Source organism: Hordeum vulgare, chromosome 2H, assembly GCF_904849725.1.
Source record: "Hordeum vulgare subsp. vulgare chromosome 2H, MorexV3_pseudomolecules_assembly, whole genome shotgun sequence".
NCBI lineage: Eukaryota > Viridiplantae > Streptophyta > Magnoliopsida > Poales > Poaceae > Hordeum > Hordeum vulgare.
The window spans coordinates 185,323,400-185,394,154 of NC_058519.1; the positions used below are offsets into that span (position 1 = coordinate 185,323,400).

Sequence of the window (70,755 nt, forward strand, 5' to 3'; positions counted from 1 at the left end):
GCACCGTCGGCACGCGGGAGGGCTCAACCTCCACTGTCAATGATGGTAGCCGACCGGATGCAATAGCACAAGCATACCAGGCCCGACCGGGACCTCAAAGCCCGTAAAGCTCCCGCCATCGTGCTGCAACAGGCACGCCGTCGGCGTCGCCGCCCCCTGTCCAAGCTGCTCCTCCTCCTCACCATGCAAAAGATATCGAAGCCATGCCGGGTGCCGGCCCGCCAGGACCCAGATGTAGCCCGCAGGCGCAGATCTGGGCCAGGGGCGTGCCACCGGCCACACCACGCCGCCATGCCGCCAAGGAGCAACGCCGCCACCTCGCCTGCCGCCGGGCCGAGCTGCACTGCCGCCGCCCCTATCCCGGGAAGGGGAAACGCGCGCGATCCCGCCGCGGCCGACACCACCCAGGCCAGGGCCGGTGGCGGCGAGGGGGGGGGGAGGAGGGGGGCCGACAGAGGATGGAGCTTGCGTCGCCCCGGCCGCCTCCCAGGAAGGCGGCGCTAGGGCGGGATCTGGAGAGGGGAGGGGGGGGGGGGCTCGTGGTGGGATGTTGATCATTGGTCATTATCATGCAAAATCACTGACCACTGCCCACAAAATAAATAACTAAACTCACTGTCCACTTACTATGAATTTTGGTTTAAAAGCTGTGGTGTTTGGTTGGTTGGTACTTGAAACCGTCTTGGAAGCCTCACAAGATGATTGTTGTAAACAGTTGCTAAAGTAAGATGTTTTGGATTTTGCAGCATCAGTTGTGTGTTACTATTATTAGATTCTTCAAAAACTCCATCTCTCATTCCCCTGTTTTGTATTCTTAAATCTTGGCTGTGATGTTTAATCTGTACACTTACTTCTAAGTTTGGCAGGTTATATGTGGATCTTTACCCGTCTCTTGCGGAAAAGCTTTTTTGTAGAAAAGGCACCGGAAGCTCGGAGAGACCTCACGTGAATCGACAGGTTTGACTCCTTTCACTCTTTGGTTATTTTCAAAGTGGAAACCCATGAAATGTCGGGATCAAAATCCCAGGTCAGATGGTACTGTGGACATTCATGATTACTGCACAACTAACTGATTTCGTGGAATATGCTTCTTACTTTCTTGTCTGAATGCTTAATAGTATGTTAACTTTGCAATGTAATGGAACCAATAGACCTTATACCCTTGAGTGTATGAAACACTGCACATATTTCTCTATTTTTTACTCAACAACAGCCAATCAATGTCAATGAAGGTCTCGTACATTTATTAGCAGTTTCGACCATTTCCGGAGAATGTGCAAACCAGAAAACCAGAAGCAAAACAAAATCTGGATCACATTTTAGATCTGTTGTTGCAAAACAAAATTTCCATCAGGCTTTAGATCTGTTATTTCCTAGTTCTAAACTTCTAATGAGCATAAACTGAATCCTTTTATCTGCCTGCACGGTGCAGGCAATTTCTTTCTAGGGCGCCCTTGATTATTATGCTGAACAGATTCGTGCAATTCATTTACATGGAAGAGTAGATCCTGTGAATGTGTTGGACCTTCGTGGTCTTTACTCAGACTTTAGACCAGTGAAAGTTGACGGGGAATGTTTCTACAGGAGCTTCATATTTTCCTACCTTGTAATTGCCCTTCTCCCTGTTCCTTAGTACACTATTGGATGCATGTTCCCTGATCTAACTATCTTTGCTTATGCCGGTGCACGACAGGAGCAAATTCTTGGTAGGCAAGACACAAATGAGGAAGAACGCCTCCTTGCAGCTATCGAAGAGGTGGCTGAGGAGGAACATGCACGTCTTGGATGGGCTTCTGAATTTTCTAGTAGCCATGAAGTAAGTTCCTGCCTTTTTCCACATTTGTGTTTTTTCCTTGGATAAACATATTCGTAAGGGACAATTCTCTTTTAAGTTACTGTACATGTCAAAATGGATTCAGTTGTCTAACCATCATTGTTGTATCATTTGAAGGAGATGCACAATTGCTTAGCAGTAGTGACATGGCATTGCAGTTTATGCCCTGTTGACGCAAACTTAAGTCTGAAGCTTATTATGATGTTACAACTTGAAACCCAACTTAGCAAAAATGCACCTAAAGTTTATTTGTAAGGGATACTAGTATTACAATGTAAACCGCAAGAGTATAATTCTATGCTTCATTGAACACTGAAATGCTTCAGACCTGCTGCTTCTTATGATGTAGCCATGTTACCATTCTGTTACTAAGTATTTGTACTATTTAACTATTTTATAGTAGTCCTAGACTGTTAATAACTGAATTTTTCAGGTGAGTTGTTACCCTAGTTATGTTTGTTAATATCTTGTTATTTAATATCAAAAGTACGTAAGCACTTCTGTAACCGACAGTATCGCCTTACAAAGCTGTATGGAATGGTTACCAAATGCGATGTTTATTTTTTTTTTTGAAAAGGAGGAACTTAGCCCCCGGTCTCTGCATTAATCGATGCATGCAGCCATCTTTATTAAAAAGTAACAAATAGTCATAAATCCACAAGGTCCTGAAGCTCGAAAGTAAAACAAAGATAAAATGACAAGATGACTGCCATATTGGGCGTAGCTAAAAGCAGACTACGATGCCTATACACCTAGCATATGATTAACACGCCATCTAAACCAGTTGAAGATAGCCCGTGCGACCATCTCCCATCGGTTGCACCCAATATCCATAAGCTCCCTGGAGTCCGCATGGCTGAGTGACGACCACGTACGGATTAAGACGTTGCTCTGAAGATAACCTGCAAAAAATTATTAAAGTTCTTGCCATTAAAAATCATATCATTCCTGGTATTCCATATAGCCCAAAATAAAGCACATACCCCAATTCTGATAAGTTTCGATATTTTAACGTCTACTCCGTTGAGCCACGTTGTAAATAGCGAGGTAATGCATGTTGGTGGTGAAACATTAAAAGCTAGATGGTATGTGCGTCCAGTCCAGAATGGTGTGCCAAGTTTGCTTGGCCAATGGGCACGCTAGAAGCAAGTGATGGATTGTCTCTGGCTATTGGTCGTAGAGGAGGCATTTCGGGTGGTGCTGCAGGCCGCGTCGGGCAAGTCTTGTTGCCGTCCAGCATCGGTCTTTGTTGGCGAGCGAGTGAAAGAATCTGACGCGGGGCGGCACCCATCCCTTCCAGATGAGCTTCCAAGAGGGGCAGCGAGTGGATCCCTGGAATGTGGCGACGTAGCAAGACTGTGCCGTGTATATGCCGCTGGCCGTCCATTTCCAAAGCAGCCGGTTGGGCTCAGTTGAGAGGACGAATTGTTGGGCAGACTGCTAGTGCATCAGGTACTGACCTATCTCGAGTATCCCGAGGGTTCCTTGGATGTCGCGGGCCCAGGTGTTCCCGTGGAGGCCCTCTGCCACCGTTCTCGTTCTGCGTCACCGCTTGGGGATGCACTGGTATAGCAGGGGGAGAGTTCCCAGACTGATTGTCCGTGTATCCAACGGTCCTTCCAGAAAAGGGTTGTCAATCCATCGCCAAGGACCATACTGGTGGATGCAAAGAACATCGCACTCTCTTCTTTCGTGAACTGTGTTAGAGTTATAATACAACTCATGTACCCTTTTGTATTTATCCCAATATATAAGGGGTTTTCCTGCATATAGTCCATAACCTGTACATGTATATATATTGACCATGGCCTCATGGTAATACTAAGTTGCTTATTCCTAACATGGTATTAGAGCCCTAGGTTTTTTCACACGCGCAACTCGTGCTGGTTCCTCTTCCATCACGGCCGCCGGCCTCTCTTTCCGTCACAGCCGCCGGCCGCTCGTCCCTGCTCCAATCCCGCCGGCTCCCGCAGGATCCGCCGCTCGTCCCTGCTCCAATCCCGCCGGCTCCCGCAGGATCCGCCGCTCGTCCCTGCTCCAATCCCGCCGGCTCCCGCAGGATCCCGTCTCGAAGCCCCGGCCCGCCCCGATCCCAGCGGCTCCAGGCGATGTCCCGACTCGAGGCCGCCGCTGGATCTCGAAGCCCCGGCCCGCCCCGATCCCAGCGGCTCCAGGTGACGTCCCGACTCGAGGCCGCCGCCTCCTCCCGACGCGACTCGCCACGATCCCATTGCGGTGCTGGATCTTGAAGCCTCGGCCTGTCCCGATCCCAGCGGTTCCAGGCTGTTAGAGGCACAGGCGGCTTCCACCAGCAGAGGCGGCCGCGTCCCATCTCCTCAGATCGCGCCGCCCCTGGCCCTCGACTCCATCCGCACCAGATCGTGTCCTGTTGTCTGACGCGTTTCGTTGACCAAAAAAAAAATGTCTGCTGCATCCGGTTACGTTGTTGTTCCTCGTTGTCCAGTGATTTTTGATGGCACTAACTACACCGAGTTCACTGGCTTCATGCGCATCCACATGCGTGGCATCCGCCTATGGGGCTTTCTTTCCGGCGAGGTCTCTTGTCCGCCATGTCCGGTTCCTCCCATGGCTCCCACCCTGCCGATCCCACCGGCTCTTCCTGCGGATGCTTCTCAGGCCGCAAAGGATACGACTCAGCTTGCTGATGAGGCCGCTGTGAGTGCTTATGATGAGAAGGTCTTGGCTTATGAGGAGGCTCTTCAGGTGTATCGTGATGCTCTGTCCGGTTACACCCAGTGGCTTGATGATGATGCTCGTGCTGCCGCTGTACTCACTGCTAGTGTTCTGCCTCAGTTTGCTTCTGAGTTTCTGGGCCTTCCTACTGTCTTTGAGATGTGGACCCGCCTTCGTCAGCGCTATGAGCCCTCTGGTGATGCCTTATACCTCTCCGTGGTCCGTCAGGAGCATGCTCTTCATCAGGGTGACTCTACTGTGGATGACTTCTATGCACAGAGTTCTGCTATCTGGCGCCAGCTTGATTCTCTCCGCAGTGCTGGTTGTCGTACTTGCCCCTGTTGCCAGGCTGTACAGGCCGACTTGGAGTTTCATCGTGTCTACGAGTTCCTGTCTCGGCTCCGTAAGGAGTTTGAGCCCCGGCGTGCTCAGTTGTTTGCTCGTGGACATATTTCTCTCATGGAGGCGCTTTCTGAGATTCGTGCTGAGGAGACTCGCTTACGTGGTGCTGGTTTGCTGGAGGTTCCCTCGGTGCTCGCTGCTCGGACTTTTTCTACACCACCTGCTGCATCGACCCCTTCTCGCTCGACTGCTCCGCCGCTCTTGCCCACTCCTTCTGGCGGCTCAGGTCGCCCCCGTCCACATTGTAACTACTGCAACAATGATGGTCATATTGAGCCGAACTGCTACACGAAGAAGAAACACTTGCGCAAGGCGCGATCACCATCTCCAGCGACTTCGTCATCTACCTCGACAGCTTCAGCCATCGCTTTGACTGAGCAGGATATTCTGAGACTTAAGCGTCTGCTCGCTGCTTCAGGTTCTTCCTCAACGGGTACTGCTGGTTCTGTGACTGAGGCTTCCCGCACTGAGCAACCACCTTCTACACAGTCAGGTACATCCCCATGGGTTCTGGACTCTGGAGCTTCCTTTCATATGACTTCTAATTCTTCCACTCTGTCCTCTCTTCGTTCGCTTGATTCTCCTGTTCATGTCCTCACCGCTGATGGTACTCCCCTTCCTGTTGTTAGTCGAGGCACTCTTACCACTCCTTCTTATTCTGTTCCTGATGTTGCTCATGTTCCTCGACTTACCATGAATTTGTTTTCCGCTGCTCAACTTGCTGATTCTGGTTGTCGTGTCATCCTTGATCTTGACTCTTGTTCTGTCCAGGACCGTCGCACGCACACTCTGGTTGGGGCTGGCCCTCGCCGCCGTGATTCTGAGGGCCTTTGGGAGGTGGACTGGCTTCATGTTCCTTCCTCCGCCCATTCTCTCGCCAGTTCTTCCGCTTTGGTCGCCTCGGCTACTGGTTCTTTCCAGCAGTGGCATCATCGCCTTGGTCATCTGTGTGGTTCTCGTTTGTCGTCGTTAGTTCGTCGAGGTCTTCTGGGGTCTGTCCCAGGAGATGCCTCCTTAGAGTGTCAGGGTTGTCGTCTTGGCAAGCAGATTCAGTTACCATATCCACATAGTGAGTCAGTGTCTAAGCGTCCTTTTGATTTAGTCCATTCCGATGTATGGGGTCCGGCTCCCTTCGATTCGAAAGGGGGTCATAAATACTATATTATTTTCATAGATGACTTCTCTCGTTACACATGGCTTTATTTCATGACTTCTCGTAGTGAGGTGTTGTCCATTTATAAGCGTTTTGCTGCCATGGTTCATACTCAGTTCTCTTCTCCCATTCGTGTGTTTCGTGCTGACTCCGCTGGCGAGTATATCCCTAAGATGTTGCGTGGTGTTCTTGCTGAGCAAGGGACTCTCTCTCAATTCTCTTGTCCTGGTGCTCATGCTCAGAATGGCGTGGCTGAGCGCAAGCATCGTCATCTTCTTGAGACGGCTCGTGCATTGATGATTGCTGCCTCTCTCCCGCCGCATTTTTGGGCTGAGGCCGTCTCCACCTCCACCTATCTCATCAATTTCCAGCCTTCCGCTGCTCTACAGGGTGGTGTTCCTTTCGAGTGTCTTTTTGATCGGTCTCCCGATTATTCGACGCTTCGCTTGTTTGGTTGTGTTTGCTATGTTCTTCTTGCCCCTCGCGAACGCATCAAACTGACCGCTCAGTCTGTTGAGTGTGTCTTCTTAGGCTATAGTGATGAGCATAAGGGCTATCGTTGTTGGGATCCTATCGGTCGTCGGATACGTATCTCTCGGGATGTGACTTTTGATGAGTCTCGTCCCTTCTACCCACGCTCATCTTCCTCGACTTTTTCAGTCGAGGATATCTCTTTTCTCACTTTTCCTGACACGCCTCTCACACTCGTCGAGCCTTTGCCTACTCATTCTGCTCCCTCTGCTTCTCCACCTCCAGTCGATTTGTCGCCACCATCTTCCACGGTCTCCTCGTCTAGCATGTCACCGGATTCTACACCTTCATCTCCGGTGACTTCTTCGTCGCCCCTCTCTGATTCTACTTTAGCGATTCCTCCTTCCATTGTTCCATCTTTTCCTCAGTGTTACACTCGTCGTTCACGTTCTGTGGATGCTTCTCTGGATGTGCCGTCATCCTTGTCTCAGCCTACTTATGGCTTGCGTTCTCGTCCTCGTCCGCCTGTTGATCGCTTAGGCTTTTCCACCGCTGGAGCTGCTGTTCTTGAGCCAACTACTTATCATCAGGCTGTTGCTCATCCTGAATGGCAGTTTGCGATGGCTGAGGAAATTGCTGCTCTTGAACGCACAGGTACGTGGGATCTTGTTTCCCTTCCTCCTGGAGTCCGTCCCATCACTTGTAAGTGGGTCTACAAGGTAAAGACTCGCTCCGATGGTTCTCTTGAGCGTCACAAAGCTCGTCTTGTGGCTCGTGGTTTTCAGCAGGAGCATGGTCGTGATTATGACGAGACTTTTGCTCCTGTGGCTCATATGACCACTGTTCGTACACTTCTTGCCGTGGCCTCTACACGCCATTGGTCTATCTCTCAGCTTGATGTTAAGAACGCTTTTCTTAATGGTGAGCTGCGTGAGGAGGTGTACATGCAGCCTCCACCTGGGTATTCTGTTCCTGATGGCATGGTATGCCGTCTTCGTCGCTCTCTCTATGGCCTTAAGCAAGCCCCCCGAGCCTGGTTTGAGCGTTTTGCCTCTGTGGTGACTGCCGCTGGTTTTTCACCCAGTGTTCATGATCCAGCATTATTTATTCACCTTTCTCCTCGTGGTCGGACTCTTCTTCTTCTTTATGTTGATGACATGGTCATCACTGGGGATGACCCTGAGTATATTGCCTTTGTCAAGGCTCGTCTTAGTGAGCAGTTCCTTATGTCTGATCTTGGACCTCTTCGCTATTTTCTTGGGATTGAAGTCTCTTCTACCTCTGATGGCTTTTTTATATCCCAGGAAAAGTATATCCAGGATCTTCTTGCTCGTGCTGCTCTTACTGATGAGCGCATTGTTGAGACTCCTATGGAGCTCAATGTTCACCTCTCTGCTACTGATGGTGATCCCCTGCCTGACCCGACGCGCTATCGTCATCTTGTTGGCAGTCTTGTTTATCTAGCTGTCACTCGTCCGGATATTTCTTATCCGGTTCATATTCTGAGTCAGTTTGTCTCTACTCCCACCTCGGTTCACTATAGTCATCTCCTCCGTGTTCTCCGATATCTTCGGGGCACGATCTCTCATCGTTTATTCTTTCCTCGCTCCAGTTCTTTACAGCTTCAGGCCTATTCGGATGCTACGTGGGCTAGTGATCCTTCCGATCGCCGTTCACTTTCTGCTTACTGTGTTTTTCTTGGTGGTTCTCTCATTGCCTGGAAGACGAAGAAACAGATTGCAGTTTCCCGTTCGAGTGCAGAGGCTGAGTTGCGAGCGATGGCTCTTTTGACGGCAGAGGTGACTTGGTTACGGTGGTTACTTCAGGATTTTGGTGTTTCTGTCACTACACCGACTCTGCTTTTATCTGACAGTACAGGTGCTATTAGCATTGCGCGCGATCCTGTGAAGCATGAGCTCACCAAGCATATTGGTGTTGATGCTTTCTATGTGCGCGCTGCTGTGCAGGATCAGGTTGTTGCTCTTCAGTATGTGCCTTCCGAGTTACAATTGGCGGATTTCCTGACGAAGGCCCAGACTAGAGCACAACATGGCTTTTATCTCTCCAAACTTAGTGTTGTTCATCCACCATGAGTTTGAGGGGGGGTGTTAGAGTTATAATACAACTCATGTACCCTTTTGTATTTATCCCAATATATAAGGGGTTTTCCTGCATATAGTCCATAACCTGTACATGTATATATATTGGCCATGGCCTCATGGTAATACTAAGTTGCTTATTCCTAACAAACTGTAGGTCTAGTCCTTGCCATGCCCGCTCGGCGTTCGTCACACGGCGTTCGTCACATCCATCGCAGACGAAGCGCCAGACCGGTGCGCTCCAGATCGCGGATCTTGTTATTTAATATCAATAGTATGTAAGCACTTCTGTAACCGACAGTATCGCCTTACAGAGCTGTATGGAATGGTTACCAAATGCGATATGTTAACTCACGGATTGTTTCAGGCATTCAAGGCGTTGATAAAGAAAGTAAAGAGCTGGAAGGAAAAATGCAGATTGCTCCCGTTATTAACTAACAGTTTTTTGATAATTTTCTGCAATTCCGGCCAAGTATTGTGGCCGAATGCTTCCATCTCACTGACTTAATCTGCTTCTTTGTCTGGTACCTTAAACGGAAACTTCTTAAGTTATTCAGCACTTTCAATCGAACAACAGTTAGGTCTTCCTGCCCACCTGCGTTTTATCAAGTTATTTTTGGTTAATACCACCCCTTTGTGTATAAACCACATAAAGATTTTAATCCTTAGAAGCACTTTGATATTTCAAATGTTGACTCACGGATTGTTTCAGGCATTTAAGGAGTTGATAAAGAAAGTAAAGAGCTGGAATAAAAAACACAGTTTGCTCCCGTTATTAACTGACAGGTTTTGGATAATTTTCTGCAATTCTGGCCAAGTAGTGTGGCCGAATGCTTCCATCTCACTGACTTTATCTGCTTCTTTGTCAGGTACCTTAAAAAGAAACTTCTTAAGTTCTTCAGCACTTACAATCGAACAGAAGACAGTGAGAAAACACTTCTCAACTTATCCTTCAGTCATCAGCCTATCTTTCCCTCAGTTCATCCCAATTCATATTTCTGACACATTTTGGCTGTCCGTTTTTGTTTTCCTCAGGTTAGTAGCAGCTATCTGGTTGTGCTCGCACAGCGGATTATAAAGAGGTTATACCTGGACTTGGAGAAAATGACAGTGTGGCAGATGTGAGTATCAGCATATTTTCCTCAGGTTAGTATCAGACTTGGATAAAGAAACATGGGTCTGATTAGTTTCTGTGACTAGTTCATATGTGCTGAACTCCTGTATATATCCTCTCCTGCTTACTGTTTTTTTTTTCTCTCTGTGAATTATTTCTATCACTACTCCCTTCCCTTCTTGTGCCGGAACATGTATGATACTAACGTAAATTGTTCGAGAATGTGCTTGTATGACAATCACAACCTGGTGGTATTTCTCTCTATTGCAATGCGACGTGATAACTACATACAGCAAGTCTGAGCGTGCTGATTCAGTAGTAGACTGGTTTCTTTGGACATTTTTCAAGAATATCAACATTTGTCAGGAAAATTTGTGCCCTTTCGCTTACACCATCACAAGCTCTAGTTGCTACGTGGCGCCACAAGTATTGCAGAGTGCAATCTTTGCAACATATTAGGAGAGGGAAAAAATGAAATCGAACACAAGTATTGTCAATTTAGAACATGTGGAGCCTTTCAGAGTTCTGAAGCACAGCATTATCTTCTCTTCATCTCCTTGTTTAGCAGATAGGCAGAGGCTCGCCATTCCACTCCTTGAGGCATTCCAGCAGCGCGTCGATGTGCTTGCCCTGGTTCATGGCAACAAACACCTTGTCCACCTCCTCCCCGGGTGACCGTGTCTTCTCTCCTGTCAAGTACACCGTTCCCAGCTCCTCGCGCACGAACCGGTATAGAGGGTACGATCGGCAGTCAGTGATACGGTTCGGTTCTGCAGCGGTGCCATTCTCCACCGCACCTCTAGCAGCCTCAACCTCCTGAGGCAGTGCCGCGTAGAGCTCCTGCTCGAATGTGGCAACCTTGGCAAACACCGAGGTCTCCACGTTGTGCTCGGCCTCACCGTTGGCCAAGGCATGCTCCACCAACACCGCACGCATCTTCTTCATGAGAGGGTAGTTGGCGCTGCAAGGGTCGTCCGCGTATGCAAACACCGCCTCGCGGTCGATTGTTTGAAGCAGGTCCTTCTCACAAAAACGCGCGTTGTGAAGGCCGCCCATGCCATTTGTGATCAGGGTCTTCCTGGCCACTCTTGTGACACAATTCTTGACGGCGTTCTTGACATTCTCCTCGAGGTGGCGTAGGTCGATGGCTTGGCACAACGCAACCAAAAATGTAGAGGACATGAGCTTCAGAATGTCGATGGCCTCGGCAGTCTTCCGGGCCGAGATTAATCCGAGGGAGTTAACATCTTGATTGTGTTGCTCCGCACTCTGGACATGGTTGGTCACTGGGTTGCCCAAGAATTGGAGCTCCGAGCAGTATGAAGCCATGGCGATCTCGGCACCCTTGAAGCCATAGTCCAGGCTTGGGTTGCGGCCACCAGAGAGGTTGGAGGGCAAACCATTGTTGTAGAGGTCATTCACTAGCTCCGAGAACTGGGCAAACATGAGCTTGCCGATCGCAGCAATGGCAAGTCTGGTGTTGTCCATGGACACACCGATGGGCGTGCCCTGGAAGTTGCCGCCATGGATTGCCTTTCCACGAGATACGTCAATGAGTGGGTTGTCATTGACAGAGTTGATCTCCCTCTCGATGGACTTTGTCGCTGCACGGATGACCTCAATTTGGGGTCCGAGCCATTGCGGGGACGTGCGAAGAGCATATCTGTCTTGCTTCGGCTTCATCAATGGGTCGAGCTCACCAAGTTTCTTTGCGAGCATCATGTAGGAGCTGCCCTCTAGGATGTGCTCCATGATGGCCGCAGCCTCGATCTGTCCGGGGTGGTGCTTCAACTTGTGTGTCAGGTGATCGGTGTACTCTGGCTTGCCGTTCATCACTTCACAGAACACGGCCGACAAAACTTCAGCAAGGACACCAAGTATGTTCGCTTCAAAGAGAACAATGGATGCGAGGCCAGAGCCCACAGCCGTGCCATTAACCATAGCAAGGCCTTCCTTGGGCTGTAGCTCGAAGAAGCCGTGCTGGATGCCGGCAATCTTAAACGCCTCCGCGGCATTAACCTTGGTGCCATCGGGAGCCACAGCTACGGCATTCGGACGGCCGGTGACAAGTCCCGCGATGTAGGAGAGCGGGACGAGATCGCCGGACGCCGTGATGGTGCCCCGAAGCGGCAGACACGGTGTAACATTGGCGTTGAGCAGCGTGGCGACGGTCTCAAGAATCTCGAAGCGGATGCCGGAGTACCCTTGGAGCAGGGTGTTGACGCGGACAAGCATCGCCGCGCGCGTGGTGGCCGCTGGCAGCACATGACCGTCGCTGCCGGTGCCGAACGCCCCGGCGTTAAGGAACCTGATGAGCTCCCTCTGCAGAGCGCCGCCCTCCTTGGTCCTCCGATGGGAGGTGGCGCCGAAGCCGGTGGTGACGCCGTAGCTGTCGGTGCCGTTGGCCATGCTGGTCATCACCCAGTCGCTGCTCTCCTTGACACGGCCGCGGGCGGACTCGTCGAGCTCCACCCTGGCACCGCCGGCCGTGGCCACCGCCGCGACCTGGGCGATGGTCAAGCTGGCACCCTCCATAACCACTACCGGCCTGCGGTACTCCTCAACCATGCGCTTGACGGCGTCCAGATGGCTCCCCGACAGCTCCTGCGCCGCCTTCCCCCAGTTGAGCGGGTCAGCACTCCGCGGCTTGGCCACGCAGACACCATCGCTGCCGTTGGCGGCCATTGGTTTGATCAACACTGTATCTTGAAGTCTCGATGGAACCAGGCAGTTGCGAGAGAGAAGGGATGGAGTAGAGACTGGTGCTCTTTACCGTGTCAGCTGGATTTTTGATGTGGCGATTGACTGATGAAATTGTGGAGGAGCCGTGAGGGAGAGAAGAGCTCGCTGGAGTAGGAGAGGTCGGGAGGCTCTTCTTGGATGGAAATGGAGGAGAGGGAGCTATTTAAATAGGTATTGCAAGCAGGGTGGGTGGGGAACGGAACTGGGGATTGGTGTGGACTGTGACCGGGATGGTAGTGTTGACCGCCGGACCTGGCCGGGTGAGCACGAAGGTGGGGTTGGTGACCTCGTGTGCGCGGAGTAGGCAGCTGCTGCGACGATGGGATACCAGTATTATATGCAGTGCAAATGTGGTGTGCGAGGGAAACGCACGCGGTTGCTGGCTGATGCCCGATGGTGATGGTCTTCGTCTGCCATTTTCAGGTCGGCGGCCTTCTTTTGAATTTTGATCAAGTCTGGTTTGGAGATGAGCTCCCATTATTGTTCCAGTCAGTTTTTGATTTATTTCAGTTAAGGGGTGTATCCAAGACTCATTTTTTATGATTTGGTGGGACGTGTTCTTTACAAATGCATGACACATACTGTAGGGAAGCTCTCGGACTTACAACATGGCTTTTGACCGTGGCTTCAAGACGGAATTTTTTTTTAAAAAGAAAATAGCAAGACGGCAAGTTTACACTAGAGATTTAGACGAGTTTTGCTTTTTCACGATTTCATTGACATAAATGTACCATCAAAAGCATGATGAATTATACTTAATTTCTGCATATGTAAAATGCACGCATCCAAAACACAGTTCCTATCTAAAAAAGAAAAAAACAACATATCGACAATTGTAAAGTCCTAAAGACCGACACTATACCTATGTCGAAGGAGGTGGCGGGCAATTCAAAGATTATGTTGTCATCTATGTTGGATAAAAATCTTTCTGACCATACACTCCAACCACATACGCAACACCTTGAACAGATGCTGGTATTCCGTTCGATGTAGCGTAGTCCATTATTGTTCCAGTCAGTTTTTGATTTATTTCAGTTATAATGGGTGTGTCCAAGACTCATTCTTGTATGATTTGATGGGACGTGTTCAATACAAATGCATGGCACGTACTGTAGGGAAGCTCTCGAACTTACAACATGACTTTTGACCGTGGCTTTAAGACGGAATTTAAAAAAAAGAAAGAAAAATAGCAAGACGGCAAGTTCACACTGGAGATTTAGACGAGTTTTGCTTTTTCATGGTTTCATTGACATAAATCTACCATCAAAAGCATGATGAATAATACTTAATTTCTGCATATGTAAAATGCACGCACCCAAAACACAGTTCCTATCGTAAAAAACGAAAAAGCAACATATCGGCAATTGTAAAGTCCTAAAGACCGACACTATACCTATGTCGAAGGAGGTGGCGGGCAATTCAAAGATTATGTTGTCATCTATGTTGGATAAAAATCTTTCTGACCATCCACTCCAACCACATACGCAACACCTTGAACAGATGCTGGCATTCCGTTCGATGTAGCACATATGATCTCTTGGTGATTTTGATAATTCATGACAACATACAGTGTCTCTCGGACTAACATTTTTACCTAGATATTTCAGGAAAAGTCCATGGAGATGCTATGGCTTAAGGTTTATGTGGAGATGCCCCTGGATACAAGAAAGGAACAATGTTGGCTCAAGTTTCAAGCTAGAAGACTCTTTTTTTTTATATTTGTGAGAAATCATTTTTAAGTTCATAGAAAAGTCAATACTATTAAAAGAGGGTGAGGTATTAAAATGAACTGGTTGCTCAAGTGCTCAGAGATAGCCACCAAAAATACTCAGTCATTTCCTCCATAATCGTTCTGTCCAAAGCCACACACACAAAATCGGTGCCACTAGCTTTCCTATTTCGGCACTACCAATTTTCATCTCAGACAGAATCCTAGCCATAGCCACCAAACCGGTGCAACCGAAACAGTATCGGTGCTACCGAGTTTAGGTGACCAACTTTCTGTTGCTTCGGTACACAAAATCGGAATTTTCGAGTTTGGTTATCGGTGTCACCGAGTTGTGTCATCTGACCGAGCCAACTTTTCGGTGCCACCGAGTTGTGTATATCGGTTCCATGGAGATTCAAAAGTTGTTGCCTTTTGTGCAAGTCGGTACCACCGAGTTCATGACTTCGGTGTCACCGAGTTGGCCACTTTAGGTGTAACGGTTGGATTTTGGCTGCTGCCTATATATACCCATCCACCCATCTCTCATTCGTGGGAGAAGCACTCAGAACACACACTTCATTGTCATATCCATTTTTCTGAGAGAGAGCCACCTACTCATGTGTTGAGATCAAGATATTCCAATCCAACCATTTGAAACTTGATGTCTAGGCTCCCCAAGTTGCTTTTCACCAAATCATTCTCTTCTATCCATGCCTATTCCGTGAGAGTGATTTTGTGTTGAGGAGACTATCTTTAGAAGCACAAGAGCAAGGAGTTCATCGTTCTACCACATCTATTACATTTTGAAGGGTGGTGCCTCCTAGATTGGTTAGGTGTCGCTTGGGAGCCTCCTACTTTGTGATGTGGAGTTGAATCAAGATGTTTGTAAGGGCAAAGAGATCGCCTACTTCGTGAAGATCTACCATGAGTGAGGCTAGTCCTGTGTGGACGGAAGCCGTGGTGGAATAAACAAGGCCGCTTCTTCGTGGACCCTTTATGGTTCGAGCCCTCCGTGGACTCTCGCAACCGCTACCCTCCATGGGTTGACGTCTCCACTAACATGGATGTACGATAGCGCCACCTATCGGAACCATGCCAAAAATCATCGTGTTAACCTCTTTGCGTTTGATCTCCGAAACTCTACTCCTTATTACATGTGCAAAGTCTTTACTTTTCCGTTGACATATATGTTGACTAGGATGTGTAGGGTGTACTAGACTTGTTAGAATCATTGAAATCTGCCAACCTTGAAATTGGGAAGGCTAAGATTTTAATCCTATGCAAGTAGTCTATTCATCCCCCTCTAGACACACTTTCTATCGATCCCTCAATTGGTATCAGAGCAAGGTCTCCAAAACCTTGGTTTAATCACCGTTGGAGGAAGATGAATGTGACTAGTTCCGGGATTTTTAGTTGTAGAGTGCCTATTCTCAATGAGGAGTATTATGGACAATGGAAATATGAAATGCTTGATATATTTGATGAGTTCCATTTGCACAAGTATGTTGAATATCCCTATGTGCCTCCCATTGATCCCATACATCCTTCTCATGATTATGAAGGTCATATGCTTGGTAATCTTAACACTGTTAATCTAATCATTAAAGGACTACCAAGAAGTGTGCTTAATCATATGCAAAACTTCGAGTGTGCTTATACCTTGTGGAAAAACTTAGAGGAAAGATATCCAAATTATTCTTTGAAAAATCTTGATATCATTACCCACAAATGCATTGCCTTTCACAAAATGAAGTCAAGTGATCCTAATTTTGATAAATGTCTATTTGATCTTCGTGACCTCATGCGTGCTAAAGGAGATGTCATCACTATTAACAATATCATTATTGAAGCCGTAAATATGAATATTGTGATAGTCAAAATTCTGATGAAACTCTTGTTTATGATGAGGGAACTTCATCCGATGATGATTATGTGGAGCATGGCTACTGCAATGAAGATGAAGCGTTGACAACGAGTACGAGAAGACCATGAGGAACCTTAGTCTTATGGTGAACTTTAGAGACTACATGGCCGGAGGAAAGGAGTGGATACTTGACAGTGGATGCACCGATCACATGACCCGAGATAAAGACATGTTTCATGAGCTCACACCAAACCGCGACCTCGAAGGTATGTGACCTTTGGAGATAACTCCAAGGGTGAGGTACTTGGTCTTGGTAAGCTGGCTCTATCTCATGATAGTTCCATTCAAAATGTCATGCTTGTTGAATACCTTAGGTACAATCTTCTTTTCGTATATAAACTAGAAAACTTTGGTTTCGATGTGCTATTTACGAAAGTTGACTGCTGAGTATTTCGTAGCGACAACCATAACATTGTCTTTACTGGTTTCCATAGAGGTGATCTATAAATTGTCGATTTCACTAAGAAATCCAAACCCCGTACATGTTTTATTGCTAAATCTTCTAAAGGTTGGCTGTGGCATAGAAGATTAGGACATGTTGGTATGCGTAACCTTGACAAGCTTATCAAAGGTGATCATATTCTTGGTGTTAAAGATGTTATCTTTGACAAAGATAGACTTTGTAGTGCTTGTCAAGCAGGAAAACAAGTTGGTGGAAGTCATCTCGTAAAGAACATCATGACTACAAGAAGACCACTCGAGCTGCTTCACATGGATCTCTTTGGTCCTAATGCTTACAAGAGCCTCGGTGGAAATTCTTATGGTTTAGTCATTGTTGATGATTTTTTCAGATTTACATGGGTATTCTTTCTTGATGATAAGTCGCAGGTACAAAAGATCTTCAAGAACTTTGCTCGAAAAGCTCAAAATCAGTTTGAAGTGAAGATCAAGAAGGTTCGGAGCGAAAACGGAGTTTAAGAACACTAATGTGAATACTTTTCTTGACGAAGAAGGTGTCTCACATGAGTTCTTGGCGACGTACACACCTCAACAAAATGAAGTTGTTGAGAGGAAGAACCGGACTCTCATAGATATGGCTAGGACGAGGCTTGACGAATACAAGACTCCAAGACACTTTTGGGCAGAAGTTGTGAATACAGCTTGCCATGCCATAAACCGACTTTACCTACACAAACTTCTTGGTAAAAATGCAGATTGCTCCGGTTATTAACTAACAGTTTTTTGATGATTTTCTGCAATTCCGGCCAAGTATTGTGGCTGAATGCTTCCATCTCACTGACTTAATCTGCTTCTTTGTCAGGTACCTTAAACGGAAACTTCTTAAGTTCTTCAGCACTTACGATCGAACAGAAGACAGTGAGAAAACACTTCTCAACTTATCCTTCAGTCATCAGCCTATCTTTCCCTCAGTTCATCCCAATTCATATTTCTGACACATTTTGGCGGTCAGTATTTGTTTTCTTCAGGTTAGTAGCAGCTATCTGGTTGTGCTCGCACAGCGGATTATGAAGAGGTTATACCTGGACTTGGAGAAAATGACAGTGTGGCAGATGTGAGTATCAGCATATTTTCCTCAGGTTAGTATCAGACTTGGATAAAGAAACATGGGTCTGATTAGTTTCTGTCACTAGTTCATATGTGATGAACTCCTGTATATATCCTCTTGTGCTTACTGTTTTTTTCTTGGTGGTTCTCTCATTGCCTGGAAGACGAAGAAACAGATTGCAGTTTCCCGTTCGAGTGCAGAGGCTGAGTTGCGAGCGATGGCTCTTTTGACGGCAGAGGTGACTTGGTTACGGTGGTTACTTCAGGATTTTGGTGTTTCTGTCACTACACCGACTCTGCTTTTATCTGACAGTACAGGTGCTATTAGCATTGCGCGCGATCCTGTGAAGCATGAGCTCACCAAGCATATTGGTGTTGATGCTTTCTATGTGCGCGCTGCTGTGCAGGATCAGGTTGTTGCTCTTCAGTATGTGCCTTCCGAGTTACAATTGGCGGATTTCCTGACGAAGGCCCAGACTAGAGCACAACATGGCTTTTATCTCTCCAAACTTAGTGTTGTTCATCCACCATGAGTTTGAGGGGGGGTGTTAGAGTTATAATACAACTCATGTACCCTTTTGTATTTATCCCAATATATAAGGGGTTTTCCTGCATATAGTCCATAACCTGTACATGTATATATATTGGCCATGGCCTCATGGTAATACTAAGTTGCTTATTCCTAACAAACTGTAGGTCTAGTCCTTGCCATGCCCGCTCGGCGTTCGTCACACGGCGTTCGTCACATCCATCGCAGACGAAGCGCCAGACCGGTGCGCTCCAGATCGCGGATCTTGTTATTTAATATCAATAGTATGTAAGCACTTCTGTAACCGACAGTATCGCCTTACAGAGCTGTATGGAATGGTTACCAAATGCGATATGTTAACTCACGGATTGTTTCAGGCATTCAAGGCGTTGATAAAGAAAGTAAAGAGCTGGAAGGAAAAATGCAGATTGCTCCCGTTATTAACTAACAGTTTTTTGATAATTTTCTGCAATTCCGGCCAAGTATTGTGGCCGAATGCTTCCATCTCACTGACTTAATCTGCTTCTTTGTCTGGTACCTTAAACGGAAACTTCTTAAGTTATTCAGCACTTTCAATCGAACAACAGTTAGGTCTTCCTGCCCACCTGCGTTTTATCAAGTTATTTTTGGTTAATACCACCCCTTTGTGTATAAACCACATAAAGATTTTAATCCTTAGAAGCACTTTGATATTTCAAATGTTGACTCACGGATTGTTTCAGGCATTTAAGGAGTTGATAAAGAAAGTAAAGAGCTGGAATAAAAAACACAGTTTGCTCCCGTTATTAACTGACAGGTTTTGGATAATTTTCTGCAATTCTGGCCAAGTAGTGTGGCCGAATGCTTCCATCTCACTGACTTTATCTGCTTCTTTGTCAGGTACCTTAAAAAGAAACTTCTTAAGTTCTTCAGCACTTACAATCGAACAGAAGACAGTGAGAAAACACTTCTCAACTTATCCTTCAGTCATCAGCCTATCTTTCCCTCAGTTCATCCCAATTCATATTTCTGACACATTTTGGCTGTCCGTTTTTGTTTTCCTCAGGTTAGTAGCAGCTATCTGGTTGTGCTCGCACAGCGGATTATAAAGAGGTTATACCTGGACTTGGAGAAAATGACAGTGTGGCAGATGTGAGTATCAGCATATTTTCCTCAGGTTAGTATCAGACTTGGATAAAGAAACATGGGTCTGATTAGTTTCTGTGACTAGTTCATATGTGCTGAACTCCTGTATATATCCTCTCCTGCTTACTGTTTTTTTTTTCTCTCTGTGAATTATTTCTATCACTACTCCCTTCCCTTCTTGTGCCGGAACATGTATGATACTAACGTAAATTGTTCGAGAATGTGCTTGTATGACAATCACAACCTGGTGGTATTTCTCTCTATTGCAATGCGACGTGATAACTACATACAGCAAGTCTGAGCGTGCTGATTCAGTAGTAGACTGGTTTCTTTGGACATTTTTCAAGAATATCAACATTTGTCAGGAAAATTTGTGCCCTTTCGCTTACACCATCACAAGCTCTAGTTGCTACGTGGCGCCACAAGTATTGCAGAGTGCAATCTTTGCAACATATTAGGAGAGGGAAAAAATGAAATCGAACACAAGTATTGTCAATTTAGAACATGTGGAGCCTTTCAGAGTTCTGAAGCACAGCATTATCTTCTCTTCATCTCCTTGTTTAGCAGATAGGCAGAGGCTCGCCATTCCACTCCTTGAGGCATTCCAGCAGCGCGTCGATGTGCTTGCCCTGGTTCATGGCAACAAACACCTTGTCCACCTCCTCCCCGGGTGACCGTGTCTTCTCTCCTGTCAAGTACACCGTTCCCAGCTCCTCGCGCACGAACCGGTATAGAGGGTACGATCGGCAGTCAGTGATACGGTTCGGTTCTGCAGCGGTGCCATTCTCCACCGCACCTCTAGCAGCCTCAACCTCCTGAGGCAGTGCCGCGTAGAGCTCCTGCTCGAATGTGGCAACCTTGGCAAACACCGAGGTCTCCACGTTGTGCTCGGCCTCACCGTTGGCCAAGGCATGCTCCACCAACACCGCACGCATCTTCTTCATGAGAGGGTAGTTGGCGCTGCAAGGGTCGTCCGCGTATGCAAACACCGCCTCGCGGTCGATTGTTTGAAGCAGGTCCTTCTCACAAAAACGCGCGTTGTGAAGGCCGCCCATGCCATTTGTGATCAGGGTCTTCCTGGCCACTCTTGTGACACAATTCTTGACGGCGTTCTTGACATTCTCCTCGAGGTGGCGTAGGTCGATGGCTTGGCACAACGCAACCAAAAATGTAGAGGACATGAGCTTCAGAATGTCGATGGCCTCGGCAGTCTTCCGGGCCGAGATTAATCCGAGGGAGTTAACATCTTGATTGTGTTGCTCCGCACTCTGGACATGGTTGGTCACTGGGTTGCCCAAGAATTGGAGCTCCGAGCAGTATGAAGCCATGGCGATCTCGGCACCCTTGAAGCCATAGTCCAGGCTTGGGTTGCGGCCACCAGAGAGGTTGGAGGGCAAACCATTGTTGTAGAGGTCATTCACTAGCTCCGAGAACTGGGCAAACATGAGCTTGCCGATCGCAGCAATGGCAAGTCTGGTGTTGTCCATGGACACACCGATGGGCGTGCCCTGGAAGTTGCCGCCATGGATTGCCTTTCCACGAGATACGTCAATGAGTGGGTTGTCATTGACAGAGTTGATCTCCCTCTCGATGGACTTTGTCGCTGCACGGATGACCTCAATTTGGGGTCCGAGCCATTGCGGGGACGTGCGAAGAGCATATCTGTCTTGCTTCGGCTTCATCAATGGGTCGAGCTCACCAAGTTTCTTTGCGAGCATCATGTAGGAGCTGCCCTCTAGGATGTGCTCCATGATGGCCGCAGCCTCGATCTGTCCGGGGTGGTGCTTCAACTTGTGTGTCAGGTGATCGGTGTACTCTGGCTTGCCGTTCATCACTTCACAGAACACGGCCGACAAAACTTCAGCAAGGACACCAAGTATGTTCGCTTCAAAGAGAACAATGGATGCGAGGCCAGAGCCCACAGCCGTGCCATTAACCATAGCAAGGCCTTCCTTGGGCTGTAGCTCGAAGAAGCCGTGCTGGATGCCGGCAATCTTAAACGCCTCCGCGGCATTAACCTTGGTGCCATCGGGAGCCACAGCTACGGCATTCGGACGGCCGGTGACAAGTCCCGCGATGTAGGAGAGCGGGACGAGATCGCCGGACGCCGTGATGGTGCCCCGAAGCGGCAGACACGGTGTAACATTGGCGTTGAGCAGCGTGGCGACGGTCTCAAGAATCTCGAAGCGGATGCCGGAGTACCCTTGGAGCAGGGTGTTGACGCGGACAAGCATCGCCGCGCGCGTGGTGGCCGCTGGCAGCACATGACCGTCGCTGCCGGTGCCGAACGCCCCGGCGTTAAGGAACCTGATGAGCTCCCTCTGCAGAGCGCCGCCCTCCTTGGTCCTCCGATGGGAGGTGGCGCCGAAGCCGGTGGTGACGCCGTAGCTGTCGGTGCCGTTGGCCATGCTGGTCATCACCCAGTCGCTGCTCTCCTTGACACGGCCGCGGGCGGACTCGTCGAGCTCCACCCTGGCACCGCCGGCCGTGGCCACCGCCGCGACCTGGGCGATGGTCAAGCTGGCACCCTCCATAACCACTACCGGCCTGCGGTACTCCTCAACCATGCGCTTGACGGCGTCCAGATGGCTCCCCGACAGCTCCTGCGCCGCCTTCCCCCAGTTGAGCGGGTCAGCACTCCGCGGCTTGGCCACGCAGACACCATCGCTGCCGTTGGCGGCCATTGGTTTGATCAACACTGTATCTTGAAGTCTCGATGGAACCAGGCAGTTGCGAGAGAGAAGGGATGGAGTAGAGACTGGTGCTCTTTACCGTGTCAGCTGGATTTTTGATGTGGCGATTGACTGATGAAATTGTGGAGGAGCCGTGAGGGAGAGAAGAGCTCGCTGGAGTAGGAGAGGTCGGGAGGCTCTTCTTGGATGGAAATGGAGGAGAGGGAGCTATTTAAATAGGTATTGCAAGCAGGGTGGGTGGGGAACGGAACTGGGGATTGGTGTGGACTGTGACCGGGATGGTAGTGTTGACCGCCGGACCTGGCCGGGTGAGCACGAAGGTGGGGTTGGTGACCTCGTGTGCGCGGAGTAGGCAGCTGCTGCGACGATGGGATACCAGTATTATATGCAGTGCAAATGTGGTGTGCGAGGGAAACGCACGCGGTTGCTGGCTGATGCCCGATGGTGATGGTCTTCGTCTGCCATTTTCAGGTCGGCGGCCTTCTTTTGAATTTTGATCAAGTCTGGTTTGGAGATGAGCTCCCATTATTGTTCCAGTCAGTTTTTGATTTATTTCAGTTAAGGGGTGTATCCAAGACTCATTTTTTATGATTTGGTGGGACGTGTTCTTTACAAATGCATGACACATACTGTAGGGAAGCTCTCGGACTTACAACATGGCTTTTGACCGTGGCTTCAAGACGGAATTTTTTTTTAAAAAGAAAATAGCAAGACGGCAAGTTTACACTAGAGATTTAGACGAGTTTTGCTTTTTCACGATTTCATTGACATAAATGTACCATCAAAAGCATGATGAATTATACTTAATTTCTGCATATGTAAAATGCACGCATCCAAAACACAGTTCCTATCTAAAAAAGAAAAAAACAACATATCGACAATTGTAAAGTCCTAAAGACCGACACTATACCTATGTCGAAGGAGGTGGCGGGCAATTCAAAGATTATGTTGTCATCTATGTTGGATAAAAATCTTTCTGACCATACACTCCAACCACATACGCAACACCTTGAACAGATGCTGGTATTCCGTTCGATGTAGCGTAGTCCATTATTGTTCCAGTCAGTTTTTGATTTATTTCAGTTATAATGGGTGTGTCCAAGACTCATTCTTGTATGATTTGATGGGACGTGTTCAATACAAATGCATGGCACGTACTGTAGGGAAGCTCTCGAACTTACAACATGACTTTTGACCGTGGCTTTAAGACGGAATTTAAAAAAAAGAAAGAAAAATAGCAAGACGGCAAGTTCACACTGGAGATTTAGACGAGTTTTGCTTTTTCATGGTTTCATTGACATAAATCTACCATCAAAAGCATGATGAATAATACTTAATTTCTGCATATGTAAAATGCACGCACCCAAAACACAGTTCCTATCGTAAAAAACGAAAAAGCAACATATCGGCAATTGTAAAGTCCTAAAGACCGACACTATACCTATGTCGAAGGAGGTGGCGGGCAATTCAAAGATTATGTTGTCATCTATGTTGGATAAAAATCTTTCTGACCATCCACTCCAACCACATACGCAACACCTTGAACAGATGCTGGCATTCCGTTCGATGTAGCACATATGATCTCTTGGTGATTTTGATAATTCATGACAACATACAGTGTCTCTCGGACTAACATTTTTACCTAGATATTTCAGGAAAAGTCCATGGAGATGCTATGGCTTAAGGTTTATGTGGAGATGCCCCTGGATACAAGAAAGGAACAATGTTGGCTCAAGTTTCAAGCTAGAAGACTCTTTTTTTTTATATTTGTGAGAAATCATTTTTAAGTTCATAGAAAAGTCAATACTATTAAAAGAGGGTGAGGTATTAAAATGAACTGGTTGCTCAAGTGCTCAGAGATAGCCACCAAAAATACTCAGTCATTTCCTCCATAATCGTTCTGTCCAAAGCCACACACACAAAATCGGTGCCACTAGCTTTCCTATTTCGGCACTACCAATTTTCATCTCAGACAGAATCCTAGCCATAGCCACCAAACCGGTGCAACCGAAACAGTATCGGTGCTACCGAGTTTAGGTGACCAACTTTCTGTTGCTTCGGTACACAAAATCGGAATTTTCGAGTTTGGTTATCGGTGTCACCGAGTTGTGTCATCTGACCGAGCCAACTTTTCGGTGCCACCGAGTTGTGTATATCGGTTCCATGGAGATTCAAAAGTTGTTGCCTTTTGTGCAAGTCGGTACCACCGAGTTCATGACTTCGGTGTCACCGAGTTGGCCACTTTAGGTGTAACGGTTGGATTTTGGCTGCTGCCTATATATACCCATCCACCCATCTCTCATTCGTGGGAGAAGCACTCAGAACACACACTTCATTGTCATATCCATTTTTCTGAGAGAGAGCCACCTACTCATGTGTTGAGATCAAGATATTCCAATCCAACCATTTGAAACTTGATGTCTAGGCTCCCCAAGTTGCTTTTCACCAAATCATTCTCTTCTATCCATGCCTATTCCGTGAGAGTGATTTTGTGTTGAGGAGACTATCTTTAGAAGCACAAGAGCAAGGAGTTCATCGTTCTACCACATCTATTACATTTTGAAGGGTGGTGCCTCCTAGATTGGTTAGGTGTCGCTTGGGAGCCTCCTACTTTGTGATGTGGAGTTGAATCAAGATGTTTGTAAGGGCAAAGAGATCGCCTACTTCGTGAAGATCTACCATGAGTGAGGCTAGTCCTGTGTGGACGGAAGCCGTGGTGGAATAAACAAGGCCGCTTCTTCGTGGACCCTTTATGGTTCGAGCCCTCCGTGGACTCTCGCAACCGCTACCCTCCATGGGTTGACGTCTCCACTAACATGGATGTACGATAGCGCCACCTATCGGAACCATGCCAAAAATCATCGTGTTAACCTCTTTGCGTTTGATCTCCGAAACTCTACTCCTTATTACATGTGCAAAGTCTTTACTTTTCCGTTGACATATATGTTGACTAGGATGTGTAGGGTGTACTAGACTTGTTAGAATCATTGAAATCTGCCAACCTTGAAATTGGGAAGGCTAAGATTTTAATCCTATGCAAGTAGTCTATTCATCCCCCTCTAGACACACTTTCTATCGATCCCTCAATTGGTATCAGAGCAAGGTCTCCAAAACCTTGGTTTAATCACCGTTGGAGGAAGATGAATGTGACTAGTTCCGGGATTTTTAGTTGTAGAGTGCCTATTCTCAATGAGGAGTATTATGGACAATGGAAATATGAAATGCTTGATATATTTGATGAGTTCCATTTGCACAAGTATGTTGAATATCCCTATGTGCCTCCCATTGATCCCATACATCCTTCTCATGATTATGAAGGTCATATGCTTGGTAATCTTAACACTGTTAATCTAATCATTAAAGGACTACCAAGAAGTGTGCTTAATCATATGCAAAACTTCGAGTGTGCTTATACCTTGTGGAAAAACTTAGAGGAAAGATATCCAAATTATTCTTTGAAAAATCTTGATATCATTACCCACAAATGCATTGCCTTTCACAAAATGAAGTCAAGTGATCCTAATTTTGATAAATGTCTATTTGATCTTCGTGACCTCATGCGTGCTAAAGGAGATGTCATCACTATTAACAATATCATTATTGAAGCCGTAAATATGAATATTGTGATAGTCAAAATTCTGATGAAACTCTTGTTTATGATGAGGGAACTTCATCCGATGATGATTATGTGGAGCATGGCTACTGCAATGAAGATGAAGCGTTGACAACGAGTACGAGAAGACCATGAGGAACCTTAGTCTTATGGTGAACTTTAGAGACTACATGGCCGGAGGAAAGGAGTGGATACTTGACAGTGGATGCACCGATCACATGACCCGAGATAAAGACATGTTTCATGAGCTCACACCAAACCGCGACCTCGAAGGTATGTGACCTTTGGAGATAACTCCAAGGGTGAGGTACTTGGTCTTGGTAAGCTGGCTCTATCTCATGATAGTTCCATTCAAAATGTCATGCTTGTTGAATACCTTAGGTACAATCTTCTTTTCGTATATAAACTAGAAAACTTTGGTTTCGATGTGCTATTTACGAAAGTTGACTGCTGAGTATTTCGTAGCGACAACCATAACATTGTCTTTACTGGTTTCCATAGAGGTGATCTATAAATTGTCGATTTCACTAAGAAATCCAAACCCCGTACATGTTTTATTGCTAAATCTTCTAAAGGTTGGCTGTGGCATAGAAGATTAGGACATGTTGGTATGCGTAACCTTGACAAGCTTATCAAAGGTGATCATATTCTTGGTGTTAAAGATGTTATCTTTGACAAAGATAGACTTTGTAGTGCTTGTCAAGCAGGAAAACAAGTTGGTGGAAGTCATCTCGTAAAGAACATCATGACTACAAGAAGACCACTCGAGCTGCTTCACATGGATCTCTTTGGTCCTAATGCTTACAAGAGCCTCGGTGGAAATTCTTATGGTTTAGTCATTGTTGATGATTTTTTCAGATTTACATGGGTATTCTTTCTTGATGATAAGTCGCAGGTACAAAAGATCTTCAAGAACTTTGCTCGAAAAGCTCAAAATCAGTTTGAAGTGAAGATCAAGAAGGTTCGGAGCGAAAACGGAGTTTAAGAACACTAATGTGAATACTTTTCTTGACGAAGAAGGTGTCTCACATGAGTTCTTGGCGACGTACACACCTCAACAAAATGAAGTTGTTGAGAGGAAGAACCGGACTCTCATAGATATGGCTAGGACGAGGCTTGACGAATACAAGACTCCAAGACACTTTTGGGCAGAAGTTGTGAATACAGCTTGCCATGCCATAAACCGACTTTACCTACACAAACTTCTTGGTAAAAATGCAGATTGCTCCGGTTATTAACTAACAGTTTTTTGATGATTTTCTGCAATTCCGGCCAAGTATTGTGGCTGAATGCTTCCATCTCACTGACTTAATCTGCTTCTTTGTCAGGTACCTTAAACGGAAACTTCTTAAGTTCTTCAGCACTTACGATCGAACAGAAGACAGTGAGAAAACACTTCTCAACTTATCCTTCAGTCATCAGCCTATCTTTCCCTCAGTTCATCCCAATTCATATTTCTGACACATTTTGGCGGTCAGTATTTGTTTTCTTCAGGTTAGTAGCAGCTATCTGGTTGTGCTCGCACAGCGGATTATGAAGAGGTTATACCTGGACTTGGAGAAAATGACAGTGTGGCAGATGTGAGTATCAGCATATTTTCCTCAGGTTAGTATCAGACTTGGATAAAGAAACATGGGTCTGATTAGTTTCTGTCACTAGTTCATATGTGATGAACTCCTGTATATATCCTCTTGTGCTTACTGTTTTTTTCTTGGTGGTTCTCTCATTGCCTGGAAGACGAAGAAACAGATTGCAGTTTCCCGTTCGAGTGCAGAGGCTGAGTTGCGAGCGATGGCTCTTTTGACGGCAGAGGTGACTTGGTTACGGTGGTTACTTCAGGATTTTGGTGTTTCTGTCACTACACCGACTCTGCTTTTATCTGACAGTACAGGTGCTATTAGCATTGCGCGCGATCCTGTGAAGCATGAGCTCACCAAGCATATTGGTGTTGATGCTTTCTATGTGCGCGCTGCTGTGCAGGATCAGGTTGTTGCTCTTCAGTATGTGCCTTCCGAGTTACAATTGGCGGATTTCCTGACGAAGGCCCAGACTAGAGCACAACATGGCTTTTATCTCTCCAAACTTAGTGTTGTTCATCCACCATGAGTTTGAGGGGGGGTGTTAGAGTTATAATACAACTCATGTACCCTTTTGTATTTATCCCAATATATAAGGGGTTTTCCTGCATATAGTCCATAACCTGTACATGTATATATATTGGCCATGGCCTCATGGTAATACTAAGTTGCTTATTCCTAACAAACTGTAGGTCTAGTCCTTGCCATGCCCGCTCGGCGTTCGTCACACGGCGTTCGTCACATCCATCGCAGACGAAGCGCCAGACCGGTGCGCTCCAGATCGCGGATCTTGTTATTTAATATCAATAGTATGTAAGCACTTCTGTAACCGACAGTATCGCCTTACAGAGCTGTATGGAATGGTTACCAAATGCGATATGTTAACTCACGGATTGTTTCAGGCATTCAAGGCGTTGATAAAGAAAGTAAAGAGCTGGAAGGAAAAATGCAGATTGCTCCCGTTATTAACTAACAGTTTTTTGATAATTTTCTGCAATTCCGGCCAAGTATTGTGGCCGAATGCTTCCATCTCACTGACTTAATCTGCTTCTTTGTCTGGTACCTTAAACGGAAACTTCTTAAGTTATTCAGCACTTTCAATCGAACAACAGTTAGGTCTTCCTGCCCACCTGCGTTTTATCAAGTTATTTTTGGTTAATACCACCCCTTTGTGTATAAACCACATAAAGATTTTAATCCTTAGAAGCACTTTGATATTTCAAATGTTGACTCACGGATTGTTTCAGGCATTTAAGGAGTTGATAAAGAAAGTAAAGAGCTGGAATAAAAAACACAGTTTGCTCCCGTTATTAACTGACAGGTTTTGGATAATTTTCTGCAATTCTGGCCAAGTAGTGTGGCCGAATGCTTCCATCTCACTGACTTTATCTGCTTCTTTGTCAGGTACCTTAAAAAGAAACTTCTTAAGTTCTTCAGCACTTACAATCGAACAGAAGACAGTGAGAAAACACTTCTCAACTTATCCTTCAGTCATCAGCCTATCTTTCCCTCAGTTCATCCCAATTCATATTTCTGACACATTTTGGCTGTCCGTTTTTGTTTTCCTCAGGTTAGTAGCAGCTATCTGGTTGTGCTCGCACAGCGGATTATAAAGAGGTTATACCTGGACTTGGAGAAAATGACAGTGTGGCAGATGTGAGTATCAGCATATTTTCCTCAGGTTAGTATCAGACTTGGATAAAGAAACATGGGTCTGATTAGTTTCTGTGACTAGTTCATATGTGCTGAACTCCTGTATATATCCTCTCCTGCTTACTGTTTTTTTTTTCTCTCTGTGAATTATTTCTATCACTACTCCCTTCCCTTCTTGTGCCGGAACATGTATGATACTAACGTAAATTGTTCGAGAATGTGCTTGTATGACAATCACAACCTGGTGGTATTTCTCTCTATTGCAATGCGACGTGATAACTACATACAGCAAGTCTGAGCGTGCTGATTCAGTAGTAGACTGGTTTCTTTGGACATTTTTCAAGAATATCAACATTTGTCAGGAAAATTTGTGCCCTTTCGCTTACACCATCACAAGCTCTAGTTGCTACGTGGCGCCACAAGTATTGCAGAGTGCAATCTTTGCAACATATTAGGAGAGGGAAAAAATGAAATCGAACACAAGTATTGTCAATTTAGAACATGTGGAGCCTTTCAGAGTTCTGAAGCACAGCATTATCTTCTCTTCATCTCCTTGTTTAGCAGATAGGCAGAGGCTCGCCATTCCACTCCTTGAGGCATTCCAGCAGCGCGTCGATGTGCTTGCCCTGGTTCATGGCAACAAACACCTTGTCCACCTCCTCCCCGGGTGACCGTGTCTTCTCTCCTGTCAAGTACACCGTTCCCAGCTCCTCGCGCACGAACCGGTATAGAGGGTACGATCGGCAGTCAGTGATACGGTTCGGTTCTGCAGCGGTGCCATTCTCCACCGCACCTCTAGCAGCCTCAACCTCCTGAGGCAGTGCCGCGTAGAGCTCCTGCTCGAATGTGGCAACCTTGGCAAACACCGAGGTCTCCACGTTGTGCTCGGCCTCACCGTTGGCCAAGGCATGCTCCACCAACACCGCACGCATCTTCTTCATGAGAGGGTAGTTGGCGCTGCAAGGGTCGTCCGCGTATGCAAACACCGCCTCGCGGTCGATTGTTTGAAGCAGGTCCTTCTCACAAAAACGCGCGTTGTGAAGGCCGCCCATGCCATTTGTGATCAGGGTCTTCCTGGCCACTCTTGTGACACAATTCTTGACGGCGTTCTTGACATTCTCCTCGAGGTGGCGTAGGTCGATGGCTTGGCACAACGCAACCAAAAATGTAGAGGACATGAGCTTCAGAATGTCGATGGCCTCGGCAGTCTTCCGGGCCGAGATTAATCCGAGGGAGTTAACATCTTGATTGTGTTGCTCCGCACTCTGGACATGGTTGGTCACTGGGTTGCCCAAGAATTGGAGCTCCGAGCAGTATGAAGCCATGGCGATCTCGGCACCCTTGAAGCCATAGTCCAGGCTTGGGTTGCGGCCACCAGAGAGGTTGGAGGGCAAACCATTGTTGTAGAGGTCATTCACTAGCTCCGAGAACTGGGCAAACATGAGCTTGCCGATCGCAGCAATGGCAAGTCTGGTGTTGTCCATGGACACACCGATGGGCGTGCCCTGGAAGTTGCCGCCATGGATTGCCTTTCCACGAGATACGTCAATGAGTGGGTTGTCATTGACAGAGTTGATCTCCCTCTCGATGGACTTTGTCGCTGCACGGATGACCTCAATTTGGGGTCCGAGCCATTGCGGGGACGTGCGAAGAGCATATCTGTCTTGCTTCGGCTTCATCAATGGGTCGAGCTCACCAAGTTTCTTTGCGAGCATCATGTAGGAGCTGCCCTCTAGGATGTGCTCCATGATGGCCGCAGCCTCGATCTGTCCGGGGTGGTGCTTCAACTTGTGTGTCAGGTGATCGGTGTACTCTGGCTTGCCGTTCATCACTTCACAGAACACGGCCGACAAAACTTCAGCAAGGACACCAAGTATGTTCGCTTCAAAGAGAACAATGGATGCGAGGCCAGAGCCCACAGCCGTGCCATTAACCATAGCAAGGCCTTCCTTGGGCTGTAGCTCGAAGAAGCCGTGCTGGATGCCGGCAATCTTAAACGCCTCCGCGGCATTAACCTTGGTGCCATCGGGAGCCACAGCTACGGCATTCGGACGGCCGGTGACAAGTCCCGCGATGTAGGAGAGCGGGACGAGATCGCCGGACGCCGTGATGGTGCCCCGAAGCGGCAGACACGGTGTAACATTGGCGTTGAGCAGCGTGGCGACGGTCTCAAGAATCTCGAAGCGGATGCCGGAGTACCCTTGGAGCAGGGTGTTGACGCGGACAAGCATCGCCGCGCGCGTGGTGGCCGCTGGCAGCACATGACCGTCGCTGCCGGTGCCGAACGCCCCGGCGTTAAGGAACCTGATGAGCTCCCTCTGCAGAGCGCCGCCCTCCTTGGTCCTCCGATGGGAGGTGGCGCCGAAGCCGGTGGTGACGCCGTAGCTGTCGGTGCCGTTGGCCATGCTGGTCATCACCCAGTCGCTGCTCTCCTTGACACGGCCGCGGGCGGACTCGTCGAGCTCCACCCTGGCACCGCCGGCCGTGGCCACCGCCGCGACCTGGGCGATGGTCAAGCTGGCACCCTCCATAACCACTACCGGCCTGCGGTACTCCTCAACCATGCGCTTGACGGCGTCCAGATGGCTCCCCGACAGCTCCTGCGCCGCCTTCCCCCAGTTGAGCGGGTCAGCACTCCGCGGCTTGGCCACGCAGACACCATCGCTGCCGTTGGCGGCCATTGGTTTGATCAACACTGTATCTTGAAGTCTCGATGGAACCAGGCAGTTGCGAGAGAGAAGGGATGGAGTAGAGACTGGTGCTCTTTACCGTGTCAGCTGGATTTTTGATGTGGCGATTGACTGATGAAATTGTGGAGGAGCCGTGAGGGAGAGAAGAGCTCGCTGGAGTAGGAGAGGTCGGGAGGCTCTTCTTGGATGGAAATGGAGGAGAGGGAGCTATTTAAATAGGTATTGCAAGCAGGGTGGGTGGGGAACGGAACTGGGGATTGGTGTGGACTGTGACCGGGATGGTAGTGTTGACCGCCGGACCTGGCCGGGTGAGCACGAAGGTGGGGTTGGTGACCTCGTGTGCGCGGAGTAGGCAGCTGCTGCGACGATGGGATACCAGTATTATATGCAGTGCAAATGTGGTGTGCGAGGGAAACGCACGCGGTTGCTGGCTGATGCCCGATGGTGATGGTCTTCGTCTGCCATTTTCAGGTCGGCGGCCTTCTTTTGAATTTTGATCAAGTCTGGTTTGGAGATGAGCTCCCATTATTGTTCCAGTCAGTTTTTGATTTATTTCAGTTAAGGGGTGTATCCAAGACTCATTTTTTATGATTTGGTGGGACGTGTTCTTTACAAATGCATGACACATACTGTAGGGAAGCTCTCGGACTTACAACATGGCTTTTGACCGTGGCTTCAAGACGGAATTTTTTTTTAAAAAGAAAATAGCAAGACGGCAAGTTTACACTAGAGATTTAGACGAGTTTTGCTTTTTCACGATTTCATTGACATAAATGTACCATCAAAAGCATGATGAATTATACTTAATTTCTGCATATGTAAAATGCACGCATCCAAAACACAGTTCCTATCTAAAAAAGAAAAAAACAACATATCGACAATTGTAAAGTCCTAAAGACCGACACTATACCTATGTCGAAGGAGGTGGCGGGCAATTCAAAGATTATGTTGTCATCTATGTTGGATAAAAATCTTTCTGACCATACACTCCAACCACATACGCAACACCTTGAACAGATGCTGGTATTCCGTTCGATGTAGCGTAGTCCATTATTGTTCCAGTCAGTTTTTGATTTATTTCAGTTATAATGGGTGTGTCCAAGACTCATTCTTGTATGATTTGATGGGACGTGTTCAATACAAATGCATGGCACGTACTGTAGGGAAGCTCTCGAACTTACAACATGACTTTTGACCGTGGCTTTAAGACGGAATTTAAAAAAAAGAAAGAAAAATAGCAAGACGGCAAGTTCACACTGGAGATTTAGACGAGTTTTGCTTTTTCATGGTTTCATTGACATAAATCTACCATCAAAAGCATGATGAATAATACTTAATTTCTGCATATGTAAAATGCACGCACCCAAAACACAGTTCCTATCGTAAAAAACGAAAAAGCAACATATCGGCAATTGTAAAGTCCTAAAGACCGACACTATACCTATGTCGAAGGAGGTGGCGGGCAATTCAAAGATTATGTTGTCATCTATGTTGGATAAAAATCTTTCTGACCATCCACTCCAACCACATACGCAACACCTTGAACAGATGCTGGCATTCCGTTCGATGTAGCACATATGATCTCTTGGTGATTTTGATAATTCATGACAACATACAGTGTCTCTCGGACTAACATTTTTACCTAGATATTTCAGGAAAAGTCCATGGAGATGCTATGGCTTAAGGTTTATGTGGAGATGCCCCTGGATACAAGAAAGGAACAATGTTGGCTCAAGTTTCAAGCTAGAAGACTCTTTTTTTTTATATTTGTGAGAAATCATTTTTAAGTTCATAGAAAAGTCAATACTATTAAAAGAGGGTGAGGTATTAAAATGAACTGGTTGCTCAAGTGCTCAGAGATAGCCACCAAAAATACTCAGTCATTTCCTCCATAATCGTTCTGTCCAAAGCCACACACACAAAATCGGTGCCACTAGCTTTCCTATTTCGGCACTACCAATTTTCATCTCAGACAGAATCCTAGCCATAGCCACCAAACCGGTGCAACCGAAACAGTATCGGTGCTACCGAGTTTAGGTGACCAACTTTCTGTTGCTTCGGTACACAAAATCGGAATTTTCGAGTTTGGTTATCGGTGTCACCGAGTTGTGTCATCTGACCGAGCCAACTTTTCGGTGCCACCGAGTTGTGTATATCGGTTCCATGGAGATTCAAAAGTTGTTGCCTTTTGTGCAAGTCGGTACCACCGAGTTCATGACTTCGGTGTCACCGAGTTGGCCACTTTAGGTGTAACGGTTGGATTTTGGCTGCTGCCTATATATACCCATCCACCCATCTCTCATTCGTGGGAGAAGCACTCAGAACACACACTTCATTGTCATATCCATTTTTCTGAGAGAGAGCCACCTACTCATGTGTTGAGATCAAGATATTCCAATCCAACCATTTGAAACTTGATGTCTAGGCTCCCCAAGTTGCTTTTCACCAAATCATTCTCTTCTATCCATGCCTATTCCGTGAGAGTGATTTTGTGTTGAGGAGACTATCTTTAGAAGCACAAGAGCAAGGAGTTCATCGTTCTACCACATCTATTACATTTTGAAGGGTGGTGCCTCCTAGATTGGTTAGGTGTCGCTTGGGAGCCTCCTACTTTGTGATGTGGAGTTGAATCAAGATGTTTGTAAGGGCAAAGAGATCGCCTACTTCGTGAAGATCTACCATGAGTGAGGCTAGTCCTGTGTGGACGGAAGCCGTGGTGGAATAAACAAGGCCGCTTCTTCGTGGACCCTTTATGGTTCGAGCCCTCCGTGGACTCTCGCAACCGCTACCCTCCATGGGTTGACGTCTCCACTAACATGGATGTACGATAGCGCCACCTATCGGAACCATGCCAAAAATCATCGTGTTAACCTCTTTGCGTTTGATCTCCGAAACTCTACTCCTTATTACATGTGCAAAGTCTTTACTTTTCCGTTGACATATATGTTGACTAGGATGTGTAGGGTGTACTAGACTTGTTAGAATCATTGAAATCTGCCAACCTTGAAATTGGGAAGGCTAAGATTTTAATCCTATGCAAGTAGTCTATTCATCCCCCTCTAGACACACTTTCTATCGATCCCTCAATTGGTATCAGAGCAAGGTCTCCAAAACCTTGGTTTAATCACCGTTGGAGGAAGATGAATGTGACTAGTTCCGGGATTTTTAGTTGTAGAGTGCCTATTCTCAATGAGGAGTATTATGGACAATGGAAATATGAAATGCTTGATATATTTGATGAGTTCCATTTGCACAAGTATGTTGAATATCCCTATGTGCCTCCCATTGATCCCATACATCCTTCTCATGATTATGAAGGTCATATGCTTGGTAATCTTAACACTGTTAATCTAATCATTAAAGGACTACCAAGAAGTGTGCTTAATCATATGCAAAACTTCGAGTGTGCTTATACCTTGTGGAAAAACTTAGAGGAAAGATATCCAAATTATTCTTTGAAAAATCTTGATATCATTACCCACAAATGCATTGCCTTTCACAAAATGAAGTCAAGTGATCCTAATTTTGATAAATGTCTATTTGATCTTCGTGACCTCATGCGTGCTAAAGGAGATGTCATCACTATTAACAATATCATTATTGAAGCCGTAAATATGAATATTGTGATAGTCAAAATTCTGATGAAACTCTTGTTTATGATGAGGGAACTTCATCCGATGATGATTATGTGGAGCATGGCTACTGCAATGAAGATGAAGCGTTGACAACGAGTACGAGAAGACCATGAGGAACCTTAGTCTTATGGTGAACTTTAGAGACTACATGGCCGGAGGAAAGGAGTGGATACTTGACAGTGGATGCACCGATCACATGACCCGAGATAAAGACATGTTTCATGAGCTCACACCAAACCGCGACCTCGAAGGTATGTGACCTTTGGAGATAACTCCAAGGGTGAGGTACTTGGTCTTGGTAAGCTGGCTCTATCTCATGATAGTTCCATTCAAAATGTCATGCTTGTTGAATACCTTAGGTACAATCTTCTTTTCGTATATAAACTAGAAAACTTTGGTTTCGATGTGCTATTTACGAAAGTTGACTGCTGAGTATTTCGTAGCGACAACCATAACATTGTCTTTACTGGTTTCCATAGAGGTGATCTATAAATTGTCGATTTCACTAAGAAATCCAAACCCCGTACATGTTTTATTGCTAAATCTTCTAAAGGTTGGCTGTGGCATAGAAGATTAGGACATGTTGGTATGCGTAACCTTGACAAGCTTATCAAAGGTGATCATATTCTTGGTGTTAAAGATGTTATCTTTGACAAAGATAGACTTTGTAGTGCTTGTCAAGCAGGAAAACAAGTTGGTGGAAGTCATCTCGTAAAGAACATCATGACTACAAGAAGACCACTCGAGCTGCTTCACATGGATCTCTTTGGTCCTAATGCTTACAAGAGCCTCGGTGGAAATTCTTATGGTTTAGTCATTGTTGATGATTTTTTCAGATTTACATGGGTATTCTTTCTTGATGATAAGTCGCAGGTACAAAAGATCTTCAAGAACTTTGCTCGAAAAGCTCAAAATCAGTTTGAAGTGAAGATCAAGAAGGTTCGGAGCGAAAACGGAGTTTAAGAACACTAATGTGAATACTTTTCTTGACGAAGAAGGTGTCTCACATGAGTTCTTGGCGACGTACACACCTCAACAAAATGAAGTTGTTGAGAGGAAGAACCGGACTCTCATAGATATGGCTAGGACGAGGCTTGACGAATACAAGACTCCAAGACACTTTTGGGCAGAAGTTGTGAATACAGCTTGCCATGCCATAAACCGACTTTACCTACACAAACTTCTTGGTAAAAATGCAGATTGCTCCGGTTATTAACTAACAGTTTTTTGATGATTTTCTGCAATTCCGGCCAAGTATTGTGGCTGAATGCTTCCATCTCACTGACTTAATCTGCTTCTTTGTCAGGTACCTTAAACGGAAACTTCTTAAGTTCTTCAGCACTTACGATCGAACAGAAGACAGTGAGAAAACACTTCTCAACTTATCCTTCAGTCATCAGCCTATCTTTCCCTCAGTTCATCCCAATTCATATTTCTGACACATTTTGGCGGTCAGTATTTGTTTTCTTCAGGTTAGTAGCAGCTATCTGGTTGTGCTCGCACAGCGGATTATGAAGAGGTTATACCTGGACTTGGAGAAAATGACAGTGTGGCAGATGTGAGTATCAGCATATTTTCCTCAGGTTAGTATCAGACTTGGATAAAGAAACATGGGTCTGATTAGTTTCTGTCACTAGTTCATATGTGATGAACTCCTGTATATATCCTCTTGTGCTTACTGTTTTTTTCTTGGTGGTTCTCTCATTGCCTGGAAGACGAAGAAACAGATTGCAGTTTCCCGTTCGAGTGCAGAGGCTGAGTTGCGAGCGATGGCTCTTTTGACGGCAGAGGTGACTTGGTTACGGTGGTTACTTCAGGATTTTGGTGTTTCTGTCACTACACCGACTCTGCTTTTATCTGACAGTACAGGTGCTATTAGCATTGCGCGCGATCCTGTGAAGCATGAGCTCACCAAGCATATTGGTGTTGATGCTTTCTATGTGCGCGCTGCTGTGCAGGATCAGGTTGTTGCTCTTCAGTATGTGCCTTCCGAGTTACAATTGGCGGATTTCCTGACGAAGGCCCAGACTAGAGCACAACATGGCTTTTATCTCTCCAAACTTAGTGTTGTTCATCCACCATGAGTTTGAGGGGGGGTGTTAGAGTTATAATACAACTCATGTACCCTTTTGTATTTATCCCAATATATAAGGGGTTTTCCTGCATATAGTCCATAACCTGTACATGTATATATATTGGCCATGGCCTCATGGTAATACTAAGTTGCTTATTCCTAACAAACTGTAGGTCTAGTCCTTGCCATGCCCGCTCGGCGTTCGTCACACGGCGTTCGTCACATCCATCGCAGACGAAGCGCCAGACCGGTGCGCTCCAGATCGCGGATCTTGTTATTTAATATCAATAGTATGTAAGCACTTCTGTAACCGACAGTATCGCCTTACAGAGCTGTATGGAATGGTTACCAAATGCGATATGTTAACTCACGGATTGTTTCAGGCATTCAAGGCGTTGATAAAGAAAGTAAAGAGCTGGAAGGAAAAATGCAGATTGCTCCCGTTATTAACTAACAGTTTTTTGATAATTTTCTGCAATTCCGGCCAAGTATTGTGGCCGAATGCTTCCATCTCACTGACTTAATCTGCTTCTTTGTCTGGTACCTTAAACGGAAACTTCTTAAGTTATTCAGCACTTTCAATCGAACAACAGTTAGGTCTTCCTGCCCACCTGCGTTTTATCAAGTTATTTTTGGTTAATACCACCCCTTTGTGTATAAACCACATAAAGATTTTAATCCTTAGAAGCACTTTGATATTTCAAATGTTGACTCACGGATTGTTTCAGGCATTTAAGGAGTTGATAAAGAAAGTAAAGAGCTGGAATAAAAAACACAGTTTGCTCCCGTTATTAACTGACAGGTTTTGGATAATTTTCTGCAATTCTGGCCAAGTAGTGTGGCCGAATGCTTCCATCTCACTGACTTTATCTGCTTCTTTGTCAGGTACCTTAAAAAGAAACTTCTTAAGTTCTTCAGCACTTACAATCGAACAGAAGACAGTGAGAAAACACTTCTCAACTTATCCTTCAGTCATCAGCCTATCTTTCCCTCAGTTCATCCCAATTCATATTTCTGACACATTTTGGCTGTCCGTTTTTGTTTTCCTCAGGTTAGTAGCAGCTATCTGGTTGTGCTCGCACAGCGGATTATAAAGAGGTTATACCTGGACTTGGAGAAAATGACAGTGTGGCAGATGTGAGTATCAGCATATTTTCCTCAGGTTAGTATCAGACTTGGATAAAGAAACATGGGTCTGATTAGTTTCTGTGACTAGTTCATATGTGCTGAACTCCTGTATATATCCTCTCCTGCTTACTGTTTTTTTTTTCTCTCTGTGAATTATTTCTATCACTACTCCCTTCCCTTCTTGTGCCGGAACATGTATGATACTAACGTAAATTGTTCGAGAATGTGCTTGTATGACAATCACAACCTGGTGGTATTTCTCTCTATTGCAATGCGACGTGATAACTACATACAGCAAGTCTGAGCGTGCTGATTCAGTAGTAGACTGGTTTCTTTGGACATTTTTCAAGAATATCAACATTTGTCAGGAAAATTTGTGCCCTTTCGCTTACACCATCACAAGCTCTAGTTGCTACGTGGCGCCACAAGTATTGCAGAGTGCAATCTTTGCAACATATTAGGAGAGGGAAAAAATGAAATCGAACACAAGTATTGTCAATTTAGAACATGTGGAGCCTTTCAGAGTTCTGAAGCACAGCATTATCTTCTCTTCATCTCCTTGTTTAGCAGATAGGCAGAGGCTCGCCATTCCACTCCTTGAGGCATTCCAGCAGCGCGTCGATGTGCTTGCCCTGGTTCATGGCAACAAACACCTTGTCCACCTCCTCCCCGGGTGACCGTGTCTTCTCTCCTGTCAAGTACACCGTTCCCAGCTCCTCGCGCACGAACCGGTATAGAGGGTACGATCGGCAGTCAGTGATACGGTTCGGTTCTGCAGCGGTGCCATTCTCCACCGCACCTCTAGCAGCCTCAACCTCCTGAGGCAGTGCCGCGTAGAGCTCCTGCTCGAATGTGGCAACCTTGGCAAACACCGAGGTCTCCACGTTGTGCTCGGCCTCACCGTTGGCCAAGGCATGCTCCACCAACACCGCACGCATCTTCTTCATGAGAGGGTAGTTGGCGCTGCAAGGGTCGTCCGCGTATGCAAACACCGCCTCGCGGTCGATTGTTTGAAGCAGGTCCTTCTCACAAAAACGCGCGTTGTGAAGGCCGCCCATGCCATTTGTGATCAGGGTCTTCCTGGCCACTCTTGTGACACAATTCTTGACGGCGTTCTTGACATTCTCCTCGAGGTGGCGTAGGTCGATGGCTTGGCACAACGCAACCAAAAATGTAGAGGACATGAGCTTCAGAATGTCGATGGCCTCGGCAGTCTTCCGGGCCGAGATTAATCCGAGGGAGTTAACATCTTGATTGTGTTGCTCCGCACTCTGGACATGGTTGGTCACTGGGTTGCCCAAGAATTGGAGCTCCGAGCAGTATGAAGCCATGGCGATCTCGGCACCCTTGAAGCCATAGTCCAGGCTTGGGTTGCGGCCACCAGAGAGGTTGGAGGGCAAACCATTGTTGTAGAGGTCATTCACTAGCTCCGAGAACTGGGCAAACATGAGCTTGCCGATCGCAGCAATGGCAAGTCTGGTGTTGTCCATGGACACACCGATGGGCGTGCCCTGGAAGTTGCCGCCATGGATTGCCTTTCCACGAGATACGTCAATGAGTGGGTTGTCATTGACAGAGTTGATCTCCCTCTCGATGGACTTTGTCGCTGCACGGATGACCTCAATTTGGGGTCCGAGCCATTGCGGGGACGTGCGAAGAGCATATCTGTCTTGCTTCGGCTTCATCAATGGGTCGAGCTCACCAAGTTTCTTTGCGAGCATCATGTAGGAGCTGCCCTCTAGGATGTGCTCCATGATGGCCGCAGCCTCGATCTGTCCGGGGTGGTGCTTCAACTTGTGTGTCAGGTGATCGGTGTACTCTGGCTTGCCGTTCATCACTTCACAGAACACGGCCGACAAAACTTCAGCAAGGACACCAAGTATGTTCGCTTCAAAGAGAACAATGGATGCGAGGCCAGAGCCCACAGCCGTGCCATTAACCATAGCAAGGCCTTCCTTGGGCTGTAGCTCGAAGAAGCCGTGCTGGATGCCGGCAATCTTAAACGCCTCCGCGGCATTAACCTTGGTGCCATCGGGAGCCACAGCTACGGCATTCGGACGGCCGGTGACAAGTCCCGCGATGTAGGAGAGCGGGACGAGATCGCCGGACGCCGTGATGGTGCCCCGAAGCGGCAGACACGGTGTAACATTGGCGTTGAGCAGCGTGGCGACGGTCTCAAGAATCTCGAAGCGGATGCCGGAGTACCCTTGGAGCAGGGTGTTGACGCGGACAAGCATCGCCGCGCGCGTGGTGGCCGCTGGCAGCACATGACCGTCGCTGCCGGTGCCGAACGCCCCGGCGTTAAGGAACCTGATGAGCTCCCTCTGCAGAGCGCCGCCCTCCTTGGTCCTCCGATGGGAGGTGGCGCCGAAGCCGGTGGTGACGCCGTAGCTGTCGGTGCCGTTGGCCATGCTGGTCATCACCCAGTCGCTGCTCTCCTTGACACGGCCGCGGGCGGACTCGTCGAGCTCCACCCTGGCACCGCCGGCCGTGGCCACCGCCGCGACCTGGGCGATGGTCAAGCTGGCACCCTCCATAACCACTACCGGCCTGCGGTACTCCTCAACCATGCGCTTGACGGCGTCCAGATGGCTCCCCGACAGCTCCTGCGCCGCCTTCCCCCAGTTGAGCGGGTCAGCACTCCGCGGCTTGGCCACGCAGACACCATCGCTGCCGTTGGCGGCCATTGGTTTGATCAACACTGTATCTTGAAGTCTCGATGGAACCAGGCAGTTGCGAGAGAGAAGGGATGGAGTAGAGACTGGTGCTCTTTACCGTGTCAGCTGGATTTTTGATGTGGCGATTGACTGATGAAATTGTGGAGGAGCCGTGAGGGAGAGAAGAGCTCGCTGGAGTAGGAGAGGTCGGGAGGCTCTTCTTGGATGGAAATGGAGGAGAGGGAGCTATTTAAATAGGTATTGCAAGCAGGGTGGGTGGGGAACGGAACTGGGGATTGGTGTGGACTGTGACCGGGATGGTAGTGTTGACCGCCGGACCTGGCCGGGTGAGCACGAAGGTGGGGTTGGTGACCTCGTGTGCGCGGAGTAGGCAGCTGCTGCGACGATGGGATACCAGTATTATATGCAGTGCAAATGTGGTGTGCGAGGGAAACGCACGCGGTTGCTGGCTGATGCCCGATGGTGATGGTCTTCGTCTGCCATTTTCAGGTCGGCGGCCTTCTTTTGAATTTTGATCAAGTCTGGTTTGGAGATGAGCTCCCATTATTGTTCCAGTCAGTTTTTGATTTATTTCAGTTAAGGGGTGTATCCAAGACTCATTTTTTATGATTTGGTGGGACGTGTTCTTTACAAATGCATGACACATACTGTAGGGAAGCTCTCGGACTTACAACATGGCTTTTGACCGTGGCTTCAAGACGGAATTTTTTTTTAAAAAGAAAATAGCAAGACGGCAAGTTTACACTAGAGATTTAGACGAGTTTTGCTTTTTCACGATTTCATTGACATAAATGTACCATCAAAAGCATGATGAATTATACTTAATTTCTGCATATGTAAAATGCACGCATCCAAAACACAGTTCCTATCTAAAAAAGAAAAAAACAACATATCGACAATTGTAAAGTCCTAAAGACCGACACTATACCTATGTCGAAGGAGGTGGCGGGCAATTCAAAGATTATGTTGTCATCTATGTTGGATAAAAATCTTTCTGACCATACACTCCAACCACATACGCAACACCTTGAACAGATGCTGGTATTCCGTTCGATGTAGCGTAGTCCATTATTGTTCCAGTCAGTTTTTGATTTATTTCAGTTATAATGGGTGTGTCCAAGACTCATTCTTGTATGATTTGATGGGACGTGTTCAATACAAATGCATGGCACGTACTGTAGGGAAGCTCTCGAACTTACAACATGACTTTTGACCGTGGCTTTAAGACGGAATTTAAAAAAAAGAAAGAAAAATAGCAAGACGGCAAGTTCACACTGGAGATTTAGACGAGTTTTGCTTTTTCATGGTTTCATTGACATAAATCTACCATCAAAAGCATGATGAATAATACTTAATTTCTGCATATGTAAAATGCACGCACCCAAAACACAGTTCCTATCGTAAAAAACGAAAAAGCAACATATCGGCAATTGTAAAGTCCTAAAGACCGACACTATACCTATGTCGAAGGAGGTGGCGGGCAATTCAAAGATTATGTTGTCATCTATGTTGGATAAAAATCTTTCTGACCATCCACTCCAACCACATACGCAACACCTTGAACAGATGCTGGCATTCCGTTCGATGTAGCACATATGATCTCTTGGTGATTTTGATAATTCATGACAACATACAGTGTCTCTCGGACTAACATTTTTACCTAGATATTTCAGGAAAAGTCCATGGAGATGCTATGGCTTAAGGTTTATGTGGAGATGCCCCTGGATACAAGAAAGGAACAATGTTGGCTCAAGTTTCAAGCTAGAAGACTCTTTTTTTTTATATTTGTGAGAAATCATTTTTAAGTTCATAGAAAAGTCAATACTATTAAAAGAGGGTGAGGTATTAAAATGAACTGGTTGCTCAAGTGCTCAGAGATAGCCACCAAAAATACTCAGTCATTTCCTCCATAATCGTTCTGTCCAAAGCCACACACACAAAATCGGTGCCACTAGCTTTCCTATTTCGGCACTACCAATTTTCATCTCAGACAGAATCCTAGCCATAGCCACCAAACCGGTGCAACCGAAACAGTATCGGTGCTACCGAGTTTAGGTGACCAACTTTCTGTTGCTTCGGTACACAAAATCGGAATTTTCGAGTTTGGTTATCGGTGTCACCGAGTTGTGTCATCTGACCGAGCCAACTTTTCGGTGCCACCGAGTTGTGTATATCGGTTCCATGGAGATTCAAAAGTTGTTGCCTTTTGTGCAAGTCGGTACCACCGAGTTCATGACTTCGGTGTCACCGAGTTGGCCACTTTAGGTGTAACGGTTGGATTTTGGCTGCTGCCTATATATACCCATCCACCCATCTCTCATTCGTGGGAGAAGCACTCAGAACACACACTTCATTGTCATATCCATTTTTCTGAGAGAGAGCCACCTACTCATGTGTTGAGATCAAGATATTCCAATCCAACCATTTGAAACTTGATGTCTAGGCTCCCCAAGTTGCTTTTCACCAAATCATTCTCTTCTATCCATGCCTATTCCGTGAGAGTGATTTTGTGTTGAGGAGACTATCTTTAGAAGCACAAGAGCAAGGAGTTCATCGTTCTACCACATCTATTACATTTTGAAGGGTGGTGCCTCCTAGATTGGTTAGGTGTCGCTTGGGAGCCTCCTACTTTGTGATGTGGAGTTGAATCAAGATGTTTGTAAGGGCAAAGAGATCGCCTACTTCGTGAAGATCTACCATGAGTGAGGCTAGTCCTGTGTGGACGGAAGCCGTGGTGGAATAAACAAGGCCGCTTCTTCGTGGACCCTTTATGGTTCGAGCCCTCCGTGGACTCTCGCAACCGCTACCCTCCATGGGTTGACGTCTCCACTAACATGGATGTACGATAGCGCCACCTATCGGAACCATGCCAAAAATCATCGTGTTAACCTCTTTGCGTTTGATCTCCGAAACTCTACTCCTTATTACATGTGCAAAGTCTTTACTTTTCCGTTGACATATATGTTGACTAGGATGTGTAGGGTGTACTAGACTTGTTAGAATCATTGAAATCTGCCAACCTTGAAATTGGGAAGGCTAAGATTTTAATCCTATGCAAGTAGTCTATTCATCCCCCTCTAGACACACTTTCTATCGATCCCTCAATTGGTATCAGAGCAAGGTCTCCAAAACCTTGGTTTAATCACCGTTGGAGGAAGATGAATGTGACTAGTTCCGGGATTTTTAGTTGTAGAGTGCCTATTCTCAATGAGGAGTATTATGGACAATGGAAATATGAAATGCTTGATATATTTGATGAGTTCCATTTGCACAAGTATGTTGAATATCCCTATGTGCCTCCCATTGATCCCATACATCCTTCTCATGATTATGAAGGTCATATGCTTGGTAATCTTAACACTGTTAATCTAATCATTAAAGGACTACCAAGAAGTGTGCTTAATCATATGCAAAACTTCGAGTGTGCTTATACCTTGTGGAAAAACTTAGAGGAAAGATATCCAAATTATTCTTTGAAAAATCTTGATATCATTACCCACAAATGCATTGCCTTTCACAAAATGAAGTCAAGTGATCCTAATTTTGATAAATGTCTATTTGATCTTCGTGACCTCATGCGTGCTAAAGGAGATGTCATCACTATTAACAATATCATTATTGAAGCCGTAAATATGAATATTGTGATAGTCAAAATTCTGATGAAACTCTTGTTTATGATGAGGGAACTTCATCCGATGATGATTATGTGGAGCATGGCTACTGCAATGAAGATGAAGCGTTGACAACGAGTACGAGAAGACCATGAGGAACCTTAGTCTTATGGTGAACTTTAGAGACTACATGGCCGGAGGAAAGGAGTGGATACTTGACAGTGGATGCACCGATCACATGACCCGAGATAAAGACATGTTTCATGAGCTCACACCAAACCGCGACCTCGAAGGTATGTGACCTTTGGAGATAACTCCAAGGGTGAGGTACTTGGTCTTGGTAAGCTGGCTCTATCTCATGATAGTTCCATTCAAAATGTCATGCTTGTTGAATACCTTAGGTACAATCTTCTTTTCGTATATAAACTAGAAAACTTTGGTTTCGATGTGCTATTTACGAAAGTTGACTGCTGAGTATTTCGTAGCGACAACCATAACATTGTCTTTACTGGTTTCCATAGAGGTGATCTATAAATTGTCGATTTCACTAAGAAATCCAAACCCCGTACATGTTTTATTGCTAAATCTTCTAAAGGTTGGCTGTGGCATAGAAGATTAGGACATGTTGGTATGCGTAACCTTGACAAGCTTATCAAAGGTGATCATATTCTTGGTGTTAAAGATGTTATCTTTGACAAAGATAGACTTTGTAGTGCTTGTCAAGCAGGAAAACAAGTTGGTGGAAGTCATCTCGTAAAGAACATCATGACTACAAGAAGACCACTCGAGCTGCTTCACATGGATCTCTTTGGTCCTAATGCTTACAAGAGCCTCGGTGGAAATTCTTATGGTTTAGTCATTGTTGATGATTTTTTCAGATTTACATGGGTATTCTTTCTTGATGATAAGTCGCAGGTACAAAAGATCTTCAAGAACTTTGCTCGAAAAGCTCAAAATCAGTTTGAAGTGAAGATCAAGAAGGTTCGGAGCGAAAACGGAGTTTAAGAACACTAATGTGAATACTTTTCTTGACGAAGAAGGTGTCTCACATGAGTTCTTGGCGACGTACACACCTCAACAAAATGAAGTTGTTGAGAGGAAGAACCGGACTCTCATAGATATGGCTAGGACGAGGCTTGACGAATACAAGACTCCAAGACACTTTTGGGCAGAAGTTGTGAATACAGCTTGCCATGCCATAAACCGACTTTACCTACACAAACTTCTTGGTAAAAATGCAGATTGCTCCGGTTATTAACTAACAGTTTTTTGATGATTTTCTGCAATTCCGGCCAAGTATTGTGGCTGAATGCTTCCATCTCACTGACTTAATCTGCTTCTTTGTCAGGTACCTTAAACGGAAACTTCTTAAGTTCTTCAGCACTTACGATCGAACAGAAGACAGTGAGAAAACACTTCTCAACTTATCCTTCAGTCATCAGCCTATCTTTCCCTCAGTTCATCCCAATTCATATTTCTGACACATTTTGGCGGTCAGTATTTGTTTTCTTCAGGTTAGTAGCAGCTATCTGGTTGTGCTCGCACAGCGGATTATGAAGAGGTTATACCTGGACTTGGAGAAAATGACAGTGTGGCAGATGTGAGTATCAGCATATTTTCCTCAGGTTAGTATCAGACTTGGATAAAGAAACATGGGTCTGATTAGTTTCTGTCACTAGTTCATATGTGATGAACTCCTGTATATATCCTCTTGTGCTTACTGTTTTTTTCTTGGTGGTTCTCTCATTGCCTGGAAGACGAAGAAACAGATTGCAGTTTCCCGTTCGAGTGCAGAGGCTGAGTTGCGAGCGATGGCTCTTTTGACGGCAGAGGTGACTTGGTTACGGTGGTTACTTCAGGATTTTGGTGTTTCTGTCACTACACCGACTCTGCTTTTATCTGACAGTACAGGTGCTATTAGCATTGCGCGCGATCCTGTGAAGCATGAGCTCACCAAGCATATTGGTGTTGATGCTTTCTATGTGCGCGCTGCTGTGCAGGATCAGGTTGTTGCTCTTCAGTATGTGCCTTCCGAGTTACAATTGGCGGATTTCCTGACGAAGGCCCAGACTAGAGCACAACATGGCTTTTATCTCTCCAAACTTAGTGTTGTTCATCCACCATGAGTTTGAGGGGGGGTGTTAGAGTTATAATACAACTCATGTACCCTTTTGTATTTATCCCAATATATAAGGGGTTTTCCTGCATATAGTCCATAACCTGTACATGTATATATATTGGCCATGGCCTCATGGTAATACTAAGTTGCTTATTCCTAACAAACTGTAGGTCTAGTCCTTGCCATGCCCGCTCGGCGTTCGTCACACGGCGTTCGTCACATCCATCGCAGACGAAGCGCCAGACCGGTGCGCTCCAGATCGCGGATCTTGTTATTTAATATCAATAGTATGTAAGCACTTCTGTAACCGACAGTATCGCCTTACAGAGCTGTATGGAATGGTTACCAAATGCGATATGTTAACTCACGGATTGTTTCAGGCATTCAAGGCGTTGATAAAGAAAGTAAAGAGCTGGAAGGAAAAATGCAGATTGCTCCCGTTATTAACTAACAGTTTTTTGATAATTTTCTGCAATTCCGGCCAAGTATTGTGGCCGAATGCTTCCATCTCACTGACTTAATCTGCTTCTTTGTCTGGTACCTTAAACGGAAACTTCTTAAGTTATTCAGCACTTTCAATCGAACAACAGTTAGGTCTTCCTGCCCACCTGCGTTTTATCAAGTTATTTTTGGTTAATACCACCCCTTTGTGTATAAACCACATAAAGATTTTAATCCTTAGAAGCACTTTGATATTTCAAATGTTGACTCACGGATTGTTTCAGGCATTTAAGGAGTTGATAAAGAAAGTAAAGAGCTGGAATAAAAAACACAGTTTGCTCCCGTTATTAACTGACAGGTTTTGGATAATTTTCTGCAATTCTGGCCAAGTAGTGTGGCCGAATGCTTCCATCTCACTGACTTAATCTGCTTCTTTGTCAGGTACCTTAAAAAGAAACTTCTTAAGTTCTTCAGCACTTACAATCGAACAGAAGACAGTGAGAAAACACTTCTCAACTTATCCTTCAGTCATCAGCCTATCTTTCCCTCAGTTCATCCCAATTCATATTTCTGACACATTTTGGCTGTCCGTTTTTGTTTTCCTCAGGTTAGTAGCAGCTATCTGGTTGTGCTCGCACAGCGGATTATAAAGAGGTTATACCTGGACTTGGAGAAAATGACAGTGTGGCAGATGTGAGTATCAGCATATTTTCCTCAGGTTAGTATCAGACTTGGATAAAGAAACATGGGTCTGATTAGTTTCTGTGACTAGTTCATATGTGCTGAACTCCTGTATATATCCTCTCCTGCTTACTGTTTTTTTTTTCTCTCTGTGAATTATTTCTATCACTACTCCCTTCCCTTCTTGTGCCGGAACATGTATGATACTAACGTAAATTGTTCGAGAATGTGCTTGTATGACAATCACAACCTGGTGGTATTTCTCTCTATTGCAATGCGACGTGATAACTACATACAGCAAGTCTGAGCGTGCTGATTCAGTAGTAGACTGGTTTCTTTGGACATTTTTCAAGAATATCAACATTTGTCAGGAAAATTTGTGCCCTTTCGCTTACACCATCACAAGCTCTAGTTGCTACGTGGCGCCACAAGTATTGCAGAGTGCAATCTTTGCAACATATTAGGAGAGGGAAAAAATGAAATCGAACACAAGTATTGTCAATTTAGAACATGTGGAGCCTTTCAGAGTTCTGAAGCACAGCATTATCTTCTCTTCATCTCCTTGTTTAGCAGATAGGCAGAGGCTCGCCATTCCACTCCTTGAGGCATTCCAGCAGCGCGTCGATGTGCTTGCCCTGGTTCATGGCAACAAACACCTTGTCCACCTCCTCCCCGGGTGACCGTGTCTTCTCTCCTGTCAAGTACACCGTTCCCAGCTCCTCGCGCACGAACCGGTATAGAGGGTACGATCGGCAGTCAGTGATACGGTTCGGTTCTGCAGCGGTGCCATTCTCCACCGCACCTCTAGCAGCCTCAACCTCCTGAGGCAGTGCCGCGTAGAGCTCCTGCTCGAATGTGGCAACCTTGGCAAACACCGAGGTCTCCACGTTGTGCTCGGCCTCACCGTTGGCCAAGGCATGCTCCACCAACACCGCACGCATCTTCTTCATGAGAGGGTAGTTGGCGCTGCAAGGGTCGTCCGCGTATGCAAACACCGCCTCGCGGTCGATTGTTTGAAGCAGGTCCTTCTCACAAAAACGCGCGTTGTGAAGGCCGCCCATGCCATTTGTGATCAGGGTCTTCCTGGCCACTCTTGTGACACAATTCTTGACGGCGTTCTTGACATTCTCCTCGAGGTGGCGTAGGTCGATGGCTTGGCACAACGCAACCAAAAATGTAGAGGACATGAGCTTCAGAATGTCGATGGCCTCGGCAGTCTTCCGGGCCGAGATTAATCCGAGGGAGTTAACATCTTGATTGTGTTGCTCCGCACTCTGGACATGGTTGGTCACTGGGTTGCCCAAGAATTGGAGCTCCGAGCAGTATGAAGCCATGGCGATCTCGGCACCCTTGAAGCCATAGTCCAGGCTTGGGTTGCGGCCACCAGAGAGGTTGGAGGGCAAACCATTGTTGTAGAGGTCATTCACTAGCTCCGAGAACTGGGCAAACATGAGCTTGCCGATCGCAGCAATGGCAAGTCTGGTGTTGTCCATGGACACACCGATGGGCGTGCCCTGGAAGTTGCCGCCATGGATTGCCTTTCCACGAGATACGTCAATGAGTGGGTTGTCATTGACAGAGTTGATCTCCCTCTCGATGGACTTTGTCGCTGCACGGATGACCTCAATTTGGGGTCCGAGCCATTGCGGGGACGTGCGAAGAGCATATCTGTCTTGCTTCGGCTTCATCAATGGGTCGAGCTCACCAAGTTTCTTTGCGAGCATCATGTAGGAGCTGCCCTCTAGGATGTGCTCCATGATGGCCGCAGCCTCGATCTGTCCGGGGTGGTGCTTCAACTTGTGTGTCAGGTGATCGGTGTACTCTGGCTTGCCGTTCATCACTTCACAGAACACGGCCGACAAAACTTCAGCAAGGACACCAAGTATGTTCGCTTCAAAGAGAACAATGGATGCGAGGCCAGAGCCCACAGCCGTGCCATTAACCATAGCAAGGCCTTCCTTGGGCTGTAGCTCGAAGAAGCCGTGCTGGATGCCGGCAATCTTAAACGCCTCCGCGGCATTAACCTTGGTGCCATCGGGAGCCACAGCTACGGCATTCGGACGGCCGGTGACAAGTCCCGCGATGTAGGAGAGCGGGACGAGATCGCCGGACGCCGTGATGGTGCCCCGAAGCGGCAGACACGGTGTAACATTGGCGTTGAGCAGCGTGGCGACGGTCTCAAGAATCTCGAAGCGGATGCCGGAGTACCCTTGGAGCAGGGTGTTGACGCGGACAAGCATCGCCGCGCGCGTGGTGGCCGCTGGCAGCACATGACCGTCGCTGCCGGTGCCGAACGCCCCGGCGTTAAGGAACCTGATGAGCTCCCTCTGCAGAGCGCCGCCCTCCTTGGTCCTCCGATGGGAGGTGGCGCCGAAGCCGGTGGTGACGCCGTAGCTGTCGGTGCCGTTGGCCATGCTGGTCATCACCCAGTCGCTGCTCTCCTTGACACGGCCGCGGGCGGACTCGTCGAGCTCCACCCTGGCACCGCCGGCCGTGGCCACCGCCGCGACCTGGGCGATGGTCAAGCTGGCACCCTCCATAACCACTACCGGCCTGCGGTACTCCTCAACCATGCGCTTGACGGCGTCCAGATGGCTCCCCGACAGCTCCTGCGCCGCCTTCCCCCAGTTGAGCGGGTCAGCACTCCGCGGCTTGGCCACGCAGACACCATCGCTGCCGTTGGCGGCCATTGGTTTGATCAACACTGTATCTTGAAGTCTCGATGGAACCAGGCAGTTGCGAGAGAGAAGGGATGGAGTAGAGACTGGTGCTCTTTACCGTGTCAGCTGGATTTTTGATGTGGCGATTGACTGATGAAATTGTGGAGGAGCCGTGAGGGAGAGAAGAGCTCGCTGGAGTAGGAGAGGTCGGGAGGCTCTTCTTGGATGGAAATGGAGGAGAGGGAGCTATTTAAATAGGTATTGCAAGCAGGGTGGGTGGGGAACGGAACTGGGGATTGGTGTGGACTGTGACCGGGATGGTAGTGTTGACCGCCGGACCTGGCCGGGTGAGCACGAAGGTGGGGTTGGTGACCTCGTGTGCGCGGAGTAGGCAGCTGCTGCGACGATGGGATACCAGTATTATATGCAGTGCAAATGTGGTGTGCGAGGGAAACGCACGCGGTTGCTGGCTGATGCCCGATGGTGATGGTCTTCGTCTGCCATTTTCAGGTCGGCGGCCTTCTTTTGAATTTTGATCAAGTCTGGTTTGGAGATGAGCTCCCATTATTGTTCCAGTCAGTTTTTGATTTATTTCAGTTAAGGGGTGTATCCAAGACTCATTTTTTATGATTTGGTGGGACGTGTTCTTTACAAATGCATGACACATACTGTAGGGAAGCTCTCGGACTTACAACATGGCTTTTGACCGTGGCTTCAAGACGGAATTTTTTTTTAAAAAGAAAATAGCAAGACGGCAAGTTTACACTAGAGATTTAGACGAGTTTTGCTTTTTCACGATTTCATTGACATAAATGTACCATCAAAAGCATGATGAATTATACTTAATTTCTGCATATGTAAAATGCACGCATCCAAAACACAGTTCCTATCTAAAAAAGAAAAAAACAACATATCGACAATTGTAAAGTCCTAAAGACCGACACTATACCTATGTCGAAGGAGGTGGCGGGCAATTCAAAGATTATGTTATCATCTATGTTGGATAAAAATCTTTCTGACCATACACTCCAACCACATACGCAACACCTTGAACAGATGCTGGTATTCCGTTCGATGTAGCGTAGTCCATTATTGTTCCAGTCAGTTTTTGATTTATTTCAGTTATAATGGGTGTGTCCAAGACTCATTCTTGTATGATTTGATGGGACGTGTTCAATACAAATGCATGGCACGTACTGTAGGGAAGCTCTCGGACTTACAACATGACTTTTGACCGTGGCTTTAAGACGGAATTTAAAAAAAGAAAGAAAAATAGCAAGACGGCAAGTTCACACTGGAGATTTAGACGAGTTTTGCTTTTTCACGGTTTCATTGACATAAATCTACCATCAAAAGCATGATGAATAATACTTAATTTCTGCATATGTAAAATGCACGCACCCAAAACACAGTTCCTATCGTAAAAAACGAAAAAGCAACATATCGGCAATTGTAAAGTCCTAAAGACCGACACTATACCTATGTCGAAGGAGGTGGCGGGCAATTCAAAGATTATGTTGTCATCTACTTTGGATAAAAATCTTTCTGGCCATCCATTCCAACCACATGCGCAACACCTTGAACAGATGTTGGTATTCCTTTCGATGTAGCGTAGTCCATGTACAAAGCCAGTGCATACGACAAAATAACATGCAAAGGAAAATGATCTTTGCCATTAAAAAGAAAATCATTTCTATATGGACATAGTGATCATAGTAAGATAGACACTCCCACTTACTAGGATACTAAACCTACTCTATATTTTTTGTTACCTTACTAGTTGCAACGAACGAGGTTGTCTTTAGTTAGAACAACCATCCTCAATGATACCACATAAAGGTCTTGGCTTTTAGTGGAATCTTCGGCTTCCAACCCAGCTTATTATTTTCACGAGGTCCTGTGAATGCATAAGAACACAACACATCAAGTATGTTAGGAAGGATACGAATGTAGTGAGATTGCAACAAAACAAATCCCATCATGGTGTCTTATAAGTCTAATCTAATCTGGAAGATTTAGCCATGACACTAGAGGTGGGGGTAGCGGGATCAAATACCGCTTGAAAAACTAGCCGTGTCGGATGAACTGAGCACATGCACAAGTGCGCATGACGAAAAAAAATTAAGGAGTGGCGAAACTCGTCGGAGATCATCGGAGGTCCAAAGCTATGAAGTCGCGTTCGACAAGTTTTATCATCGGTCGGGCACTGTCCTCTCGGGAGCGGGGGAGTGCAATGCAGACAACTATTGCCTCCTCCAACCCGCATGGAATGACACCCCATTCGACGGATCTGTTCTAGCCGGAGTCAGATCCGCTGCCCGCCATGCCGAGGAAGGCTAGAAATCGCTGAAGATGAGATCGGGTTACGGAGGGGAGTGAAGGTGAGTTGAGTGGAGTGGCTAGCGTTTGGTCCGGCGAGCGGATGGAAAGGAATATGTACGGCTCGGGTGGGCCAGCGTGGGTTGGGTCTGACGTGCCGGATGCGCCCACATTCGCCCCATATTTGGGCTATATATGAGGGGTGCCGGTCAGCCCGGCGTTTGAGGCCCGTTTGCATCACGTGTTTGGACCATTGACCGAATGGACTGTCCAGGCGTTTGAGACGGTTTAAGAGGTCTCATTGTAGATGATCTAAACCCTTCGCCTGTCGCCTTTGTAGGCTATCCCATTGTCAGTCGCCCGCATGTTCCTCGCGACCTCGCCAGCCGCTTAGGGTTGAGTCGCGTGTGCGTGTGCGAGGGGAGTTGGTCGCGTGTGCATGTCCGTAGGTGCTCAATCGAATCGAGCTCGACCGGTTCCTGTCACAACAACTTGATGGGTCGGCCCACTAGGACAGTGGCTTCTTTCTTTCACCGATACATGCGTATGTATAAATTTTATTTTGTCCATAATTAAGGTATGGCGGCTGCTATACCTTGCCCACCGGGGGCTCCGCCAGCGTGCAAGTGTATCGTACTTACCATGAAAAATGAGTTACAAGGCTAGATATTTTTTTTGGGATACTTGCATTACCTAGTCATTTCACCTCACAAAAACATATTGTTGAATCGTCCTTTATCATGAAAGATCCAAAGCGAAAAAAATATGTTACTTCGTCGCCATCAGATCAGCCCAAAAGTGTGAATCTCAAGGTTTTCAATATGCCCGGGATACAATTTGTTTGTGTACATACTTATTGTCTAGCAGGGTTTGTCAGGCACCATCCTTAGTAAGTAGTTTGAACAACAATTTACTACGTAAGGCATCATTCTTGATGTGAAGGTCATGAATGCCTAGACCACCTTGGTCTTTCGGTGTGCAGATCACGCTCCATTGGGTCAGTCGGTGCCTTTTTCCCTATCTCATCGCCAAAAGAATACTGATATAAAATAATCTAGTCTTTGAGGACCCCTTTTGGTAGTTGGAAGGAGAGCATATAGAGAACAATATTTCTCAGGATACAGTTGATCAAAACCAGCCATCCTCCCAAAGTGAGCAACTTGCCTTTCCGACCGCTTAGCCATTTCTCTAAACACTCTTTCATATGTTTCCACTCTGCATTATTGAGACGCATAGATGATTTATCCGAATTCTCAAGTATTTAATCATAAATTGGCTTTGCAACAGTTTTGTATTGAGCTCCTCTTTCAGCATGCAAAAATTGAGATTTTTTCCTTGTTGTACATATTTTCTGGTACATTAAAATGCTTTATGTGACATATTCCTTTTTATATTTGGATTATTTTCATAAGGTTTAACTTATCTTGAAGAGGACCAAGATTTTTGTGACCCTCCTCTAAACTAAGGCAAGCTACCACAAACATTTGCAAGGGTGACTTGCAATCACTATGATTTTACTTGAACTTAAATTCATATATGGCATATAATCGTCTAAATGACATCACTTGTGCTAGATTAAAATTTCATGTTATTCCTGCTACGATAGTAGAAAAAAGATGGTTACTTGGTTAAGAATGTGCGGTAGAGTTGTATCATGCTTATGTTGGTACCATCATTAGGTAGAATTTGTGCATATGAATATCATGGCATACTATGGCTTGACTAAATTTTATTTCAAATAAAAAATGATAATAATAAAACTTGAACATGTTGTTGATCGATTCATGGTGCCACCGAATCAAGCTTTCCGGTGCAACCACATTTGCCTTTATGGGAAGGCCCTTATTCGGTCTACTGACATGCCTTTCACCGGTGCCTCCAACGAGGGAAGGTTATGCCCTTGCGGTACCTTGGCCCGGTAGGCACGCATAGCTTTGTGTGCCCATAGTTGTTTTGGTACCATTATCCCCATTTGGGACCATTTTGTTTTTCCACGATGGTGGCTGGGTGATGTCCAGAGTGGCATCCGGGGCCACCCATGACTTATCCCAAAGGGGAGTTGGTCGGAGTGGTCGGGAAAGTGTCATGCAGTAGATTAGTTTTGTCAGAATGTCATTGATCCACCTGAATGGGAACACGAGGCCATGTGTTCTGTGATGTGGGTACAATGTACTAACCTCTGCAAAGTGTGTATATAATCTATTGATAGCTATGTCCTCGGTCATGGACACAATTCATAGTAGGTCACACCATGGATCAATAGAAAGAATTGACCTGCACACTAATGATATAGTCGTGTCACATGTTATATGATTTGTCGATATCAACGAGATGGTTTATTTCGTGATCCGGAGGTGACCGCCGTGGTAAGATGATGGATATGGTTACAAGGTAACCATGATGGTAAGATAGACACTCAGTGGACAACACTTGCACTTACTCCATGAGTAGCATGTCATGTCTTGCATATAACCTGCTTAAATATCATATCGTTGTTTGTCATTATTGTATTGTTTGTTCTGAGCTTGCGAGTACATTGAAAGTACTAACCTGACGTGTCATGTCAGTTTCAGGAGAAGCCTTACTAGGAGTCTGAGTTGCATCATCGCAGTGTAGGCCGTGTCCCAGCAGTGTCCCTATGATCTGGAGTCCTTCTACGTCGTCTTTCCGCTGCCGAGTAGTTGTGCCATGAGCATCGAGGCCCCATGCTTGCCTACTAAATAATGTACATATTTATAGCCGCACCGTATGTGTTGTTGAGCCTCGCTTCTTTACGTAATCTTGAACCTATGTATCCGCTAGAGATCAATAAAGCGATTGTATTTCTGTACCAAGTTGTTGTGTATTGCCAAAAGACATGATCCATGGGCTGGCAATGCAGGGTAAACTGGTTGCTATGAGCTGGGATGCCACAACGCTAGGTATCAGAGCCACGCTGAGTGTAGGACGCCCTAAACTGCCGACGTGTTAGTTAAACGGTAGTTAGTAGTCCTGAGCGTCATAAGTGTGTTTATGCATTTGTTGTCGCATTGCATGCATTTAGATTATTTTGATAACTAACAGACTAATGGTTGTGAGTGTAGATGGCCCCAGTGCCATACCCTTACCAGTCCGAGCCAGCACCCCTCAGCTCTCCGCACCTTCTTCGGAATGTGTGGCGGCAACGCTACCCCGACGGTGACGACCTGGTGTACCAGGTGTACCAAGAGCGATTAGCAGACTTGGTGTATGAGTACCACACGGAGGTCACTATGCACAACAGTTATCTGACCGACACCTACACCCGTTCTTCTAGGAGTTGTTTTGCTTCTACCCCCGACGAGGCAGTTGAGTTCGCTGCATTTGAGGCTCTCGTGGGCCTGCTTTACAACAAAGTCTGGATGCACACGTACCCAGGTTTCTATTTCTATCCATCCATGTTCGATGATGGTTGTAACCGATTCCCTTCCATTGATCCGGCTTGTGACCGTTCTTCTAGCCACCTTTCTCGTTACCTAACGACTAGTTACCTTTTGATTTTCAACCTGGCCCAGGAGCTGACTCATACTCGTGCAGCTCTGGCCGCCGCTAGATTAGTCATCTCCCCTCCCTTAGTCAGATTTACCCCACTCGCCACCCAAGTTTCCATCCCTCCACCCACTCCGGTTATCCCTTAGAGTAGCTCGAACACTTTGATAGTGACTCCTCATGAGTCCCCTGCTGAGTGGGCTTTTCTTCTCGCTACTCCCGCCGCCCGTATGCTTCAGCCTCGCCCAACACATGCCCCTCAGGGAGAGCCCTCGAGGCAGTGATGTCGCATCTCATTTGCTCCGGAGGTTTCCACTCGCGTCGTCATCTCAGAGTCTAAGTCCGAGACTGAGGAGACTCCAGCATGATTTGCAGTGCACCAGTGCAGTCGCTTTCTTGAGGAGTAGTCCAGGTTGTCATAATGCTTGGTTGTATGACTGTAGCCATACTTGCCATGATGATTTCCTTTCATGTATGAGTGTATGTATAATTATGTTGGAACTTTTATTCTCTACGGTTTTTGTCGTTTTCTGGGACTTTGTCACTTGCTTTTCTTCCATATTTATGGATGCTTCTCATCTCGATACCTCATATTGGGAAACAAAAATAGGATGACAAGATACAGTAGCAACAGTCATGGTGGTGGCGATGTTCCTATTTGTCGCTCCTCTAGGCAAGTAGGACATTCCCCCGAACGATATCCACCACAACCTCCTCCACTGCATCCACCCACTATAGAACAAATTATGTGCATGTTCGAGGAAAGAATGAATCGAGATCTGCTTTAACTATTAAAGAGTGTGCAGGCTATGGTTGGGCAGAACCACATTCATAATGGTACCACTCCAAGCTATCATATTTCCAAAGGACCAAGCCTCCCAGTTTCAATCAAGTTGTTGACCCAATAGAGGCCGACGATTGGCTCAGAACCATTGAGAAGAAACTAGAGATTGCTCGTACAAAAGAAGTCGACAATGTTCCATTTGCAACTCACTATCCTGAAGGGCCCACTGCTATATGGTGGGATAATACCAAAGTCATGTGGCCCACATAAGACGTGATCACTTGGGATAGATTCAAGGACAAGTTCTGTAAGTACCACATTCCCGCTGATATTATGAAGGTCAAACATCGTGATTTCCTTGCCCTTATCCAAGGGAACCTATCCGTAAGTGAGTATTTAAACTAGTTCAATCACCTGGCTCGCTGTTCCCTCCATGATGTGGCCATCGAAGAAAGGAAGATAGACCGATTCCTTGGTGGACTCAACCAGACCCTCCGATGCACGCTTAGTATGCTAGACTTTCCGGGTTTCCAGACTTTGGTGAACAAGTCTTTCATTGCCGAGAGAGAGCACAAGCTTGTCCATGATAACAAGAGAGCTTATGAAGACCACAAACGCGAGACGGACACATGGTTCAGAAGGCTCACACCTGGCAGCAACCACAGTTTGAATTCAAGCCAACATGGCAGCAGAATGCCAACAAGACCGAGAATTGCGTCAAGAACTATGTGACCCACCCCATAAAGGAGGACTATCAGCGTAACAACGTGTGTTTCACTTGCGTGAGACTGGACACTATGCAACTCAGTGCCCCAAGAATGGAAAGCCTAATACAACACTCAAGCCACAAGTCAACAACATGGGAACCTCGCAGAAACTAATCCAAGGGCAAGTGCATCATCTCTCCGCCGAGGAAGACCAAGAAAACCACGAAGTAGTCATTGGTATGTTTCCCATTAATAGGATACCAGCAATAATTTTATTTGACTCTCGGGCTTCCCATTCTTTTATTTCGGGGAGTTTTGTTGCCCAAAACAAGTTTTCTTGCTCTCTTCTTGAGAAATTCATGGTGGTGCAATCCCCGAGATCCATGCTCAAAACCAATGAGGTATGTCGTGGCTTGGAGATAAACATCCAGGGAGTTATTTTTCCTACCACTTCGATGCCAATTGAGTCTGCAAAGATGGATGTCATACTCGGAATGGATTGGCTCGCAAGACATCAAGTCTGTATAAATTGTGCAACCCGAGTAGTCACATTAAGAAATCCAGTAGGACAAGCAGCGCAGTTTGTGGCTCGCAGAACCATGCCTAAAAGGGATATGGTTCTTACAGAAGTAACCTCACGTATGGAGTTAATCCCTGTAGTCAATGAGTTTCTAGATGTATTCCCTGAAGAGTGATACGTCTCCGTCGTATCTACTTTTCTGAACTCTTTTGCCCTTGTTTTGAACTCTAATTTGCATGATTTGAATGGAACTAACCCGGACTGACGTTTTTTCAGCAGAATTGCCATGGTGTTGTTTTTGTGCAGAAATAAAAGTTCTCGGAATGTCCTGAATATTTACGGAGATTTTTTCTGGACTAAAAGAAAAATACCTGCGCAAAGATCCACCAGAGGGGGCGTGCCAGTGGGCCACAAGCCCACATGCCGCGACCACCCCCTATGGCCGTGCCGTGCAGGCTTGTGGGGCCCACGTGGCACCACCGCCCCCAATCTCAGCTCTATATCTTCCGTTTCGCGTGGAAAAAAAATCAGAGAGAAGGTTTCATCGCATTTTGCGATACGGAGGCGCCGCCACATCCTGTTCTTCATCTGGAGGGCAGATCTGGAGTCCGTTTCGGGCTCCGGAGAGGGGAAATCATCGCCGTCGTCAGCATCAACCTTTCTCCATCGACAATTCCATGATGCTCTTCATCGTTCGTGAGTAATATCATCGTAGGCTCGCTGGGCGGTGATGAGTTGGATGAGATCTATCATGTAATCAAGTTAGTTCTTGATGGGGATTGATCCCTACTATCCACTATGTTCTAGATTGATGTTGCTACTACTTGGCTATGCTTAATGCTTGTCACTAAGGCCCGAGTGCCATGATTTCAGATCTTAACCAATTATGTTGTCGCCAATATATGTGTGTTTTAGATCCTATCTTGCAAGTTGTAGTCACCTACTATGTGTTATGACCCGGCAACCCCGGAATGACAATAGCCGGAACCACTCCCGGATATGACCATAGTATGAGGAGTTCATGTATTCACCGCGTGTTAATGCATTGGTCCGGTTCTTTATTAAAAGGAGAACCTTAATATACCGTAGTTTCCATTAGGACCCCGCTGCCATGGGAGGGATGGATAATAGATGTCATGCAAGTTCTTTTCCCTAAGCACGTATGACTACATACGGAATACATGCTTACATTAGATTGACGAACGGGAACTAGTTACTTATCTCTCCGTGTTATAGATGTTACATGATGAATCACATCCGTCACACTCAACCATCACTGATCCACTTCCTACGAGTCTTTTACTACTGGTTCTCGCTATGTTACTTTGTCTAGGCTTGTCCCTTGCTACCAAAGGGATTGGGCCACTTTGCTGCTGATGTCACTACTGCTGTTACTTGTTACTTTGCTGCTGCTGCTACTGCTGTTCCTTGCTACTACGCTGTTACTGGTTGCAAGACTTTGTTGGAGCCGTAGTAGGGGAAGCATTCTTCTCAAGAATAATCCCCCGTCCACGTGCTGGCACCATTGATACAACAGTTAGGAATAGTCTGTCGTGTCAACAGATCGTTTCTGGCACCGTTGCTATCATACTACCTTGCTATTAATACTTTGCTTGCAGACACTAATCTTTCAGGTGTGGTTGAATCTGACATATTCAACTGCTAATACTTGATAATATTCTTTCGCTTCCCATCTTGGCGAATCAATAAATTTGGGTTGAATACTCTACCCTCAAAAATTGTTGCTATCCCATATGCTTATGGGACATCAAGGCTTTTTCTGGCGCCGTTGCCGGGGAGGCACAACTATATTCTCTGAGTCACTTGGGATTGACGTCTGCTGATCACTATGAGGAATCCGAAAGATCCAAGAACTAAAATCCTACCTTCCACTACGAGGAGAGGTAAGGAACTGCCATCTAGCTCTGCACTTGATTCACCTTCAGTTTTGAGTAAGTTTGCGACTTCACCTCCTGCTAGAAATCTTGATATGTCGCCTGTGCTTGATGATGCTACTTCTGCTGCCCATGATGCTTATGATGCTATGCTTGATACTATGCCTTATGATGCTATGCTTGATACTATGCTTGATGATGCTATGCTTGATACTATGCGTGATGATGCTATGCTAGATACTATGTCTGCTATGCCGGATACTGCTTTGCCACTAGGTGCATTGCTTGATGCACATATTGCTAGAGTTGCTGCTAGATGTGATGACACTTCTGAAACTGCTTATACTATTGAAGTAGAACCTGTTACTATGCCTGAATTGCCTGTTATGCCTGATACGCGCTATGTTATGGAGGGAGAGATAGCTCAGGACTTTCTTGCGTGTAAGGATATCTATGATGTTGAGAAACTTCTGCGCAAGTGGAAAGAAAAATCTCTGAACGCTAGGATGAAATACGACCCGAAGTTTGCCACTTCACCTATCTTTGTGACCGATAAGGATTATGAATTCTCTGTCGACCCTGAGTTAATCACTCTGGTCGAATCTGATCCCTTTCACGGTTATGAGTTTGAGACGTTGTAGCCCATCTTACCAAACTGCACGATATAGCCACCCTATTCACTAGTGAGGAAAAGATCTGCCACTACTATATGCTCAAGCTGTTTCCTTTCTTTCTAAAGGATAATGCTAAGACTTGGTTCACTTCTCTTGCTCCTGGTTGTGTGCGTAGCCCCCAGGATATGGTCTATTACTTCTCTGAAAAATATTTCCCTGCCCATAATAAGCAAGCTGCCTTGCAGGAAATATACAACTTTGCTCAAGCTGAAGAAGAGAGTCTCCCACAAGCTTGGGGGAGGCTTATCTAGCTATTGAATGCTTTGTCTGATCACCCTCTTGAGAAGAATGAAATACTTGATATCTTCTATAATGGACTTACCAATGCTTCTAAAGACCACCTAGATAGTTGTGCCGGTAGTGTTTTTAGGGAACAAACTGTAGAACAAGCTGAGATTCTACTGAATAACATCTTGTGCAATGAGAATGCTTGGACTATTCCCGAACCACCTCCTAAGCCAACTCCGAAGAAAAGAGGTATTCTGTTCCTCAGTCCTGAAGATATGCAAGAAGCCAAGAAATCTATGCGAGAGAAAGGCATTAAATTTGAAAATGTCAAAAATCTACCACCTATCGAAGAGATCCATGGTCTCGATAACCCGATTCAGGTAGTAGAAGTAAATTCTCTGCGTAGGTTTGATGAGAGTGATATTCCTTTTGATAAACCGGCTAGCTTATGCATGGATGAATTTGATAACTTCGTTGCCAAACAACAGAGTTTCAATAATTATGTTAGCAGACAATTGGAACAGAATGCTCGTATGCTTAGTCATTTAAGTGCTTGTGTGTACAGAAACGTCAACGATCTTAAACTTCTGAGTAAACATGCCTCTATGGTTACTACTCAAGTAGAACAAGTACTTAAAGCTCAAAATGACTTGCTCAATGAGTTGAATGATAATTCCGTTAGAGTTGTTACTAGAGGCGGTAGAATGACCTAGGAACCTTTGTATCCCGAGGGTCATCCGAAGAGAGTTGAACAAGATTCTCAAGGAGTTAGCACTGATGCACCTAGTCATCCTAGAAAGAAGAAGAAAGATGATAGGAACCTGCACGCTAGCAACCCTGTTGCTGCTACACCTGAGAGTCCAAACGATGCCTCTGTCTCTGATGCTGAAACACAATCTGGTGATGAACATGAGCCTAATGATAATATCAATAGTGATGTTCATGAAGATGCTCAACCTAGCAATGAAAAGGATGTGGAGATTGAACCTAGTGTTGATCTTGATATCCCACACCCTAAGAATGAGAGATACGATAAGAATGACTTTACTGCTAGGAAGCATGGTAAAGAAAGGGAACCATGGGTTCAGAAACCCATGCCCTTTCCTCCCAAACCATCCAAGAAAAAGGATGATGAGGATTTTGAGCGCTTCGTCGATATGATCAGACCTGTCTTTCTGCAAATGCGTTTGACGGATATGCTCAAGATGTCTCCGTATGCTAAGTACATGAAAGATATTGTGACTAATAAGAGGAGGATACCTAAGGTTGAGATTTATGCCATGCTTGCTAATTACACTTTCAAGGGTGGAATTCCGAAGAAACTAGGTGATCCCGATGTGCCCACTATACCTGGCTCCATTAAAGGCAACTACGTTAGAACTGCGTTGTGCGACCTTGGAGCCGGTGTTAGTGTTATGCCTCTCTCTCTCTTTATCGAAGACTTGAACTGGATAACTTGACACCCACTGAAATCTCTCTGCAAATGGCCGACAAATCAACTGCTTTCCCTATCGGCATTTGCGAGGATGTGCCTGTTGTGGTTGCTAACACCACTATCTTAACAGACTTTGTTATCTTGGATATTCCTGAGGACGATGCCATGTCTGTCATCCTCGGAAGACCCTTTTTAAACACTGCAGGGGCTGTTATAGATTGCAACAAAGGCAATGTCACTTTCCATGTCAACGGTAATGAGCATACAGTGCACTTTCCGAAGAAACAATATTGAGTACATTGCATCAATGCTATCGAAAAAACTTCATCGATTATTATCGGGAGCTTTGAATGCCCTATTCCTCGTGTCAAGATGAAGTATGATTTTCTTGTTGGGGAGATACACATCCCCATTGAGGTGACCTAGTGACTGTTCGAAAATTCTCCGTTCTCTTTTGCGATCCGAGAAAGTTTTGTCGAGGCGATTTGATCAACCCCGTTGACGGATTTCTTTCGATGACCATGAGATGGATGAATCAAGGAGTCACAAACCTTTGTTCCAAGCTTGCACTTTAGGTTTCTTAGAAGAAAAATGATAGATTTAGTTTAGTTTTCCCTGTTTTCTGTCTTAGCGTCCGGTAGAAAAATACCCCAAGAATAAAATTTCTCCGAACGCTGTGAAAATCTAGTATGATTTTTTTTGGAATATTTGAAAAATACTGGGACAAAGAGTCTGTCTGGGGCCACACCAGTGGGCCACAAGCCCTAGGGGCGCGGGCACTCCCCTGGCCGCGCCACCTAGGATTGTGGGGCCCACAGGCACCCCCTCCACTCATTCTTGCTCCCATCCGCTTCTCCTACCTCCAGAAAAAATTGTTTCGCAGCTCAAACCCGTGTTGTCGCTCCTTTTGCTGGGATTTTCGATCTCTTTGCTCAAATCACCGTTCTCCAAACTGTTTTGGGGAAATTACTCCTTGGTAAGTGAGTCCTCCATTGGTCCAATTAGTTTTTGCTCTAGCGCCTTATACTCCGCGTGTTTTTGCTGCCTTGGTGACCATGTTCTTGAGCTTTGCATGCTGATTCTAGCTGGTCCCAAGTAGTTTTGATGAGTGATATGGCCTCTAGGCACTTTTTGGAGTAGTTGCTACGAGTTTTATTGGGCCTTATTCACTTTTCCTTAGAATCACTAAAAATTTCAGAAATTTTCAGAGATAGAAAAGGGAAAAGATGAGGAGGTTCTTGAGAGGCTCTTCAAGCCGTGACCCCAAGGATGATGTGAGTGAGAAGAAGACCAAGTATCCGGTCCCTTGAGTTGCAGAAGTTCGCACGTGCGAATGGCCAAGCGACGCGTTCTTACGCGCCGCTGGAATTTACGAGGACTTCTATCACTTGGTGGAAAACGCAGGCCTTACCGCCTTCGTTGAAGATAAGTGTCTGCAATACCTCCTCCTCATTAATATCTTCGTACAAAGCTTTAACTTCTATCCAAGGAAGAATCCTCCTATGGTTGAGTTTAAACTTTATGATATCCCCCAGCACATGTCAGTCGAGGATTTTTGCAATGTTTGCAAATTGCCTTTTGTTGGGGATATTCATGAACCTCGTCCACGGGACTTGGAAGCTTTCATCAGTACAATTGTTGTAGGAGAGGAGAGAGGAGTGTCTTGCGCTAGAGCTGCTAGCATTCATTTTCCCGTGCATCGGTTCTTCTCACTATTTGTGGGAAAATGTTTGATTGGTCGTGGGAAAGCTGGGTCACTTAGTTCCCCAGATCTTGCGATCTTGGCGATGCCCTTTATATCGATAAAACTTATAGCTTGGGCGCTATAGTTGCTCAATGGTTGAACCTGAATCGTTCTAAAGGTGTTGTCTATGGAGGTATCTATGCTACCCGTCTTGCCAGACACTTTGAGATACCCATTAGACTAGAGGAGGAAGAAGAGGTTCTTCTTCCCGAGAGATATCTAGATTACGATAGCATGGTTCGCCATGACTTTCTTGATAGAGATATAGGTGGAAGGATGATTTATAACCTGGTATTTAGTCAGGGTACTCATGAGACTATTACTTTGCCTGCTCCTTCTTTGTTCAGTCTTCATGCAGGCAGGTACACTATTATGCCCTCGGACATCTACGCATATTGGGGCTTGGCCCAACCACAGGTGCCCGTGCCTGAGACACCAGTCGAGTACCAGACGCGAGTTTATCAGTGGGAGCCGGAGGAGCTCACACAGCAGTGGCATCCTCAGTCCACTCCGGAGTACCCCAGAGCTGGTTATTTCCCTCCATGGGAGTAGACCAAGTTAGGCCAAAGCCTAAGCTTGGGGGAGTACGTGTTCTCACCGACTTTACATTCTTGCTTATGCTTTCATTTTGTTAGCCGGTGTTCACACTTTGCGAGTGTATCATCCATGCTAGTTTATTTTCTTTTTCTCGTTTTCTTTTCTTGTGTCTGTCTAGTTTGAGGAAACCCAAAAAGATTTTCTTTTTCTTGTTTTGCTTGTTGGGAGCTTTCCCGTGTAGATAGTTTTCTTTTTTCTTTGGGTCAACATAGAAGATATTGGTTACAATATTTAGTGGCTCTTGCATGCATACCTGTTTAGCTTTCAAAGAGCCATATTACTTTGTCTTCTCCTTTGTGTTTGCCTGTAGATTCCAGCATAGGCCAATGCACGAGCACGCTTATTATTGTTAACATTGTTCGGTAGTGCAAGTGAAAGGCAATAATGACGATATATGATGAAGTGACTGAGCCTGGAAAAGCTGGTATGAACTCGATCTATTTTGTTTTTGTAAATATGACTAGCTCATCGTGCCTGATTCAGCTTTGTTGTGAGAGAAACATGTTTGCAATGACAACTTAGAGATCACAGTTGCTTATGCCATGTTTACTTATCTAGGAGCTTATAATGGTTTGTCTTGGATGCCCACATGAATTTTGAGATGACTATGATGTAGTATGATAGGATGGTATCCTCCTTTGAATGATTCAAGTGGCTTGACTTGGCGCATGTTCACGCATGTAGTTGAAATAAAATCAACATAGCCTATATGATGTTCATGTTCATGGTGATTTATGTCCTACTCATGCTTGCACTCAATGTTAGTTAATCTCAATGCATTTTGATGACTGTTGTCGCTCTCTAGTTGGTCGCTTCCCAGTCTTTTGCTAGCCTTCACTTGTACTAAGCGGGAATACTGCTTGTGCATCCACTTCCTTAAACCCAAAGTTGTGCCATATGAGTCCACCATACCTACCTATGTGCGGTATCTACCTGCCGTTCGAAGTAAATTTGCATGTGCCACTCTCTAAATCTTCAAGAAATAATCTGTTTTGCATGCCCGGACCGCTCATGTGGTGACAGGGGGCTATTGGTATCTTCCATGCTAGGCGTGTTATCCTCGATATGTGTTTATTCACTATTATTCATGAGAAAGGGGCCGGTAATTGGAATTCCCAGTTCCATACTCAAATCGAAAAGATAATTGCAAACAAAACTCCCCCAGGCTTGATGTTGGTATGGACGGTACCCGAGGATTCTGCTAGCCGTGGACTGTGATTGATTGGTGGTGGGGGAGTCAAAACTTTACTTTTCTGTTTGGGAACCGCCTATAGCATGTGTAGCGTGGAAGATGTTGAGAACTCTTAGTCATTGCGTTGACAATGGAAGCATGCCACCCAAAATTATTATCTCTGTTTTCAAAGCTTGAGCTCTGGCACCTCTGCAAATCAATGCTTCCCTCTGCGAAGGGCATGTCTATTTATGTTCCTGTTGAGTCATCCTCCTCTTACAAAAGCACCAATTAGAGAGCACCTCAGTCATTTTTATGCTTTGCTTTTAACTGTGTTGAGTATGACTATGACTGGATCTTCATTGCCATGAATTACAATGTTTAGTCAGCCCTTGGTCTTTCAAGGTGCTCTGCATTTATGTTTTGCGGTCTCAGAAAGAGCTAGCTAGATACCATCTATTCGTACTGCTTCATGTTGTTTGGATTGAAGTGTTGACGTTTGAGACTTATTATTATTTGCTCGCTAGTTGATTATGCCATTGATATGAGTTTACCGTGAGACCTAGATGTCATTTGCTTATGTGGTTTGATTGTGATCTTGCTGAAATTCTGGTTGTAAGTTAGACATAGTTGCAACAACAAGATCAAATAGAGTTCATCAAAGTTTTTCTTTTGTCTATCTCAGTTTTTCAACTGAGTTGCTTGAGGACAAGCAAGGCATTAAGCTTGGGGGAGTTGATACGTCTCCGTCGTATCTACTTTTCCGAACTCTTTTGCCCTTGTTTTGGACTCTAATTTGCATGATTTGAATGGAACTAACCCGGACTGACGCTGTTTTCAGCAGAATTGCCATGGTGTTGTTTTTGTGCAGAAATAAAAGTTCTCGGAATGTCCTGAAAATTTACGGAGATTTTTCTGGAATAAAAGAAAAATACCTGCGCAAAGATCCACCGGAGGGGGCGTGCCAGTGGGCCACAAGCCCACAGGCTGCGGCCACCCCCTATGGCCGCGCCGTGCAGACTTGTGGGGCCCACGTGGCACCACCATCCCCAATCTCACTTCTATATCTTCCGTTTCGCCTGGAAAAAAAAATCAGAGAGAAGGTTTCATCGCGTTTTGCGATACGGAGGCGCCGTCACATCCTGTTCTTCATCTGGAGGGCAGATCTGGAGTCCGTTTCAGGCTCCGGAGAGGAGAAATCATCGCCATCGTCATCATCAACCTTTCTCCATCGACAATTCCATGATGCTCTTCATCGTTTGTGAGTAATCTCATCGTAGGCTTGCTGGAGGGTGATGAGTTGGATGAGATCTATCATGTAATCGAGTTAGTTCTTGACGGGGATTGATCCCTACTATCCACTATGTTCTAGATTGATGTTGCTACTACTTGGTTATGCTTAATGCTTGTCACTAGGGCCCGAGTGCCATGATTTCAGATCTTAACCTATTATGTTGTCGCCAATATACGTGTGTTTTAGATCCTATCTTGGAAGTTGTAGTCACCTACTATGTGTTATGACCCGGCAACCCCGGAGTGACAATAGCCGGAACCACTCCCGGAGATGACCATAGTATGAGGAGTTCATGTATTCACCGCGTGTTAATGCGTTTGTCTGGTTCTTTATTGAAAGGAGAACCTTAATATCCTATAGTTTCCATTAGGACCCCGCTGCTACGGGAGGGATGGACAATAGATGCCATGCAAGTTCTTTTCCCTCAGCACGTATGACTACATACGGAATACATGCCTACATTAGATTGACGAACGGGAACTAGTTACTTATCTCTCCGTGTTATAGCTGTTACATGATGAATCACATCCGTCACACTCATCCATCACCGATCCACTGCCTACGAGTCTTTTACTACTGGTTCTCGCTATGTTACTTTGTCTAGGCTTGTCCCTTGCTACCGAAGGGATTGGGCCACTTTGCTGCTGCTGTCACTACTGTTGTTACTTGTTACTTTGCTGTTGCTGCTACCGCTGTTCCTTGCTACTCCGCTATTACTTGTTGCAAGACTTTGTTGGAGCCGTAGTCGGGGAAGCATTCTTCTCAAGAATAATCCCCCGTCCACGTGCTGGCGCCATTGATACAACAGTTAGGAATAGTCTGTCGTGTCAACATATCGTTTCTGGCACCGTTGCTATCATACTATCTTGCTACTGATACTTCGCTTGCAGACACTAATCTTTCAGGTGTGATTGAATCTGACACATTCAACTGCTAATACTTGAGAATATTCTTTCTCTTCCCATCTTGGCGAATCAATAAATTTGGGTTGAATACTCTACCCTCGAAAACTGCTACGATCCCATACGCTTGTGGCACATCAAAGAGCTACCAGGAATGCCATTAGATCGGGAACTCGAGTTCGCTATTGATCTCGTCCCTGGGACAACATCTACATGCAAGAAATATTAGAGAATGCCATCATCCGAGCTAGCGGAGTTGAAGAAACAACTAGATGAGATGCTCAAGAAGGGATATATTCGCCCTAGCACATCACCATGGGGATCACCAGCCATATTCGTGGACAAGAAGGATTGTAGCCTTCAAATGTGTGTGGACTACCGTCAGCTTAATGGCGTCACCATCAGGAACAAATATCTGCTTCCCAGAATTGATCATTTGTTTGATCAACTGAATGGAGGTCAAATATTCTTGAAGATTGATTTGAGGACCGGGTACCATCAACTCAAAATCAAGAAGGAAGGTATTCCTAAGACCACATTCACCACCCGCTATGGACTATATGAGTATACTTTTATGTCCTTTGGCCTCACAAATACCCGAGCATTCTTAATGCATATGATGAACAAGCTGTTCATGGACTTCTTGGACAAGTTCGTGGTGGTCTTCGACGAAATTCTCATCTGTTCCAAGGGAGAAGAAGAGCATAAACAACATCTCCGGGCAGTATTGCAAAGGCTCCGTGATCACCAACTACATGCAAAATTCAGTAAGTGTGAATTTTAGCTCAAGCAAGTAGGATTTTTGGGGCATATCTTGTGAGCTGGCGGAATAGCAGTGGACCCAAGTAAAGTCAAGGATGTGCTAAAATGGCCACCACCCACGGCGGTGACCGAGATCCACAGTTTTCTGGGGTGCTGGTTATTATCGTCAATTCATTGATGGTTTCTCCAAGATTGAGAAACCAATGACCGAGCTGCTCAAGAAGGATTAGAAATTTTTATGGTACGAGGATTCAACAAAGAGTTTTAATGAAATGAAGACCAAATTAACCTCAGCATCCTATTGACACTTCCTGATATTTATCGAAGCTTAGACATATATTGTGACGCATCGAGAAGAGGTATAGGGTGCGTACTTGATACGTCTCCAACGTATTGATAATTTGTGAAGTAGTCATGCCATGTTTGCCTATGTTTATAATACTTTTATATGGTTTTGCTGCACTTTATATGATTCATTTAGAACTAACCCGGACTGACGTTGTTTTCAGCAGAACTACCGTGGTGTTGTTTTTTCGTGCACAAACAAAAGTTCTCGGAATTAGACAAAACTTTTTGACGATTTTTCTTAAGAAAAGAGAAATACTGGAGCAAAGAATCACCAGAGGGGCCCCCCGTGGTGCCGGCTAGACACCAGTCCGCATCAGCCCCCTAGCGTGGGCTGATGTCTAGTGGGCACCTTGCTATTCCACAAACAGCAGCGCCATAAATTGACACGTTGACAGATGCTGGGCTTGCCTTGGTTTTTCCCTTGAAGAGGAAAGGGTGAAGCAGCATAGGAGCAGTAAGTATTTCCCTCAGTTTGAGAACCAAGGTATCGATCTAGAAGGAGGGTCTCGTCAAGTCCAGAGTACCTGCGCAAACACAAACAAGCTTGCACCCAACGCTTCAAAGGGGTTGTCAATCCCTTCAAGATTGTTTGCAAAGTGAGATCTGAAGGCGGAAAGTGCAACGAAGTAAAAAGTGTAAGGCTGATGTGGAGTAGACCCTGGGGGCCATAGTGTTCACTAGAGGCTTCTGTCAAAATAGTAAGTGTTACGGTGGGTGAACAAATTACTGCCGAGCAATAGATAGAACCGCGCAAAGTCATGACGATATCTAAGGCAATGATCATACATATAGGCATCACGTTCGAGACAAGTAGACCGATACTTTCTGTATCTACTACTATTACTCCACACATCGACCGCTATCCAGCATGCATCTAGTGTATTGAGTTCATGACGAACAGAGTAACGCTTTAAGCAAGATGACATGATGTAGAGGGATAATCTCAAACCAATGATGAAAACCCCATCTTTTTACCCTTGATGGCAACAACATGATGCATGCCTTGCTACCCCTTCTATCACTGGATGAGGTCACCGCACGGTATGAACCCAAAACCAAGCACTTCTCCCATTGCAAGAATCATAGATCTAGTTGGCCAGACAAAACCCACAACTCAAAGAGAATTACAATGATATGAAATCATGCATAAGAGAGATCAAAAGAAACTCAAATAAGATTCATACATAATCTGATCATAAATCCACAATTCATCGGATCTCGACAAACACACCGCAAAATAAGATTACATCGGATAGATCTCCATGAAGATCATGGAGAACTTTGTATTAAAGATCCAAGAGAGAGAAGAAGCCA

At 45.9% G+C, this 70,755-nt stretch overlaps 6 protein-coding genes and 4 long non-coding RNA genes across 10 annotated transcripts in view; 5 read left to right on the forward strand and 5 right to left on the reverse strand.

Annotated features, from left to right (window-relative positions):
* The window catches only part of LOC123425764, a 5,307-nt gene extending 3,048 nt beyond the window's left edge, over positions 1-2,259 (forward strand). The window contains exons 2-4 of the mRNA XM_045109490.1: positions 867-957; positions 1,433-1,606; positions 1,694-2,259. Coding sequence (XP_044965425.1) covers positions 867-957; positions 1,433-1,447 — 106 coding nt within the window. The 3' untranslated portion in view covers positions 1,448-1,606; positions 1,694-2,259. The remainder of the gene's footprint in view (positions 1-866; positions 958-1,432; positions 1,607-1,693) is intronic.
* Positions 2,260-9,773: 7,514 nt separating this feature from the next.
* Positions 9,774-14,117, reverse strand: LOC123425763 (phenylalanine ammonia-lyase-like). Its single transcript, XM_045109488.1, has one exon. The coding sequence runs from the start codon at positions 12,450-12,452 to the stop codon at positions 10,329-10,331; it is 2,124 nt and encodes a 707-aa protein (XP_044965423.1). The 5' UTR covers positions 12,453-14,117; the 3' UTR covers positions 9,774-10,328.
* Positions 14,118-17,200: 3,083 nt separating this feature from the next.
* LOC123425765 lies at positions 17,201-17,816 on the forward strand. Its single transcript, XR_006621874.1, has 3 exons — positions 17,201-17,283; positions 17,403-17,458; positions 17,553-17,816. It is a non-coding gene; the product is annotated as an uncharacterized LOC123425765 (long non-coding RNA).
* A 1,490-nt stretch (positions 17,817-19,306) lies between these two features.
* LOC123425766 (phenylalanine ammonia-lyase-like) lies at positions 19,307-23,650 on the reverse strand. Its single transcript, XM_045109491.1, has one exon. It carries the CDS (start codon positions 21,983-21,985, stop codon positions 19,862-19,864), a length of 2,124 nt encoding a protein of 707 aa, XP_044965426.1. The 5' UTR covers positions 21,986-23,650; the 3' UTR covers positions 19,307-19,861.
* Positions 23,651-26,733: 3,083 nt separating this feature from the next.
* Positions 26,734-27,349, forward strand: LOC123425767. Its single transcript, XR_006621875.1, has 3 exons — positions 26,734-26,816; positions 26,936-26,991; positions 27,086-27,349. It is a non-coding gene; the product is annotated as an uncharacterized LOC123425767 (long non-coding RNA).
* A 1,490-nt stretch (positions 27,350-28,839) lies between these two features.
* Positions 28,840-33,183, reverse strand: LOC123425768 (phenylalanine ammonia-lyase-like). Its single transcript, XM_045109492.1, has one exon. The coding sequence runs from the start codon at positions 31,516-31,518 to the stop codon at positions 29,395-29,397; it is 2,124 nt and encodes a 707-aa protein (XP_044965427.1). The 5' UTR covers positions 31,519-33,183; the 3' UTR covers positions 28,840-29,394.
* Positions 33,184-36,266: 3,083 nt separating this feature from the next.
* On the forward strand, positions 36,267-36,882 carry LOC123425769. The gene is made up of 3 exons (XR_006621876.1): positions 36,267-36,349; positions 36,469-36,524; positions 36,619-36,882. It is a non-coding gene; the product is annotated as an uncharacterized LOC123425769 (long non-coding RNA).
* Positions 36,883-38,372: 1,490 nt separating this feature from the next.
* Positions 38,373-42,716, reverse strand: LOC123425770 (phenylalanine ammonia-lyase-like). The gene has a single exon (XM_045109493.1). The coding sequence runs from the start codon at positions 41,049-41,051 to the stop codon at positions 38,928-38,930; it is 2,124 nt and encodes a 707-aa protein (XP_044965428.1). The 5' UTR covers positions 41,052-42,716; the 3' UTR covers positions 38,373-38,927.
* A 3,083-nt stretch (positions 42,717-45,799) lies between these two features.
* Positions 45,800-46,415, forward strand: LOC123425771. The gene is made up of 3 exons (XR_006621877.1): positions 45,800-45,882; positions 46,002-46,057; positions 46,152-46,415. It is a non-coding gene; the product is annotated as an uncharacterized LOC123425771 (long non-coding RNA).
* A 1,490-nt stretch (positions 46,416-47,905) lies between these two features.
* Positions 47,906-51,521, reverse strand: LOC123425773 (phenylalanine ammonia-lyase-like). Its single transcript, XM_045109494.1, has one exon. The coding sequence runs from the start codon at positions 50,582-50,584 to the stop codon at positions 48,461-48,463; it is 2,124 nt and encodes a 707-aa protein (XP_044965429.1). The 5' UTR covers positions 50,585-51,521; the 3' UTR covers positions 47,906-48,460.
* Positions 51,522-70,755: the final 19,234 nt, after the last annotated feature.

What these genes read in the sequence shown, in the direction of transcription:
- LOC123425768 (XM_045109492.1), bottom strand. Translation starts at nt 31,518, where the DNA reads ATGGCCGCCAACGGCAGCGATGGTGTCTGCGTGGCCAAGCCGCGGAGT.
- LOC123425770 (XM_045109493.1), bottom strand. Translation starts at nt 41,051, where the DNA reads ATGGCCGCCAACGGCAGCGATGGTGTCTGCGTGGCCAAGCCGCGGAGT.
- LOC123425773 (XM_045109494.1), bottom strand. Translation starts at nt 50,584, where the DNA reads ATGGCCGCCAACGGCAGCGATGGTGTCTGCGTGGCCAAGCCGCGGAGT.
- LOC123425766 (XM_045109491.1), bottom strand. Translation starts at nt 21,985, where the DNA reads ATGGCCGCCAACGGCAGCGATGGTGTCTGCGTGGCCAAGCCGCGGAGT.
- LOC123425763 (XM_045109488.1), bottom strand. Translation starts at nt 12,452, where the DNA reads ATGGCCGCCAACGGCAGCGATGGTGTCTGCGTGGCCAAGCCGCGGAGT.